We start from the raw sequence: 72089 nt of genomic DNA, 5'->3' as shown, positions 1-72089 counted from the left end.
ATACACACCCCAAACGTCTCATATACTTATATATACACCCCCAACGTCCCATATACTTATATATACACCCCAAACGTCTCATATACTTATATATACACCCCAAACGTCCCATATACTTATATATACACCCCAAACGTCCCATATACTTATATATACCCCCCAAACGGCTCATATACTTGTATATACACCCCAAACGTCTTATATACTTGTATATACACCCCAAACGTCTCATATACTTGTATATACACCCCAAACGTCTCATATACTTATATATATACACCCCAAACGGCTCATATACTTGTATATACACCCCAAACGTCTCATATACTTATATATATACACCCCAAACGGCTCATATACTTATATATACACCCCAAACGTCTCATATACTTATATATATACCCCAAACGGCTCATATACTTATATATACACCCCAAACATCTTATATACTTATATATACACACCCCAAACGTCTCATATACTTATATATACACACCCCAAACGTCTCATATACTTATATATACACCCCCAACGTCCCATATACTTATATATACACCCCAAACGTCTCATATACTTATATATACACCCCAAACGTCTCATATACTTATATATACACCCCAAACGTCTCATATACTTATATATACACCCCAAACGTCCCATATACTTATATATACCCCCCAAACGGCTCATATACTTATATATACCCCCCAAACGTCTCATATACTTGTATATACACCCCAAACGTCTCATATACTTATATATATACACCCCAAACGGCTCATATACTTGTATATACACCCCAAACGTCTCATATACTTATATATACACCCCAAACGGCTCATATACTTATATATATACACCCCAAACGGCTCATACTTGTATATACTCCCCCAAACGTCTTATATATATATATATACACCCCAAACGTCTCATATACTTATATATATATACACCCCAAACATCTTATATACTTATATATACACCCCAAACGTCTTATATATATACACCCCAAACGTCTCATATACTTATATATATACCCCAAACGTCTCATATACTTATATATACACCCCAAACGTCCCATATACTTATATATACACCCCAACCGGCTCATATACTTATATATACCCCAAACGTCTCATATACTTATATATACACCCCAAACGGCTCATATACTTATATATATACCCCAAACGTCTCATATACTTATATATACACCCCAAACATCTTATATACTTATATATACACACCCCAAACGTCTCATATACTTATATATACACCCCAGACGTCTCATATACTTATATATACACCCCAAACATCTTATATACTTATATATACACCCCAAACGTCTTATATATATACACCCCAAACGTCTCATATACTTATATATACACCCCAAACGTCCCATATACTTATATATACACCCCAAACGGCTCATATACTTATATATACCCCCCAAACGGCTCATATACTTATATATACACCCCAGACATCTCATATACTTATATATACACCCCAAACGGCTCATATACTTATATATATACACCCCAAACGTCTCATATACTTATATATACACCCCAAACGTCTCATATACTTATATATACACCCCAAACATCTTATATACTTATATATACACCCCAAACATCTTATATACTTATATATACACCCCAAATGTCTCATATACTTATATATACACCCCAAACGTCTTATATATATACACACCCCAAACGTCTCATATACTTATATATATACCCCAAACGTCTCATATACTTATATATACACCCCAAACGTCCCATATACTTATATATACACCCCAAACGTCCCATATACTTATATATACACCCCAAACGGCTCATATACTTATATATACACCCCAAACGTCTCATATACTTATATATACACCCCAAACGTCCCATATACTTATATATACCCCCCAAACGGCTCATATACTTATATATACCCCCCAAACGGCTCATATACTTATATATACCCCCCAAACGGCTCATATACTTATATATACCCCCCAAACGGCTCATATACTTATATATACCCCCCAAACGGCTCATATACTTATATATACCCCCCAAACGGCTCATATACTTATATATACACCCCAAACGGCTCATATACTTATATATACACCCCAAACGGCTCATATACTTATATATACACCCCAAACGGCTCATATACTTATATATACACCCCAAACGGCTCATATACTTATATATACACCCCAAACGGCTCATATACTTATATATACACCCCAAACGTCTTATATATACCCCCCAAACGTCTCATATACTTATATATACACCCCAAACGTCCCATATACTTATATATACACCTCAAACGTCTCATATACTTATATATACACACCCCCAACGTCTCATATACTTATATATACACCCCAAACGTCCCATATACTTATATATACACCCCAAACGTCTCATATACTTATATATACACCCCAAACGTCTCATATACTTATATATACTCCCCCAAACGTCTCATATACTTATATATACACCCCAAAACGTTATATATATAAAGCTCTGGCTTTGTCCATGTTTTCCCTCTGCACGGTCGGCCGCCTGATTTTGATACATGATGCGAGGAGGGATGTAGTCCACTACATCGCCTCCCCCCCTGTAGGTCCTGTGCTTCACGTAACGTGAGAATAAGCCCCTAAGGGGTGTTTATATGGGACAATTATCGTGTAATATGCCATTAAATATTTCGAAGTTAAGTGATAATTTGGTGTAAATGTGACAACGAACAAAGATTCATTTGTATGTTGTTGATTGCATCTTTTGAGCAAAGTTGAAAAATCCACTTTTCCCCTATCCACAGGATAGCAGAAAAGTAGGAGATGGGGGGGGGGTTAACCTCTGTACCATAATGAGTAGAGCTGTGAGTACGGCACAAGACCCACAGCTCTATCCATTCCTATGGAGCGACAGAAAGAGCCGAGTGCTGTAAGAGCGATGCTTTCGTCTCTTTCCATCGCTCCATGGGAATGAACAGAACCGCAGGTCACGTGCCGTTATTCATTACACAGAAGCCAGGGCCCGATACAGAGATCAGTGGGGTGGTACAGAAGTTGCCCCCACAATCTTCTACCTTTCCACTATCCTCTAGATAGGTGAAAAGTTGACTTTTCCTGGAATACCCCTTTAAGGCCTAATTCACACGTCAGTATTTTTGATCCATTTTCCCAGACCAGGAAATATGGAATCCATTACAACCCATTATTTTCAATGGTGCTATTCATACATCCAGTTTTTTTGCAGATCCGCAATCCGTGACAAAAAAAAAAACGGACATGTAATATGGTCCGTAATTACAGAACGGACACCCCAATAGAAGTCTATGGTGACCGCACAGTTTGCGAAGAGTACATTGCAATCCGCAAAACCATCCGTATCACGGATGTGTGTTTTTGTGACATCACCAAGCTCCTCCTGCCTGATGGAAATGACTGTAAAATGTTCCCCAGACGACCAGGTGACCTTTTTTGAGGGGTTTGGAACAGCAAATGACATCATTTTTGCCATCCCCTCTTTTATCTTCACTACACCTTTTTTTGTGGATCTGCAAAAAACAGATTAAAAAACGGAACACAATACGAATGCAAAACGGATGTACCGACGGGTGGGGTAAGCATCTTACCTCCGTCCTGTCAGTGATTGGCTAAGCAGACTGTTACTGCCGAGAAAGGTCTGTCTAGGAAGTGGCAGTGGTAGCGATTGCTGAGGGACTCCGAAAATAGTGCAGAAGGCCCAGGGGAGCATGGTAGGTGAGAATAGGCTCTTTATTATAAGGGCAGCAATATATAAAAAATTTCAAAGTGCTGGAGTACCCACAGTGCACAAGTCAGGTGATATTCTGTTAGCTGAGGAGACACACAGCACCTTTCAGGTCGGGGGACAAAAAAAAAGTAGGGAAAGAGTGGAAAACAATAATTGAAGTACATTTCAATGTTATATAACTTTTTAATGTGCTTTAATAAGGACATAAAAGTCTAGCGCCGGAGTTTTCCTTTAACCCCTTCACGTCAGAAATCGGTGTATATATATATATGTTCCTACTGCACATACCCCGTGCAGTAGGAATGTATATATACATTCCTGACTTCAGGGGCTTCTGATATGTGCGGAACCGCTGCAGTGAGAGCGGTCCTGCACACATCAGTGTGTCTGGGGCCAGAGGTAATGAGAGGCAGCTGCGTCTCATTAACCCCTTAAACGCCGCGATCTATAGTGATTGCGCCGTTTAAGGTACTCAGTGACGGAACAAGCTTCTGCCATGCTGCGGGGGTCCCGATCACATGTACCGACGGGCGGGGGTAAGCATCTTACCTCCGTTCTGTCGGATCGGCAATTTATGAATAGAGTCTGCTCTCATAGAGAACACACCAGGATTGAATTATATATCAGAAAAAAAATAATAAAAAATGATCAAAATTTTTCTTTCACATCAATATGATATTAATAAAAACTAGAGATCATGGCGCAAAAAATGCACCCCAACCAGCCCTGTAGGTGGAAAAATAAAAGCGCTAAAGCGAGGAGGGACATTGCATTAATCTGACCCGGACTCTGTCTTGAAAGGGTTAATATACGCCACAAAAAAGGCACAAATTTTTGTGCAAACCACTTGGGCTCTTAGGGGACTTATACACAGAACGATAATCAGCTGAAGCGCTCCGTGTAACCCCACGGTTGTCGGCTGATCGTTGATATAGGTTAGGACCTATAATTGTCGGGTGCCGACGGCGCATCACTACGTGTAATAGCGGTGCGTGGCTGGCGACTGACTATATACATTACATATCCACGCTCCGGGGCTGCTCCTGCGGTCCACTTTTCCCCCGGGTTCCACGCGCTGCAGCTTCAGAGCTGTCAGCTGACAGGTCGCTCAGCCAATCACAGGTCGGGACCGCCGCAGCCCGTGATTGGCTGAGCGGCCTGTCCGCTAACAGGCCGCTCTGAAGCTAGAGCGCGGGACCTGGGGAGGAGCGGACCGCAGGAGCAGCCCTGGAACGTGGATAGGTAAAGTATATAGTTAAAGCAAGGGCTGTCCTTGCAGCCCTTGTTAAATGATTATCGGGCTGTGTAATAGGCCCAGTAAACGAGCGCCGATCTAGCAGATCTGTGTCTTCCTGCTAGGCACTCAGACTGTGCATCATGTTTACAGTTGGTTGTCTAGGTTTCTGACCACCTCAGTAGTGACCAGGATGATGGCTCACTGCTCTGCTCTGAAGGGAGGGTGGTCATGATCTTGGAGCAGTCATTGCTTAAGCCCCTATTACACGGGGCGACTGTGAGAAGCAAACAAGAGAGGTCAGCCCTCGTTTGCCTCTCGTTCCCCGTTCACTGCCGCCGATATCACACGCGGCGACAGCGAGTGCAGGGGGGGCTGCCCGGGTGATCGCTAGGTCGTCCGGGCAGCTCATAGAGAATAGCGGCAGTCTGCTGTCTGCTCCTGTTCCATGAAGTGAAGTCAGCAGATCACTGCTATCAAAGTAGTTTGTCTGTCAACATGTTGAAAGACAAACGACAGCAACGATCATTCATGTCGGCTGATCGTTGCCTTCTATTACACTGGACGATTATCGGCCATAACGGAATGCAGAGCAGAGGAGTACAGTGCTGCAGGCCAGGACAGCCAATCACTATGGAGGTGCACACCTTCCTCCTAAAGCAGAAAGTGAAAGCAGAAACATGAAAAGGGCAAAGTTTGGCAGCTGGGAATGCCCTTTTAAATGCTTGTATTGCTGCATTTAAGGGGTTAAAGGCAGACACCAGCATAATCAATGGAGCCCATCATTGTACCAGCTGCTGGCAACTAAGCAGCGCCGCACACATTAAAGTCCGCTTCACGCCACCAACTTATATGTACATTCTAGCTGCAAGGGGCATTAGCAGTTGGAACAGATATAGCCATATGGCTGTTGTGAATGGATTAAAATAGATGTAATTTACAAATCTGTATAACTTTTTGATACCAGTTGATTTAAGGGCAATTGTTTTCCTCCGTAGTACTGGTTCACCATGTTTGTCTATAATTTTCTTTCTAATCTCCTGAGACAACTCTCTCCTTGGCTTTCTTTGGTCGTCCTTGTTCAGTGTGGCACACACCATGATACCAAACAGCACAGTGACTACTTTTCACCCTATAAATGGTCGGACTGACTGATGACAAGTTTGAAGACACTTGTGGTGCTAATTGCAGAATAGCCCTTAGGGTCCTATTAGTGGCCCGATCAATAATGTCAGCGAGCTCCGATCTGCTACATCCGCATTCGTTTACTGAGCCTATTACACAGCTCAATTATTGTTATGGGCTGCACAGACATTGTTAGCAATGTCCTGAAGCCCTTGCACTAACTGTTCATACATTACTTCTCCATGCTCCCAGTCTCCTCCTGCCTTCTGCTCTTTTCCCGGCACCGCGCACTTCAGATTCTCTGAGCGGACAGGCTGCTCAGTCAATCACTGGCCGCTGTGGTCCCAGACAGTGATTGGCTGAGTGGCCTGTCTGCTGAGAGACGCTGCAGCGCACAGTGTCGGGAACAGAGCAGAAGGCAGGAGAAAGCCGGGAGCGTGGACAGGTAATGTATGAACAATTTATTCAAACGTTAGCCGCCGAACACGCGTCCTTATTACATGTAGTGATGCGCTGTCGACAGCCAACGGTTTTAGGTCTGGACCTAAAAAAAAAAAAGATTAGACGATTGTTTCATTGGCTGATCATTGTCTCTATTACACAAAACAATAATCGGCCTGATTTGGCCAATTATAGCTCCATGTAATAGGGCCCTTAGCTTAAAAAGTCCCTATTGTGACATTTTTTCCAATCTTTTCTATGGATACCATCATTTTTGTCCAGGCCAGTCACGTTAGTTTGCTTTTAAAAATGTTTCTGTTGAACCACTATTGGGAAACTGTGTCTGCTTTTCATTATTTTTGATTGATCTTGATTTGAATGTTTAGACACGTACCGATCGGGAGATAGAGCTGGGGGAAATCGTACTGCAGCGTGTCCTCTCCTGGCTTTGTGTCACGTGATCCGTCAGACTTATAATGGAGCATTATGGAGCCAGACTGATCACGTGACACAGAGCTGGGAGAGGACGCATTGCAGCGTGTCTTCTCCTGGCTCTAACTCCCGATCGGTACGGGTCTGAAATATGCTGCGGATCTGGTGTGTGAAGGCACCCTTAATATGTTATGTGTTACGCTATATTCAGTTTTGAACAAGGCGAGTGGCATGCCGAAACGCGTCAACTGCTTTACCTGTTCCTGTTTTTATGCTGGTTTTGCAATAAAGAAGTATTCACATTGTATGTTCTTGGAGTGCTGGACCTTTTCTCTGAATTTCAAAGGATTAAATAAGGTTCAAGAGGGAAGTGTTATTAGAAAAAAATGAACTCAAGAACAAGGGAAGCACAGTCAGAGGTTGGTTGGGGGAAAGATCAGAAGCAACATGAGAAAGCATGACTACTGAAAGAGTAGTAGATGTTTGGAACAAACTTCCAGCAGATGTGGTTGGTACATCTACAATAACTGAATGTAAACCTGCCTGGTATGTACATACATCTATCCTAAGATAATAAAGGAAATACTAAAATAGCAGACTAGATGGACTTTTTTATACACAAGTTCTACTGGACACTTAACATACAATATCCTTTTTGATTAGCCAACAGTGTTACCCTTCCATCACGTTATACCAACAAAAACAGCATATGCACACCAAGGGTAGCACATATGCTGTTTCTGTTGGTATATTGTGTTAAAGGGGTTATCCAGCGCTACAAAAACATGGCCACTTTCCCCCTACTGTTGTCTCCAGTTTGGGTGGGGTTTTGATGTTCAGTTCCATTGAAATAAATGGAGCTTAATTGCAATCCACACCTGAACTGGAGACAACAGTAGGGGGAAAAGTGGCCATGGTTTTTGTAGCTCTGGATAACCCCTTTAATTCTATGCACCTGTACAGCACTCAGGTTATAGTGCATCCTGACCCTTTTCTTGTTTTTGCTTACCCTTCTATCACATGGCCATATTGTAAGTATATATCTAACAACAAGAATTATAGTATACAAAGAAAACCAATAGCTTAGATTACAAAAAAATCAATTTTATTACATAATTAAAACCAGCAATACAATAAATACATGTCAGGAGGTCTAGCATTGAGGCAGCAACAACTGCAGAAATCAGTCTCTATTCACATGGTGATGGTAAGACTTGCTATGTATCGCTTAATAAACCCGGTTGTTTTACTTAGTGGCTATACCATAAGGGTGGGTTCATACTGAGGAATTCTTGTGGATAATGTCCGCGGAATTCCACAGTATGTCCGCACGCACCGCCACGCACCTTTCCACCGGCTCCATAGACACCATAGACGTAGTCCGATATCCGCCGAAAGAAGTGACATGTCACTTCTTTCGGCGGAATACGCCGGCCCATAGAATGGTGTCTATGGAGCCGGCGGAAAGGTGCGACGACATACTGCGGAATTCCGCGGACATTATCCGTGTTAATTCCTCAGTATGAACCCACCCTAAGACAATACACAAGTGTGTCGTCCCAACAAACATCCTGATCAAATAAAAAAAAATCGTGTGCTATGCTTACCCATGGTGACAGTGTGGTGCCCTCACCCCAACCGATAAGTGAATAAGGATAAAAGGAAGAGAAAAAGTTATATCAGTCAAAACCTTTGGTTGTAAGGGTTATGGTTCACAAACTCTGTACTTGAATCATGGCACAGTAAAAGTAATAAGCACACACATTAGGCTTTTTTTGTCCTGATCAGCCCCTGTTCACGATAACTGTATCGAATAGTTTGTTGCAAAGTGAGTAGGATCCCAGCACTGCTGCTACCATAGGGCAAAGTGAGCAATTAGCTAGATTCACTGCAGCCACAAATAGATATACCGGTTAACCAGTTAGGGTGCCTTTACACAAAGAGATTTAACAGACAGATTTTTTTTAACCCATAACTGCACCAGGACGTTACTAAACGTCCTCGTGCCGCTATGGGAGTTCAGAGGGGGGTCGCGCGGTGACCCCCCTCTGAACTGCCGCGATCCCAGGTGCCCCATGTAGCCCGGGATCGCGGCTATTAGTGGGCACGGACCGATCGCCGTGCCCGCTAATTAAGTACTTAGAAGCAGCTGTCAAAGTTGACAGCTGCTTCTAAATACTTGCTCATCTCCATCCCTGGTGGTCTAGTGGGGGGATCGCCCCCCCCCCGCGCGGTGCAATTGCGGGGGGGGGGGGGGGGGGGCGATCCCTGCATCCATCCCGGGCCGGGGTCTGCTCCGTAATGGCGCTGATCCCGGCTCGGCATCCTATTGCTTTTGGCTGCAGCAGCCAAAAGCAATAGAACACCGATCTCATTGATTCATGCAGTATAACTATACTGCATGGATCTCTATGAGAGATCAGAGTCTATATACTAGAAGTCCCCCAGGGGGAATAACCCTAACCCCAGGGGGGAATAACCCTAACCCCAGGGGGGCTTCTAGTATATGTGTAAAGTAAAAGAAAAATGTATTTTTAATAACACAAAATCCCCTCCCCTAATAAAAGTCTGAATCACCCCCCTTTCCCCATTTTATAAATAAAAATAAATAAATAAACAAACATGTTTGCTATCGGTGCGTGCGTAATCGCCCGAACTATTAATCACATTCCTGATCTCGCACGGTAAACGGCGTCAGCGCCAAAAAATCCCAAAGTGCAAAATTGCGCATTTTTGGTCGCATCAAATCCAGAATAATTGTAATAAAAAGCGATCAAAAAGTCGTATATGCGCAATCAAGGTACCGATAGAAAGATCACATCATGGCGCAAAAAATGACACCTCAGACAGACCCATAGACCAAATGATAAAAGCGCTATAAGCCTGGGAATAGAGCGATTTTAAGGAACATATATTTTCTTTAAAGGTTTTAATTTTTTACAAGCCATCAATTCAAATAAAGGTTATACATGTTACATATCGTTGTAATCGTGACAACTTAAGGAACATATATAACAAGTCAGTTTTACCCTAGGGCGAACGGAGTAAAAACAAACACACACACACACACCCCAAATAAAAAAAATATATATATTTTTTCAATTTCACCACACATATAATTTTTTTCTGGTTTCCCGGCACATTTTAGGCAAAAATTACATCTGCCATAGCAAAGTACAATATGTTGCGCAAAAAATAAGGGCTCATTTGGGTCTTTAGGTGGAAAAATGCAGGCGCTATGGCCTTATATACACAAGGAGGGAAAAACGAAAACGCAAAAATGAAAACTGGCTGTGTCCCCTATGGGTTAAGCCAAAGCCGGGAATAGACTATAAACAGAGACCAGGTCATAAAGGAAAGATTGAGATTTTTCCCCTTCTTAAATCCATTCCTGGCTTTGGCTTCAAAAATCTGTCAAATCTCTCTGTGTACAGGCACCAACAGTGGTGCTCTGTTCCAATTCAGTAGGCTTCAGTTCACATACGTGCAGGAAAAAAGAGATGAACGGCACTCACAAATTACTTTTGTGGTTATTTTTTGTGTGCATTACACGACATCGGTAACATGCTGTATTAGACAAAGAGCAACAGGGACGCTCCACTAGGCTACGGCTGTTTCACGCTGACACGCTTCCTCTGGCCAATGGAGATGTCATGACACATGGGGCATGGGTTAAACACCCTGCCCCTGACACATAGTAGCAAACTCACATACAAAAATAGAATTTCTTAAAGTGACAGTACACCATAAAATTATCATATAATACATGCTATATTAGAGCGAACATATAAAAAAAAACAACTATAGCATGTTACCGATTGTCGTGGGATGCACACAAAAAATAACCACAAAAGTCCTTGGTGAGTGCCACTCATCTCTCTTTATTTCTGCACTAATGTGTATCGAATAGTCGCCCCTGTTGCTATACCTGATAATCCACCCTGTCCCCTGTTACTCTATGTGATTGTCTTAATTATTCTTTGTTATTTATAGCTTCTTTATTAGCAAGATTTATCATGTGTGATTTTTTTTTTTTGCGCAGTAAATTGTGCGGCAGTACTCCACTCCTACCCTGGCTTAGATTTTTTAGCAAAGTTTTATTAGCCAAAAAAATTGTGGTAGAAAACAAAAAATGTGTAAGTTTCATCAAGGCTTGTGCACCTAGTGATAAAACTTGAGTGTGTGAGTATTTGCACAGCACAGAAAAAACGCACAAGAACAAAAAATATTGCGCAAAACTTGAAATAGGTAATTTTCGGATGATACATTCCTTTTAAAGGACAACTCCGACGCTGATAAAAAAAAAAACTGAACTGAAGCTCCAGTTGGTGTCTTCATTTTTTCTTCACTTCCTGGTTTGGGCTTTCCCATGATGCACTCCTGTGATGTCTAACTGACTCTGTAAAACTGGCTTTCATCTTGCTTAGCCAATCAGAGCTGAGCATCCGGAGTCATCTGACAAAGAGAGGCTGGCCTAACAGGGCTTAGACCCGCCTCCCTCTTGATGTCATTGTCACAAAATGGCTTCCACAGAACAGCCTGGGTTAACAGTCATTAGATAAGAATGAGTTTACTTCACTTCCTGGTGGGGGGGTTGAGTAGGAAAAATATAGGGAAGGGGGGCAGATAGCTGATTGAAGCATATTACAAAGTTATATAACTTTGTAATGTGTTTCAATTACTGTGAAAAACATTTTAGCCGGGGTACCCCTTTAGGCTTGCTGCTAGTTTTTCTTCAGATGCTTCAGCTGAAGTGGTAAGGGTGGCAGCTATTATGCAATTTAGCACAGGAGTGGAGCACGCTTCATTCATAGCAGGTGGGGGCCGGCTGTAGTGAGCAGCCAGGCCTCACCGTTAAAGGGAACCTGTCACCCCCCGTGCCGGGGTGACAGGCTCCCGACCCCTATACTCACCTCATCCCGCCGGGTCCCGCTTCTGGATTCGGTCGGGTCCCGGAGATCTCAGCCGCTGCAGCCCGACGCGCGTGCTGACAGATGAGTCCAACGCTCATAGAGAATGACGGAGCGCTGGACTCTCCTGTCATTCTCTATGGGTGTTGGACTCATCTCTCAGCGCGCGCGCCGGGCTGCAGCGGCTGAGATCTCTGGGACCCGACCGAATCCAGAAGCGGGACCCGGCGGGATGAGGTAAGTATAGGGGTCTCTAACGGGGGGTCGGGAACCTGTCACCCCGGTACGGGGGGTGACAGGTTCCCTTTAATGACAGGCTGCGATCGCGCTGCAGCCTGTCATTAACCCCTTAAACGCTGCAATCGCTGCGTTAAAGTGTAAGTGACAGTAGCAGTTCCTGTCACTTACTGATCGGGACCCGCGCAGCAATCGTCATTCCGAACTGCATAAATAAAAAGAGTGAAAAAGCGCCAGGATTACTGATTTTTTTTTTGTTACTATATATATATATATATATATATATATATATATATAATATGAAATTAGTAAGAGCAGCACAACTTGTAGGCGGGTGCCCGCAGGTAGTCTTGACCAAGACTTTTGATATATATATATATATATATATATATATATATATATATATATATATATATATATATATAATTTTTTTATTTTTTTTTTTAATAAAAAGTACAGCCCCGTAGGTAAAAAACTAAAACCGTTATAAGAGTCACAAAAGGACCATTTTATTAATAATTAATTGCAAAAAAAAAAAAAAAAAAAAAAAAGGATTTCAATTTAAAAAAAATAAATAAATTAGAGAATCTGTGTAAACCTGCATATGGTTGTGTTCGGGCTGACCTATAGAATAATGGTACCATGTCACTTTTACCGTATATTGCATTATGTAGACACAGTAACCCCCCAAAAGTTAACATATTGCATTGTTTTTTCCAATTTTCATTATTAATATTTTGGGGGTTCCATCATACATGGTATGGTAGAATGAAAGACGCCATTACATAGTACACGTATGCCCGAAAAAAACAAGCCTTTACATGGCCCTGTAGATAAAAATATGAAAGTGCTAGAGCTCTTAGAAGCAGCCGGAAGCAAACGAGTGCCGATCTCATCGATCTATGCTGCATATCTATGCAGCATAGATCTGAATGAGAAATCAGTGCACTTATACTAGAAGTCCCCCATGGGGAATAACCCTAACCCCAGGGAGAATAACCCTAACCCCAGGGGGCTTCTAGTATAGGTGTAAAAGTTAAAAATAAAGTGTCATTATTAATAAAAAGCCCCCTCCCCTAATAAAAGTCAGAATCACCCCCCTTTTTCCATTTTATAAATAAAAAAATAAATAAATAATTATGTTTGCTATCGCCGTGTGCGTAATCGCCCAAAATATAAATTTTTCACATTCTTGATCCCGTACAGTAAATGGCGTAAGCGCAAAAAAATCCCAAAGTGCAAAATTTCGCATTTTTTGGTCGCATCAAATCCAGAAAAATTTTATAAAAAGCGATCAAAAAGTCGCATATGCGCAATCAAGGTACCTATTGGAAATAAACCTCATGGCGCAAAAATTGACACCTCACACAGCCCCATAGGATAAAAGCGCTATTATAAGTATATTTGTTAACAATGGTTTGAATTTTTCACAGGCCATCAGATACGATCTATATATTAAAAATCAAAGTCTGTCTGTCTGTCTGTCTGTCCTCTATAGACTTCCAAACGCCTGAACCGTTTGACCCCAAGTTTGGCACACAGATACATTGGGTGCCCGGGAAGGTTTTAGTGAAGGTCCCGTCCCGCCAGATGTACAGGAGGGGAGGGGGAGGGGGAAGAGCGGCGCCCCATAAAGATGAATGGGAAAATCTCCTCACTGCAAACACAGGTGATATAATTAGCTGCAGCAGACACGGCAGTTGGAGCCTTAGCAACCAATAGGATTACGGCTTTCATTTTCACAGGGAGCAATGGTTGCTAGGGAAGCTGCCTCACAACATCCACAGTAATAACTGGTAGACCCCCTACTCCATCTATACAGTACATGTATACAGGACCCCCTACTCCATCTATACAGTACATGTATACAGGACCCCCTACTCCATCTATACAGGACATGTGTATACAGGACCCCTACTCCATCTATACAGTACATATATATATACAGGGCCCACTACTCCATCTATACAGTACATGTATATACAGGGCCCCCTACTCCATCTATACAGTACATGTATATACAGGACCCCCTACTCCATCTATACAGTACATATATATACAGGAGCCCTTACTCCATCTATACAGTACATGTATATACAGGACCCCCTACTCCATCTATACAGTACATGTATATACAGGGCCCCCTACTCCATCTATACAGTACATGTATATACAGGGCCCCCTACTCCATCTATACAGTACATGTATATACAGGGCCCCCTACTCCATCTACAGTACATGTATATACAGGGCCCCCTACTCCATCCATACAGTACATGTATATACAGGAGCCCCTACTCCATCTATAAAGTACATATATATACAGGACCCCCTACTCCATCTATACAGTACATGTATATACAGGACCCCCTACTCCATCTATACAGTACATGTATATACAGGACCCCCTACTCCATCTATACAGTACATGTATATACAGGACCCCCTACTCCATCTATACAGTACATGTATATACAGGACCCCCTACTCCATCTATACAGTACATGTATATACAGGACCCCCTACTCCATCTATACAGTACATATATATATACAGGGCCCCCTACTCCATCTATACAATACATATATATATACAGGGCCCCCTACTCCATCTATACAGTACATATATATATACAGGGCCCCCTACTTCATCTATACAGTACATGTATATACAGGGCACTACAGGTATACCAAACTGTGACTGGGTAACACTGCCACACCAGACCTGACCAATACCGCCATACTGTGCTGCATAACACTGTCATACCAGACCTGACCAATACCACTAAACTGTGACTGGATGACACTGCCATACCAGACCTGATCAATACTGCCATATACTGTGACTGGATAACACTGCCATACCACACCTGACCTATACCGCTATACTGTGACTGGATAACACCGCCACACCAGACCTGACCAATACCGCTATACTGTGACTGGATAACACTGCTAGACCTGACCAATACCGCTATACTGTGACTGGATAACACTGCCATACCAGACCTGATCAATACCACCATACTGTGACTGGATAACACCGCTATACCAGACCTGACCAATACCACCATACTGTGACGGGATAACACTGTCATAACACACCTGACCAATACCACCATACTATGACTGGAAAAAACTGCTATACCAGACCTTACCAATACCACCATACTGTGACGGGATAACACTGTCATAACACACCTGACCAATACCACCATACTATGACTGGAAAAAACTGCTATACCAGACCTGACCAATAACGCCATACTGTAACTGGATAACACTGTCAAACCACACCTGACCAATACCGCCATACTGTGACTGGATAACACTGCCATACCAGACCTGACCAATACCGCCATACTGTCACTGGATAACACTGCCATACCAGACCTGACCAATACCGCCATACTGTAACTGGATAACACTGTCATACCACACCTGACCAATACCGCCATACTGTGACTGGATAACACTGCCATACCAGACCTGACCAATACCACCACACTGTGACTGGAGAACACCGCTACACCAGACCTGACCAATACCGCCATACTGTGACTGGATAACACTGCCATACCAGACATGACCAATACCAACACACTGTGACTGAATAACACTGCCATACCAGACCTGACCAATACCGCCATACTGTGACTGGATATTACTGCCATACCAGACATGACCAATACCGACACACTGTGACTGAATAACACTGCCATACCAAACCTGACCAATACCGCCATACTGTGACTGGATAACTCCGCTATACAAGACCTGACCAAAGATTTTCTGGCAAGTCTAAACGGGAGGGTACTGCCCCTCTGCAAGGTGCTACCCTACGCACCAGACCATGGGTGCCTAATGGTAAATACAACCCTGCAGGTATACAGGACACTACAGGTATACAGGACCCCAAAACTATACACTACAAGTGCACGGGACCCCCACCAACTATATACTACAGGTATACAGGACCCCAAACTTTACACTACAGGTATACAGGACCCCAAAACTATACACTACAGGTATACAGGACCCCCGAACTATATACTACAGGTATACAAGACCTCCACCAATTATATACTACAGGTATCCAGGACCCTTAAACTATAAACTACAGGTATACAAGACCTCCACCAACTATACATTACAGGTATACAGCACCAACTATATACTACAGGTATACAGGACCCCCGAACTATACAGTACAGGTATACAGGACCTTCACCAACTGTACACTGTAGGTATACAGGACCTCCCTCAACTATACACTACAGGTATACAGCCCCCCCCAACTACACACTACAGGTATACAGGACCCCCCCAACTATACACTATAGGTATACAGCCCCCCCCAACTATGCAATACAGATATGCGAGACCCCTAAAAACTATACATTGTGGGTATAGAGAACCCCTCCAACTATGCACTACAGGTATACACTAATTCCACTGATTAACTTAACAATACCTTTAGCTTCGCCTCCTGGGCACCTTAGAACAAATCTAATTAACACACTGACACTTTATACCCGGGCAGTGCCGGGTACATTTTCTAGTAATAGTTATACATGTTACATTTCGTAATCCTAACAACTTGAGGACAATACATAACATGTCAGTTTTTCCATAAGACACACAGCGTAAAAACTAATCTCCAACAGACCCCCCCCCCCCCCCCCCCAAAAAAAAAGAAAAACAATTGTGGGTTTTTTTTCAAAGTTCAGCGCACATATAATTTTTTTCTGATTTCGCAGCATATTTTATGCAAAAATTCAGCCTGTCATTGCAAAATACAATTAATGACGCAAAAAATAAGGGCTCATGTGGGTCTTTAGGTGTAAAAATGCAAGTGCTATGGCCTTTTAAGCACAAGGAGGGAAAAACGATTAGCCTGGTCCTGAAGGGGGGGGGGATTTTTGCACCGGCCAGTCCCGTAGTGAGGTCCTGGCTCTCTACCAATCCGGAATCGCGGGCACTTTCCTGATATACATCAGGAAAATATCCGTGATTCCGGCGCTCCCATAGACTTCTATGGGGGCGTCCGTGCCGGATTTCCGGACGAAAATAGGACAGGATCTAAAAAATCCGGTCCTATTTTCCGGAACGGACACCCTTCCGGAAAAATCCGGAAGGGTGTCCGTGTTTAATGTTAGCCTATGAGTCCGGAAATCCGTCCGGATTTCCTGACAGGAAAACCGGACAGATTTTCCGGACGTGTGAAGGAGGCCTTAGTATCACATCCCCCGTTGATACAATTATAACCGCAGGGACACGTTAAACATATTTTAACGCATTTTGGTGTTATGTATTTTTTTCCCAAATTTTCAATTCCACTATCTATATTATAAAATAATCCTGAAATCTTGCAGTGTTCATTCTGCATTCACACGTTCAGTGTTTTTCCCGGTCCGTGATTTTGGTCCGGCAGCAACCTCCGTCATCTGTGCAAAACAGTCCGTTTTTCATCCGTTTTGTATCAGTGTCCATTTTTTTCATGAAACTGTGTTAAAGCATTTTAAATTACATTGATTACATCACATCCGCGTACATCCGTGAAAAACATGGATCTCATTGATTTCTATGGGGAATCCTTTCCGCGCATCCGTTCCGAGTAATGACATGTCCTATTTTTTAACGGAACGGATTACGGATCCGTGAAATCACGGAACATCTGAATAGCCCAATAGAAAGCAATGGGCTGTAAAATTGTCTGTGCGCACGGATCCGTGAGCACGGACAACTTCCCGGAACGTGTGAATGCAGCCTAAGCCTTAACATAAGCTGACATTTCTTGCTCTATACCAATCACCTTCCAGCTGTTTCCTCCGTATCTCAGACAGGAGTACAGTGAGAGCCGATAAAAGGATCATCACTGATGCAAAAATCACTTGCAGGCGCATCCGCTCATCATGCTGCAGATTTGTAATTGATTTCACGATTTTCTGTGTATGGAGCGGTGGCTCCTATTTCAGTATCCGTATCATGCTGGAAGTCAGTGAGCTCTTTAGAAAGATGCATTGTTTCACAAATATTTGTAATGGCAGACTGCACTGGTGTGTATATATATATATATATATATATATATATATATATATATATATATATATACAATCTGTAGTAATGAAGCTCAATTTAACACCAAAATTCAGTCATTAAAGTTATGTGCCAATGCAGATAGTGTACATATTTTTTCCCCTTAGTGACCATCTCCCATTTCAGATCTTCACAGCTAGAGACCAACTTCATGTATCTACTCTTTCTGGACCATAGGTGGCAGTATAAACCCAATCATGAGAAGAAATATATAAATGTCTGTTTCTGCAGACAAGCCACAGCTGTAGATGCCGGTAGCTTCTGCTATCCTCACCCTGATGGCTCATATCACTGGTGTCAGCTTAATGGCTGCATTAATGTATTGTTGCTGCAGGGAGCATCCAGAAAACAGGCCCATCACAGGACCCAACATTGTACATTGTACAAGCTTTTGATATAAACTGAGTGTATAATTCAGCCAGATTACACTAGAGCACTGTTTTATTTCGTTTTGTTTTTTTCTTTTTTTAATCTCTGTGGAGCTTTGTAGTCTACACAGTAAAGGGGACCTGTCACCCTGGCTGCCGGGGGGGGTAAGCCCGAGATGAGTCTACCAGAGATGAGTCCAACGCTCATAGAGAATGACTGCTCCAGGAAGGGATATATATAAGGGGCTCCATTGGGGGTCGGGCGGGCTTCACCCGGCAGCCGGGGTTACAGGTCTCCTTTAAAATTACATAGTACAGTTAAAAAAAGGACACATGTCCATCAAGGGCAACCAAGGAGGAGAGAAGCAGTGGGTAGGCAGTGTGGCTATTAGCCTAGGGTGCCACCACCTACCTTGCTCTGGTAGGGTGCAATTGCTGGAGATCGATGGCATCGGGAATACTGGGCAGTACAGGATCTCTGTCCCCACCCTGGCTCAGACATAGCACATTCACTTTACTGGTCCTGTGTGCATCTGCTGTTAGCAACAGGGCAGAAGTAGTGGGCCTTGCCAGGGAAGGAGGGTCCACTGTTTTTTTTACGGAGTCACCAATAGAGGTTAATGGGATCAACTATTTTTTACGGAGAGAGATGAAACAACTGTTTCCCCTTTCACGTATACTGCTCAGGAGGCTGTTCTGATTGGAGTGATGTCAGTGGTGGGCTGGGTTACAGAGGAGGTGTTACAGCTTGCCTGGCAACAGAAGAGAATAGAGTTCATGTGACCTCTGTCTCAGAAGGGAGGGGGAGGAAAGAGGAGCCGATACAGGGTGGACCAGGCAGTGGTGTTTTTCAGCAGCTTCAGGACGTCAGGATGTGCTGCAAACGGCCAAATTTATGTAATAGAAACCTATTACACTCAAGCTTAGATTATGGGTGGGGGTTGAACAGGTTTAAATCGTTAAGTGGAGTACACCTTCAGGGTGCCTTCACACATACCGACTCGCAGTAGAAAACTCGCTGCGAGTTTCTGCTACGAGCTGAGGTCCTGGAAGGCCCCTATCACTACATACAAGCAGTGGTCTGAAAGACCGCTGTGTGTATGTAATGCAGCCGCCCCCTTAACCCCTTCGGGTCTCGCACTGCTGTCTCCATACATTACCTGGCTCTGGCTGCACGGGGTCCCGGGGTCCTGCTCTGCCACCCAGCCAATCAGTGTGTTGCCCAGCCGCAGCCACTGATTGGCTGGGCGGCAGAGCAGGACCCCGTGCAGCCAGAGCCAGGTAATGTATGGAGACAGCAGTGCGGGAACCCGAAGGGGTTAAGGGGGCGGCTGCATTACATACACACAGCGGTCTTTCAGACCACTGCTTGTATGTAGTGATAGGGGCCTTCCAGGACCTCAGCTTGTAGCAGAAACTCGCAGGGAGTTTTCTGCTGCGAGTCGGTATGTGGGAAGGCACCCTTAAGGAATGTGTCCTCCAAACTGATGGACCAGATTTCAACCAGAAGAACATAAAATGTTCTCACTCCCTATCAATAAACTGCTTCATCTATTTTCTCCCCCTTGTATTGAGGCCTCTGGTCTATATCATCTTATTTATACCCCTATTCCTGTGTCCTTTTCTGTATCCATATGACTTTATATTAAGCCTTCATCTGCCCTCTCTCCATTCAGAACCTATTCACGTGTATAAAGTACAGCAGATTGAGAGAGACTTTTTTTTAATTAAGCCAAGAATGACGGAATCAAAGTAAAGGAGATGGAAAAGTGAAATAATAAACATAAACACGTGGGATCTAAATAGCAGGGTGAAGTTTTTCTAGAGATGAGCACAACTTATTCGGCATTTGAATATTGGTGCCTGATGAAGTTTGATGCATGCCTAGATAAAGCAGATACATGGATACAACCATAGGCTATGTTCACTCTACCTAAGTTCCGCAGAAATCACTGCCGTTGTTACAATGGCCATGATTTCTGCGGTACTTCGGTAGTGCTGCAGACTGAGGGAATCCCGGCACCGCGAGAAACTGACATGCCAGAATTCTGCGGCCGCTATTCACGGAAACCCTGTCAGTTCACACAAAAGAGCGTGCGGTCCGGTGGGGAGTTCTGATGTGGGCGCCCACGCTAAAGATCATCCGGCTGGGTCACGGAACGGCCAAATGTGAACATAGCCATAGGATGTATCCATGTTTTCCAGGCCTCCCAAGGGCTGCATCCAACAACTTCTGCCACCGGCATTCAAACTCCAAATGATCGGACTCCAGCATGCTTGAGTTGCACTGGTCTCTAGTCATAACATGATAAAGCAATTGTTTTATTGTTTAGCAGTAAAAGAACAGAGAAGAATAATATATAGATGTAGATGTGTACACCTCAACCATTCTACCTGTACTTGATTGTAGTCTTAAGACTACTGTATTGCTAGTCCTACATTTATTCATATACTTTACCTAGGCAATAGATTCTCTGTATTTTCGCCCTGGGGATAGCTTGTCCTTGTGACTTTGTATAATCTTTCTCCTGGCAATATACTCTATCTTTCAGGCTCCCATACTTGTCGTGTTGAGTATTCTTAATGGAAGTTATAATGCTTCAATAAAGGTAAAATCTTTTTTCACTACATAATGGTTGTCAGCGCTCCTAATGTGTATGAGTATGCATGGTAATCTACATGAAGCTAAACACTTGCCCTTCAATGTTGCAAAACTGCTATCCCCACCATGGCCTTAAAGTGGTTATCAGTTGTGGTTTTAAAACAGCTACAACTTGGAGGCTACTGCTCTTGTCGTTTAGTGAACATACTCCCAAACCATGAACCACAATGATGAGCTAAAGAAATCTGAATGACAATTATGTCAAGGACAAGGAGACACATGGTACCTTTCATATATCCAGCTGTGCTTCCAAAACAGAGAAATTCTTTTATTCTGGGAAAATCAGCTAAAAGGATTTTTACCAAGCTCCTGAATAGCTGCCAGCCAGAATGCTTCCTCTCCCCCCTCCCTGCTGGATTGACAACTGGAAGCTGAATACCAAGCAGTGTCAATTATGGGAGGGGGAGCAAGCAGGTGTTACAGCTTGCTGCACTTCAGGAGCTTGGGAAAGCTTTTTTGACTCTTTATATTAAAGAATAAAAGTATTTTTCTATGTTCTTGAAGCACAGCTGGATATATGAAAGGTACCAGGTGTCTCCTTGTCCTAACAGCTACCCAACAGCTGGATATATGAAAGGTACCATGTGTCTCCTTGTCCTAACAGCTACCTAACAGTGTCAGCATCTTGGAACGTGAATTTCAGCAGATAGATTCCCTTTAACAGGTGAAAATTCGGAGCCCCACCACAGACTCCACTGGGAATTTCACCTACCTTAATGTTGAATAAAGGATGCCTTTGCTCTCTGCACCTCTCTGCTGAAAGAACTGACATGTCAGCAGAGAGCCGTAGAGAAGTACATCTCATTTGAATCCACTTCTGGTTTTGGCTCAAAAACTGCAGTGACATTTTCCAAAAAAACTGCTCTGTGTGATTCCAGCCTAAAGGCCCTATTACACCAAGCAATTATTGGCCGTATTTGGCCGATTATCAGCTGTTATGGCTGATAATCGTTTGGTGTAATAGCTACTGTTAAAAGGCAACAATCAGCCAACATGCACAATGTCGGCTGATCTTATTCTTTTAACATGTTGAAAAAAACTTCAACGATAATGATGGTCTGCTAGCTGTCATTCCGTGTAATAGGAGCGGAGGCAGCAGATCGACGCTATCTCCTAAGTATAGATGAGCGAACCTCGAGCACGCTTGAGTCCATCCGAACCCGAACTTTCGGCATTTGATTAGCGGTGGCTGCTGAAGTTGGATAAAGCCCTAAGGCTATGTGGAAAACATGGATATAGTCATTGGCTGTATCCATGTATTCCAGACAACCTTAGAGCTTTATCCAAGTTCAGCAGCCCCAGCTAATCAAATACCGAACGTTCGGGTTCGGATCGACTCGAACCCGAACCCGGTTCGCTCATCTCTACTCCTAAGGGCTCCCCCCAGCAGCTCCACGCGGCCCCGCTGTTCCTCCCCGCTCACTGTCAGCATGCTGGCAGCCAGCCGGGAACAAGGAGCAAGCGAGCACTGATCTGACGGGTTGGTGCTCGCTTGCTCCTCCTGATCAGGATCAGTATGGGTAGTTTTGAACCTGTATTGCAACTGACAGATTTACTGTAAGTAGCTACACACATACACGGCTCTATAGCCACATAAACATAAAGCATAATCATTCTGTAGAAAGCAAGGATTGTCTAGTGTGAGAGATAATGGAAGCCCTGCCTTTGTACCTGCCTTCCCTCATATCACGTTTCTCCAGCCCCATCCAGACACCACAGTGCTGCACATGCAGTGCTGTGTGAGTGTCAGCTTCTCTGCAGACCTCTCTATGCACATACTATCATGGCATTACTGAACAAAGCACTGCTCGCCTTAGTCGGGGTCCTACTGGCCATTTACTTTTATGCTGGGAAAGAAGAATTTCAACCTGGTAAGTATGTCACTTTTCTGTCTAGCTTGTTTTCAGAGACCTTAAAGAGGTAGTGTCACGAAGAGACATTGGGGGACATTTATTAAGTCCGGCATTTTCTGCTCCGCACTTAAAAATGCCCCCGCAGCTTCGGCGGACTGCCTCTACATAAATCCTGTGCGCACGGCAGAAAACCTTCGCCAGCTGAGAGCTGGAGTAGGTTTTCTGCGTATCTTTTGGCGGAACGAATAATGAATCGCGCGGACTGCCCCCTCCACACCCCCTTCCCGCCCCCCGGCGTACCCGGCAGAGAGTGCTGATTTGCAAATATTTTATTCGCAAATCGGCCATTTGCGAATAAAATCATTTGCAAATCGGCACTTTCCACCTGAAAAAACACTGTACGCCAGTTGATACATGTCCTCCATTGTGTTAAAGAAACATATTTCCAATGTATAAGTATTTCTTATAATGTATCATTTGAAAGATATAGACTCACCCCCCATATGCTGCTGGTGCCCTTGGTTAAGACCCTCCAGACATCCACTATCTCGGGTCACTCATGCTTAGTTCAATTGCTTACATTACATTATTGCTGACATGACACTAAAAGGAGAAAATGCCGAGAAAAAATAAAACCCAAAAAGCTGGAAAAACTGCAGGCACAGTTATTAGGAATTTTCTGTGTTGTGGCATTTTTTCAGTCCAAAAAAACACCATGTAAAAGTCTAAGGGCCCTATTCCACCGGACGATTATCGTTCACATAATCGTTAACGATCTCAAACGACCACTATTGCGAAAGACCTGAAAACGTTCACTCATTTCCATGGAACGATAATCGTCACTTATGATCGTATTTGCGATTGTTTTCTCTTCACTATTTCTTCGCTATTGCGTTCGTATCTATGGCGAACGACCGAACGACGTCTTATTCAATGTGAACGAGCAACGATAAAAATAGGTCCAGGTCTTATAAAGCGATCAACGATTTCTCGTTCGGTCGTTAATCGTTAACTGCATTTCAACCGAACGATTATCGTGTAGATTCGAACAATTTAACGATAATCTGAACGATAATCGTCCGGTGGAATAGGGCCCTAAGGGAAGACTGATTCTGTCACTGTGTTTATGCTAAGCTGTCTCTAGGCAGCAAGTTAAGACAGACACCTGTCTATGTCTGTGAATATTCAGGTTTTTTTTCTTTTTCTTTTTTTACTTTGTTAACCTGAAGTTGGGTATCCATGCATAGGACCATGCCAGGTGGCCGCTGTCCAACCTCTATTCTGATCCAATTGGGCTCATGCACAGTACCAACCTAGCATGGTTGTATCTATGGATACCCAAACTTCCAGCACCAGAATGGATTTCACACCAGTCAGAATCCATCAGAAAAAAAAGCACAAGTCCCCCCCTCATATAGTCCACATTTGGATCCAGTTTTTGCACAAACACTGCAGTGACAGTTTTCCAGCCTTAGGCCATGTTCCCATGTAGTAAGAGACCAGCTGGGTCACAGAACGGCCGATGTCAGGATCTTCGCCGCTGAATTCGTATGCGGGCGCATCTGTGCACGCCCGCATCAGAATTCCCCACTACACACAATGGAGCGTACGGCCGGAGCCCAGCACTGCATTGTCTGAACTGACAGGGTTTTCTGCAGCCACTATTCCAATGAATAGCGGCCGCAATAAACTGACATGCCAGTTTCCTGCAGTGCCGCTAACGATCCCGGCCGGAGCGTATACTACGGCTGATTGTTGCCTTCTATTCCACGGGACGATTATCCCGGGTGAAGGCACCCTTAAAGGGAATGTGTTACCTAGATTTGTTATTACTGATTAGAGGCAAATATGTTTTTGTGACAGTAATTTTCTATTTTCTTTTTTTTACAATATTATGGGGGCCATCTTGCCTCAGCGGTTTTAACAGCATTCAGTGACATGCTTTACAGCAAGACTCATGGAAATAGTGAGCGATAATTCGCCCGATCGCACGATTAACGATTTTGAATGAACAATGTTTTTTTTAAACGATCAGCGTTTAGACAGAACGATACATTGTACGGAAAAATCGTTATGTGATCGTTTTGCGATCGCTTAAGCCTATCTCACACACAGATGAAATCGTTGAAAGAATGTTCACATGGAACGATCTGCGAATTTTTTGCGAACGATCAACGACGATTTGAGAACTTGTTGAAAGATCAAAATGAACGATTTCTCGCTCGTCGCTTGATCGTTCGCTGCGTTTACACGTACGATTAAACTGGTCAACAGCCAAAAAGGTTCCGACATGAAAACAGTTGATCTTAACTAATTTTGGGGCGCTGAGATCGAAAATGATGTTCAAATTTTGAAATTGGCTCTAATTTTCAAGATATACATGTAGATTTACTTTCTATACTTCTCACAGCCTGTGATACAACACTGGGAAAAGTTTGAATCATCAGTATTGCATCATCAACTAGTATATTGCATCATCTTAGAATGACCAATAGTTATGGTATAAGGTATCAGGGTAAATGGAACCCATTAAACGGGAACTCCGGATAAGAAAAACTTGTTTTCTGTTAAAAGTACATTAAAAGTTATATAGATGTGTCTATACAATGTATTACTGTATCTGTACGGTTCTGCCACACTGGTAGCTGATAGAAATCCAGGAAGTGAAAAAAAAAATGGCCTCTGTGCCAATCCACATTGTCTCCTGCTCCTTCTGCTCTCCCACCTTAGGAGACATATCTTCCATGCCTCTGTCTCACATTGTGTGTGTTTGCTGAGCACAGGCTGATGATGCAGACAGGAGGCCTGGCTGGATCCCCCATCTCTGTCCGGCCAGAAGCAGCTGCTGCACTAATTTTACTGATTGTGATTGGTGGGGGACTGTGATGATCAGCTGGGGGAAAGCCTTGCATTCTGGGAACTGATCAACCAGGAAGGACAGAAACACAAAACAGAACAACCCCCCTTCCCCCCAAAAAATGGATTTTTGGTAGTTTCAAAACTGGGATAGACAGGTAAGTAATGCTATATGCTTCTGCAGAAGTTTCATTTTTTTAACCTCTACCTGGAGTTCCCCTTTAAAGCTTGCAGATTACTGTTGGACAGTTATCAGTGACAATCCCATGTATGAATACAAAAGACATGTGTAAATGCACTGAGAAGCCATTGAATAAGGACGGACATTCCAGAGTTCAATAAACATAATTAATTTGCAAAAATTCTTGGATCTGCCTGTAAATTGTAGTTGATTTCGGATAGAACTAAGTTTCCTACAAATATATTTTAAAAGTTTATGAACAGTAAACTTGCTTCCTTATGATTGTAGAAGTAATAAATATGTCGGCTATTATACTGTATTCTATACAATTCTCAAAACTAAACTAAACTAAAACGTAAAATGAGAACTCTTCCATATCATAGAAACTAGAGCCAATTGACATTTTTCCTTGTGATATTTGAATTCAGCGCATAAAAATCATTAAGAAATGGATAATTTTATTTCTGAACCAAACAACTTTTGAAAATTTGTTGGCCAGTGTTAGCGTTCGAATTCGATCATTATTGTGCAAATTCAAATGATAAATCGTTCCGTGTAAAACCACCATTAGGGGCCACAATATGTGGTCTGTGCATGGACTATACTTGAGACGGGACCTCAGCACTCCTGACACAATGATTCATTATGATGCTGGGAGCACAGAAACGGTTTAAATATTTGTGCTACTGTACTGAATAACTGATAATGAATCATGATGTAAGGAGTTCCCAGGTCCAGTCTGCAGTGTACATCCGTTGCACAGGCCGTTTATTGCAGATGTGTGAATGGCCTCTTATACTGATGCTATCTACTAGTGTCACCTGATGCTGCAATTGTTTTGACAGGTTTTCTATTCTAAAACCATCCGCTTCTAGATTGGCAGGATGGTTTTTAGTTTTATCCTGTGAAAAACCTTCCAGATTTTCAAAGGGTGTGCGTTACGCCATGAATTTGAGGCCCAGTATACTTATTTCACTTCACCAGTTAAAACTTTTGCCACCAGCAGACAGCAAATAATTGTTAAAAAAGTATATGCCACCCCTTTTTATGGCTTGTTTATGCCAATATGAATTTATGCACAATTGCCTTTTATATTGGGCATTTAGCAGATTTTAGTCTCTATGCAATTATTTTATACCGTGTCATAACTCTTTATGGTTTAAATATTAGTTTTTTTGGGTAGTCTCCCTTATATATAGTAGTTTCCAAAACCTGATAAAATTATAAAAATATTTTATATTATATCTGATCATACATTTTCTGTATAGTTATGTGAAAGAGAACTTCTTGGTAATCATCAACTAGCTGGCAAATCTTTTGCAATAAGGTAGGTTATCATGTCAAGGTAAACACATGGAGGCCAAAAGTCTTTAGGTCTTAGGGCTTTCTACATCAAGCTCTTATAAAGATGTTTATACACTATGAATTATAAATCCATTTAGTCTGCACTGTTAGGCTGCTTTCACTTTGCGTTCACAATGCCCATTTAGTGTATTCATCAAATTTATCCATCGGCCTCCAATTGCCCAGATATAGATATACAAGGGGTGTTCATTAAAGGGGTTATCCAGTGCTACAAAAACATGGCCACTTTTCGCCGTACTGTTGTCTCCAGTTCAGGTGCGGTTTGCAATTAAGCTCCATTTACTTCAATGGAACTGGGTTTCAAAACCTGCACCCAAACTGGAGACAACAGTAGGGGAAAGTGGCCATGTTTTTGTAGCACTGGATAACCCGTTTAAAGAGTTCCCACTTCTGTTTATCGCAGGATGCGAAACCAGGAGATGTGGCATGGTGACAAAAGGTGTCCGTCTTCTACAAGACAAGGCCCCAGTTCACAACTCACATGTTGCCCAAATGCAAGCACATTATTGCAGCTTTAGGCCATGTGGTGGCGCAGCCTGGAACCAGGGAGCTGCTGATCTGATCTGAAGAGAGAAGAAGAGACGCACGGCCGACGGGGGAGCGTGTTGTAAGGTGAGTTGTTGTTGGGTTTGTTTTTTTTATCAGAGGGGGACAGCACTGGGGGCTATAGAGGGGCTGGACAACATGAGGGGGGCTATGGGGGGGATGGACACCATAAGGGGCCTATGGGGGGGCTGGACAACATGAGGGGGGCTATAGAGGGGCTGGACAACATGAGGGGGAGCTATAGAGGGGCTGGACAACATAAGGGGGGCTATAGAGGGGCTGGACAACATCAGGGGGCTATAGAGGGTCTGGACAACATAAGGGGGGCTATAGAGGGGCTGGACAGCATAAGGGGGGGCTATAGGGGGGGTGGACAACATAAGGGGGGCTGTGGGGGGGATGGAGAACATAAGGGGGGCTATAGGGGGATGGAGAACATAAGGGGCGTTATGGGGGGATGGACAACATAAGGGGCTATAGGGGGATGGACAACATAAGAGGGGGCTATAGAGGGGCTGGACAACATAAGGGGGGCTATAGGGGGGTGGACAAAAGGGGGGCTATAGGGGGATGGACAACATAAGGGGCTATAGGGGGGATGGACAACATAAGGGGGCTATAGGGGAGATGGACAACATAAGGGGCTATAGGGGGGATGGACAACATAAGGGGGGCTATAGGGGAGATGGACAACATAAGGGGCTATAGGGGGGATGGACAACATAAGGGGGGCTATAGGGGAGATGGACAACATAAGGGGGGCTATAGGGGGGCTGGACAACATAAGGGGGCTATATGTGGGATGGAAAGGACTGGGGGCTATATGGGGGATGGAAAAGATTGGGGGCTATATAGGGGATAAACAACATAAGGGTCTATGTTTATGGGGGATGGACAACATAAGGGGGCTACCTATATGGAGATGGAAAACATAAGGGGGGCTATATGGGGGATGAACAGCACTGAGGGCTATCTATATGTGGGATAGATAACATAAGGTGGCTACCTATATGGGGCATGGACAACACTGGGGGCTATATATATGAGGGATGGACAATACGGGGTGCTATTTATAAGGGGGGCAACACAGGGGGCATCTATAAGGGGGGCAATACAGGGGAGGCCATCTATAATGGGGACAACAGAGGGAAGGGCAATCTATAAGGGGCACTACACAGAGGGGGACAACAAAGGGGCCATCTATAAGGCACACTACATGGGGGGGAGCGTATACAATTGGGCATGCACAGAGGGGGGGCATCTACTATAGTGGACTACACAGAGGGGTCATCTATAAGGGGAATACACAGAGGGGGTCATATACTATAGGACAGGGATAAAGAACCTTGGCTCTCCAGATGTTGCAAAACTACAGCTTTAGCTTCGGCTGTCCAGGCATGATGGGAGTTGTAGTTTTGCAACAGCTGGAGAGCTGAGGGTCCCGACCCCTGGGATAGGGGATGCACAGAGGTTGTCATCTACTATAAAGAGATTACACAGAGGGGGCTCTCTACTATAGTAGATGCACATGGGGCCATCTATATGGAGGACTGAACAAGGGACCATCTATAAGGTGTCTACAGAGAGGGGGGCATATACTATAAGGGATATATATGTTAGCCCACCCACTAAATGAGGGTGTAAAGGGGACAGTACAGATGTGCAGTGTGTATAGAGATGAGGATGGTGCCAGAGTGAGGAGCCTAATATGTCTGTCTGGCAGATTCTGTGGATTCGTGGCTCGGAGAAGTTCTCATGACGGCACAGGGCAGATGGAGAAGATGAAAAGGGAAGAACTCCGATCAGAGAAGACGTCTCCTGTGAGTCATCTGATATAACTACAGTGTAATGTATATGGAGTACAGAACCTGTGTGTAGCTGCGTCCACCTCTATATGACTGGATGAGGTGATAGTGATCTGTGTACAGTGGATCTTATTCAGTAACAGCGGTGGTGTTAGTCAGTATGTGGTGGTAATATTTGTTACTTTTTATGTGGTACTGTGTTTTATTGGATTTAGTATACTTTTGGTCAGTAACGATATGTTGGTTGTGGTGAGGTGGTAATATTTCCTTTCTATATACTGGTTATTGGTCATAGTACACAGGATTTGGTCAGTAACAGTATGGTGGTAATATGTGAGGTGATAATATTTCCCTCTTATACTGGTATTATTGGTAATATCAGTCTTGGTATACTGGATTTGGTCAGTAACAGTATGGTGGTAATATGTGTTATTGGTGGCTGTATCACTTTTGTATCTAAGTATACATTGTTAGCATGCAAAGAAAATTGTCTTATAACCCGATTATACAGGGCAATTATTGGTAACAAGCGCTCCTAGGAAGCCCCATGTAAAAGTGCCAGAGATCAGCTGACAAGCAAACGCCCCATAGTCGGCTGATTTGATCTTTTGTGCATCTGTACAAATCATTGCTGGCGTCCGTGATTAGTAATGGTTTTCTGCTCTACACTGCCCCATATCACGCCGTGTAACTGGAGCCTTATTAATGTTACCATAGATAAGTGTGGTGGCTGAAGGGTGGGCCCCAAAAATGATTTCCCCTGGTGGGCCCAAGGCACTCCAGTCCGACACTGCTCCATTGTGTGACCTGGCAGGGGTTTTTTGCGGCCGCTATTTACTGACATGTCAGTTTTTTGCGCCATCGCTAGAGTTCCCGGCTGGAGTGTATACTAGGATTCCCTTAACCTGCAGCACAATGTAGGTAAAGGATTAATCACGGCCGTGTTGCAAATTGGCAACAACGGCCGTGATTAATAATTTACTTACATTGTGTGAACATAGCCTTAAAATTCTACCGCATTCCCCTTATTGACATGACATTAGGACAGTAGGAGCTCTCACAGGTAAGCTGGACCAACTTCCAGAAAACAATTCTCTTCTGTATCTAGGACCAGCTTGTGGAACCTGCCAAACTGGAAACATGACAAACATCAGCCACCTCATTTGAGGTACCTGGGATATGGCAAACCTTAAAGGGGTTATCCAGCGCTACAGAAACATGGCCACTTTTTTCCAGAGACAGCACCGCTCTTGTCTCCAGCTTGGGTGGGTTTTGCTGCACAGTTCCATTGAAATGAATAGAGCTTAATTGCAAACCGCACCTGAACTGGAGACAAGAGTCGTGTTGTCTCTGACAGAAAGTGGCCATGTTTTTGTAGCACTGGATAACCCCTTTAAAGCGTAACTGTCAGAGTCATTCAGAGTCATTTTTTTGAAAACATTAAATATCAACAGTACAAGCGATTTTAAGAAACTTTGTAATAGGTTTTATAAACCAAAAGAGTTTCCTTCTGGACTGAAAATGCAATCTCCCAGCCTCCCCCCTCACATCAGAAGCTGCAGGATTTCTGTCTCCATTATGTGGCTATGGAGAGGGGAGGGGCTGTTAGGAGTGACTGAGCACGGAGCAGTCTTGCAAAGCACAACACCCTGCAATCTTCTCTCAGTAAGTTCATAGATAAGCACTGACCTTTCTGACCCCAGAATCCTGCGGTTTAGGTGCCCAGACAGTATACAAACAGCTGACCTTCATGTCACCTCTTCCTGCTCCCTCATCTCCCTCAGCCCCTCCCCCCTCCATAGGCTTACATTGGAGAGAGCAGAACCCGTCTTCACTGGCTTCTCTGTAATGAAGACGTGTTTGCCTGATAATGCACAGATAAGAAGTCAGGGGGGGAGGCTGGGAGATTGCTTCTTGAGTACAGAAGGAGGCTTTTTTGGCTGATAAAACCTATTACAGATTTTCTTAAAATCGCTTATACTACTGATTTGTGCAATAAAAAAAAAATATGACAGTTACGCTTTAACCTCTTAAGGACATAGGACGTATGCGTACGTCATATGTCCTCACTTGCACTTCAAAGCTTTGAAGTGCCGCGATCCCGGGTGCCGCGAGTAGCCCGGGACCGCTGCTATTAGCGGGCACGGTCTGATCGCCGTGCCCGCTAATTAGCTAATCGGAGGCAGCTGTCAAAGTTGACAGCTGCCTCCGATTACCGGAGGCAACGTTTCCCTGGGGTCTAGTGGGGGAGATCGCTCCTCCGGGACCTTGTCCCGGAGGAGCGATCTCCGTTACTGATGCCGGCCGGGGACGCGTCCAAGATGGCGCCGTCCTCGGCTCGGCACTCGTTCGTTTTCGGCTGCAGCAGCCGAAAGCAAACGAGTGCCGATCTCATGGATCTCTGCAGCATATCTATGCTGCAGAGATCTCAATGAGAGATCCAAGTGTATATACTAGAAGTCCCCCATGGGGGCTTCTAGTATATGTGTAAAAAAAAAAAGTGTTGTTAATAGTAAAAAGCCCCCTCCCCTAATAAAAGTCTGAATCACCCCCCTTTTCCCAGGTTTTAAATAAAAGTAAACAAATAAATAAATAAATTAACATGTTTGCTATCGCCGCGTGCGTAATCGCCCGAACTATTAATTAATCACATTCCTGATCTCGTACGGTAAACGGCGTCAGCGCAAAAAAATCCCAAAGTGCAAAATTGCGCATTTTTGGTCGCATCAAATCCAGAAAAAATGTAATATAAAGCGATCAAAAAGTCGTATATGCGCAATCAAGGTACCGATAGAAAGATCACATCATGGCGCAAAAACTGACACCTCACACAGCCCCATAGACCAAAGGATAAAAGCGCTATAAGCCTGGGAATGGAGCGATTTTAAGGAACGTATATTGGTTAACAACGGTTTGAATTTTTTACAGGCCATCAGATACAATATAAGTTATACATGTTATATATCGTTTTAATCATAACGACTTGAGGAACATGCATAACAAGTCAGTTTTACCCCAGGGCGAATGGCGTAAAAACACATTTCCCCCAAATAAAAGAAATGCGTTTTTTTTTTTCAATTTCACCACACTTTGAATTTTTTTCTGGTTTCGCAGTGTACTTTATGCAAAAATTCAGCCTATAATTGCAAAGTACAATTAGTGACGCAAAAAATAAGGGGTCATGTGGGTTTCTAGGTGGAAAAATGCAAGTGCTATGACCTTTTAAACACAAGGAGGAAAAACCGAAAACGTAAAAACGAAAATGGGCCATGTCCTTAAAGGGTTAAGCCATATATTACATTTCAAACATAACAATACTAGATGGCTAAGGAGCTTCACCACCAGGGGGCAATTGGAAAACAGGCAGATAATGGTACGTAATAACAACCAGAGAGACCAACACACAAAAAAATTTCTTATGCATGCCATTCTCTCTCCAGGAATGATGCCATTGCTCAGCACCATTTAGCCTGAAGAGAAGCACCTAAACCACAAGACCCAGATGCATCCATACACAAATGCAGTTAACTAAAATTAGTTTTTTTTACTCCCCGCATTATTGTTCACGATGGTGACTGTTATAGAATACACAGGTACATTTACCATTGTAGTGTATATTGTACACTTTATAGACAGCATAGGGCAAGGCCAAAAGAGTAAATCCGTTCCATTGCTGTCTGGCAGGTGAGAAATCTTCAGATCACCCATCAGATATCACGCTTTATAATCCAACGTGTAAAGTCCAAGGCTATTATCATTTCTTATGTTATTCGGCAGAGCTGTCATAAGCCGCCACGGCACAAAGTCACATGTTATATGGCTGCTACAATGGAGCATCTTAGGAAGAAAAAAGAAATATCGCCACCAGGTGTTATTTAGACATAAGATCAAATAACAGTAAATAGCTCCAACATATTCCACTGCACTTTATAATTTTAAGGGTACATATAAAGACAAAGACATTACAGTAATACACACTTTCTGATCGTTCGACCACAGAAAAATAACAAAGGGGTTAAAGGGGTTTTAATCAACTGGTTTTAGAAAGTGCCAGAGATCTGTAATTTACTCCTATTAAAAAAATCTCCAGTCTTCCTGTACTTATTAGCTGCTGTATGTCCTGCAGGAAGTGATATATTCTTTCCAGTCTGACACAGTTCTCTCTGCTGCCACCTCTGTCCATGTTAGGAACTGTCCAGAGCAGTAGGAAATCCCCATAGAAAACCTTTTCCGCTCTGGGCAGTTCCTGACATGGACAGAGGTGGCAGGAGAGAGCACTGTGTCAGATTGGATAAAATCCCATCCCAAAATAAAGGTTTAAATCACCCCCCTTTTCACATTTTATAAATAAACATATTTGCTATCGCCGTGTGCGGAATCGCAAAACTATTAAATTGTATTCCTGATCTCACATGGTAATTCGTGTAAGCATAAAAACCTGTCAAAATGCAAAATTGAAGATTTTTGGCCACATCACATCCAGAAAAATAGTAATAAAAGTGATTAAAACATTGCATATGTGCAAGCAAGGTACCACTAGAAAGTACAGATCATGGTGCGAAAAATTAGTTCTTAAATATCCCCATAGACCAAAAAAATAAAAGAGTTAAGAGCATGGCAATAGAACAGTTTAAAACACATGTAGATTTTTTAAAAAGTTTTTTCTTTTTTTTTTTAATTGGCCAAATAAATTAAAAGTTGTATAAATAGTTGTTGCAATTGTCCTGACTCAGTCCTTTGGTAAAACTGACATGTTATCTATGTTCTCTGAGGGCGTAATCACCAAACCCCCAAAATGGAAACAACTTTTTTTTTTTTCAATTTCAATGGGCATATAATTTTTCTCAGTTTCGCAGCATATTTTATGGAAAAATTTAGTCTGTCATTGCAAAGTACAACTAGTGTTGCAAAAAATAAGGGCTTGTGTGGGTCTGTAGGTGATAAAATGCAATGGCCACCTTTTAAACACAAAGAGAAAAAAGCGCAAGTGTAAAAACAGAAAATGGCCCAGTCCTTAAGGGGTTAAATTTGGTGGGACTATTTCTTTAAAGTGACTCTGTACCCACAATTAGACCCCCCAAACCACTTGTACCTTCGGATAGCTGCTTTTAATCCAAGATCTGTACTGGGGTCCGTTCGGCAGGGGATGCAGTTGTTGTCCTAAAAAACAAATTTTAAACTGGCAGCCCTGTGCCCAACGACCGGGGCTTGGATTGTGTATGCATTAGGCTGTCCCTCCTCCCTGCCCTCCTCATCATTAGGAATGCTCTAGGCAGATTGTCTCCTATTCATCACCTGTGTGAATACTGAACATAGGCTGGATCGTTAAGGACCTCTGCAATGTTCAGACAGGAGAAAATGTTCCAGTGGCAGAAGAAATTCATTTTGTAATATGAGGAATTACTGTGGTCATTAAATGTTGATTTTGTTTCTTTAGAAATGCTTAAGGGAAAAAGAGTGATTGTTACTGGAGCAAGTTCTGGCATTGGTGAACAGATGGCATATCACCTGGCAAAGATGGGATCACATGTAGTGATAACAGCCCGTACTGAAGTCAGACTCAAGAAGGTAACACCATTCTGCCGGAATTAAAGGGGTGTCATGTCAGTACATATTTTTATTAATGTAATTTCAAAAGATTTTTTGTAAATGCCTGGTTTGTTAGATGGGTCTTCCTCTCTGCTATGTCATAGTGCTGATGAAAATGCACTAGACTGAACTGTGCTGGGGATTGTTTACTTTGCACTACTATACATGCCATATGGGGTGGTAAAAAAGGTTTCTGAAGCACTGGGTTTTGAGTAGATTAAGATGAGAAAGAAGCCTTTATTTACCTTTCAGGAACAGTGTGAATCACATTCACCAGAAGAACAAAAAATGGCTGCATGCTAGATACCAATAACTTAATTGGGGTCGCTTTGATTCTTGTCTTGGGGTTCAGCATTTTACTGGGAAAAAATACTGCGCTATTTTGTCTGGGATTTTTTCTGGGAAAATTTTTGCTAAATTTTACAGAAGCTCCCAAAGTCACAGATTGAAGGAGATGAGAGCTTGTTATTTCTTTTATCCTCCCCTTCACTTGTGAAAAAAAGTGGTCTGCCTTGACTTCTCATTTAAAGGGGTACTCCGGCGCTGATAAAAAAAATAAAACTATCAATCTACCATAAACATAGTTTTTACACTTACCATTCCTCCTGAGTCTGTCTCTGTTTGTAGGTCCCTGAAGCTCCAGTTGGTGGCTTCATTTTTTCTTCACTTCCTGGTTTGGGGTTTCCCATGATGCACTTTGTCTCCTGTGTTGTCTGTAAAACTGTTAGAAGGCTTATATCTTGCTCAGCCAATCAGAGCTACGCAACCTGAGTCATCTGACAAAGGAAGGCTGGCTTAACAGAGCCTAGACCAGCCTCCCTCTTGATGATGTCATTGTCACAAAATGGCTGCCACAGAAAATTCTAAGGTCAACAGTCATTAAGTAAGAATGAGTTTACTTCTCTTCCTGGTGGGAGGTTGGGGGGGGGAGAGATAGGGAAGGGGGCAGATAGGTCATTAAAGCATATTACAAAGTTATATAACTTTGTAATGTGTTTCAATTACTGGGAAAAAGCTTTTCGCTGGAGTACCCCTTTAATGAACTGCAATAAATTAGCTACACAGTTTCGCTGTTCTGGTGCAATACTTGCCTGTCCGCGTTCCCCCAGTGTTCTCTTCTGTCTTTTGCATTTCCGTTTTTCTCTTTGGGGCACATCCAGCCCGCTCAGCCAATTACTGACTGAGACGGGGCAGTGGCGGCCAGCTATTGGCTGAGTGGACTATCACTTTCGAGACAAGAGTGACAGCCCACTCACCCAAACACCGTCTGCGGCTCTGTCCTATCTCAGTCACGTACTGATTGGCTGAATGGGCTGTCACTCTCATCTCTGGAGTCACAGCCAATCATTGACTGACTGAGAGGGAGTGCAGACAGGTAAACATTTGCTGTGTATTATTTTTACCATCCTTGCAGCTAATCAGTTTAATATATGGCTTTCACTACATTCAGGGCCATGCAAGGCCATAGACTATAATGCTACAGAGTATGGCTATGTTCACACAACGTCAAAAATAGAGAAAAGGCGCCGATTTTCATATTTAAAATAACATCCGTTTTTGCCATGATTTAACTGACTGCAATGGCAATGCATTGGAGTCAATGGGAAGATGGACGTGCAATGCACACTATGCATTGAAAAACGGCCTTTTTTGCTGCGGACGTCAAAATAATGAACATGAACATTATTTTCTGACGTCTTTTGCAAACAGCGGACGTTTTTTATTAGTTGTTCACACACAGTTCTTCTTTTGTAACCGTTCTTTCTCCGTTTTAACTATTAAATTCAATGGACTTTTAAATTAAGACACGCCCAAAGGTCAGTCAGTAATCCCAAACTAAAATAATGTGCAAACATCAGTCATTGCACTAAGGGGAGGCAGGCTGCTAAAAAACGGACATCATTTTAAACGGAGCTGAAAAAAACGTTGTGTGAACATAGCCTATCGCAGCGGATTTCACTGTGAAACTCGTAGCATGGAGTCCGCTGCAAACTCACTATTGTGTGAACGCATCCTAAAAGTAAAAAATAAATACAGCAAATAATACATATATGATACATACAGGGTTTTGTGACATTTAATTTTTTTCTTTTCAGGTGGTAGAAAAATGTAGAAAACTTGGTGCAGCTTCTGCCTATTATATCCCTGGAAGTATGGACAATATAACTTTTGCAAAGTATGTAGTTCAGGAAGCTGAACGTTTATTTGGTAAGTGCTAAGAAACATTTATAATACTTGATTGAAAATAGAATAGTATTCAGTAATTGAGTTATCCCCCTACATTTGGTTACATATTTTAGTAATTTGCATCAGAAAAATTCGGTTCCCACTGGTATTTAGTTTGTTTTTGTGTTTTTTTGTGTGTCATAGTTAGGTGTCATAATGATATCATTAATAATAGAAGTGAATATACACTAGTATATTACACAACCAAATATTACTCCCTTCTATATACAGTATGTCCCAAAAGCATTATACACGTATAAAAAAACAACACAAAATGGAAAAACAAGCGGGACACACAATATAAAAAAAAAAAATGTTCAAGTGTGCTGTGGATTTCATTGCAGATCTTATGTGTCCAATGATTAAAAGAATAAATGCAGTAACCCATGATAGCCAGGGGGTGTTAGCTATGGCAGGTAGTGTATCTCTTTGGTTCTTGTAGAAACAAAGAGCAAAAAGAAAGGCAGAGCGCCTCATAGAGTAGTACCTCTGGATTGAAATAATGATCTAACACATGTAAAAAATCACTGCTCACCTTTTGGGGTTGTGGAAACAGAGCCACAACACCCAACAGCACATGTAATGGTGTGTCCAACACACCTCCCAGGGATTGGGGTAGCAGCAGTCTTCACAACAGGTCTAAACCGGGCTCCTTGTGCAAGGACCCGTGGAGTCAGGTAAAACCAAAAGGTGCCAAAAATGACAAAAAAAACGACCTGGAGATTGCGCTCACCACCAAACAACGTAGTAGAAACCGATGTTCACATAAAACACGATTTATTCAGTCCAACAATAACGCGTTTCAGGGCTATGGCGCCCCTTCGTCAGATTCAGGACAAATCTGAATCTGACGAAGGGGCGCCATAGCCATGAAACGCGTTATTGTTGGACTGAATAAATCGTGTTTTATGTGAACATCGGTTTCTACTACGTTGTTTGGTGGTGAGCGCAATCTCCAGGTCATTTTTTTTGTCATTTTTGGCACCTTTTGGTTTTCTCTTTGGTTCTTGTCACAGGGCCTGAATGGTATGTACCCTAACCGGGTAGTCACATGCCTGTTAAAATTTTTGCTTTTGCAGGTGTAGTGAGTGGAACTACAGAGTCCAGGATAGACTTAAACAGGTGTAACTTTTATTTGTAGACTTCTTAAAGGCACAGTATACAATAAATCACATTTCTTTTGGTAAGGTGCAGAAATATAGTAGTTGAATGTGACTAACTGAGATCCTTTGTAGTGAGCTGGGTGCGTAGAATACTTTTGGATAAATCACTTGATATTACTTGAGAAAGTCTCTTGTTACTGGTTAAAGCATTGACTTAGGTCACAGTGGGCTACTTGCAGGGAGGAGGATATATCAAGACCTCAGCTGTGTAGAAAAAGAGGTGTCTGCATCCGCGGTTATAAAGATCTGTCTACTTCTGTCCGTGGACACAGAGTGACACAGAACCAGGAACACAGGCCCCACCTAGTGTGTAAAGCTAGCCGTCAAGGAGAACCCTTAGGAAACCTAGCACAATACAGAGTTCTCGGCTTTACTTGCTTTTACCTAAATGCTGTCTTTTGGCCTCTGGCTCAGTTATCAGGCTCTGGAAGACAGTCTTCCAACATGGATGAAGTTTTCTTCCCCGTCTCTAGTAGCCTTGCCAGAGGTGTTTGTAGCCTAGAATGGCTGGAACTCTTATGAAAATATATTTTAGAACAACATAGTGGTAGGGGGCCAGGGCCCGAAAAGTCTCTTCAGAAGGGACACTCTTTTGTACTTCCTCTCACTAAGGCTAGGTTCACACTGCGTTTTCAGCATCCGTTTAACGGATCCGTTTTTTTTAACGTCCAGAAAAATAGGGTCAGCAACGTTTTTTGGTCCGTTTTGGTCCGCCAAAAAAAACGGATCCGTTTTTTTTTTATAATGGAAGTCAATGGAAAAACGGATGCACACAAATGAATCCGTTTTTTGCAATCCGTTTTTCATGCGTTTTTTTTGCAAAAAACGGATGCGTTAAACGGATGCTGAAAACGCAGTGTGAACCTAGCCTTACCAGGATAAAGACTGAACTGCTCCAAATCTGCTCTCCCTCACTATTAATATCCTTCAGAGAGCTGTCTGATTGGGAGAAAACACATAAGAAGACACTGAATCCCACCTCTGATAGGCTTGTAATATCACAAAACCTGAGGACGGGAGTGGTGCTGTTTTTGCCAAAAAGTACCTGTGTTTTTTTTTCTTATCCTGGATAACCACTTGAATATATTTGCATAAATTAACTTTTACTTTTTTTTTACTTAATTTTATTTGTCTTGCATGGCTTCTTTTCTAGTATACCCTTCAGTTAAATATACATTACTTACAAATCGGTTTACAGATATAATTGGTGTACTTTTCTTTACATGTAGGTGGACTGGACATGCTAATCTTGAACCATATTGGTTACACTTACTTTAATTTCTTTGATGGCGACGTGGCTCATATACGCAATCTCCTTGAAATAAATTTTCTGAGCTATGTCGCCATGACGGTCGAAGCTCTGCCGATGCTGAAAGCCAGTGGTGGCAACATTGTTGTAGTCTCTTCACTTGCAGGTAATTACAAGAAGGCTTTTATATAAAAATTGTTGAAGTAAAGATAAAGTTGCAGATGTATTACACACAGAGGCTACGACCACGCATTGGCTGAACGACCAAGCGAACGGCAATTGTTTTGAAATAATGGCTCTTAATCCAAAAACACTCTTATTCCAAGTTACTCTTAAACCAAGGTACCACTGTATAAGTATGCAGACCCTTTACTAAGTACTTAGTTGAAACACCTTTGGCGGCAACTACAGCCTCCAGTTGTCTTTGGTTTGATGCCACACAGTTTTTACACCTGGATTTGGAAATTCTTCTCTATAGATCCTCTCAAGCTTTGTCAGGTTGGAGAAAGACTGCTGGTGAGCAGTTTTTTTTTTTTTTTTTTTAAGTGTACCTGTCATTATATAACACTTTTGACGTGTCATAGATGCATGTCAAAAGTTTTGATCATTCCGGGTCTGAGTGCTCACACCTGTACCAGTCGGGGGAGAGCACGGAGAGGAATCGCAGATGGAAAAAAAAAAGTCAAGCTCCATAGGAGCCCATTATAGGTCTGACTCTTTCTTTTTAATTCAGAGCGGGGAGAGGATGCGCTGCAGCGTGTCTTCTCCCCCCTCATTCTCAGACCCGGACCGATCAAAACTCTCTTTGTCTCTATGATATGTCAAAAGTTTTTATAACGACAGTTGCACTTGTTGAGCATGCTGTATTTTCCGATTCTTTGTGCATTTATGTAAAATGTTTCACAGTTGTTATTTTGCAAATGTTTAGGCAAAGTTGGCTTACCCTTGTCCGTGCCATATTCGACCACTAAATTTGCCCTGGATGGCTTCTTCAGTTCTCTCCGAATGGAATTCTACCATCAAAAAATTAATGTTTCTATTACATTGTGTGTTCTCAGCTATATTGATACAGGTAAGGTTGATTCACAATAAAGTAACATGTTACATTACAGTTATACTAACAGGCGAGAATTATTATTTTTATGTAGGTTAAAACAGTCATTAAAGGGGTTGACCACCTTATATAACGGCAGTGATAACAACAAGGCCATATTCACACATCCAGTGATTTTTCAGGTCCACTATTTGTAATCCGTGATCTGTGAAAAAAGTTCTGTAATTGCATCCGTATTCGCAAAAATGTTGAACTGATAAATAAAAAAGTACCTAGTTTATAAGATTTGATCCACACTTGTCACAGATGTGACATCCGCAATCCCATAGACACGGATCCCATAGACTTCTATTGGTAATCCGTACCGCAATCACAATCCGCACTAGGACATATCCTATTTTCTGCAGTATGGTTTGCGGATCCGCAATAGAACAGACTGTGTGAATAGCCCAATAGAAATCAATGGGCAATAAGTGGATCCATAATTGCGGATCCACAATCACGGACAGCTTTGCGGGACCTGTGAATAAGGCCTGAGGCATTTACTCTCAATGGCTCCGCACCTGTACAGTCCTCTTGTTCCACTGGGTGGTTGCTCCTTTCATAAATAGCTATGGCTAATGGTGCTTTTACACGGAACGATTATTGCTTGAATTTTCGCAATAACGATCACATTTGAGCGATAATCGGCTCGTGTAAACACAGCGAACCATCAAGCAACAAGCGAGAAATCATTTATTGTGATTTTTTAACATGTTCTCAAATCGTTGTTGGTTGATGGCTAAAATTTCGCAGATCGCTTAGTGTAAACTGTCTTTCACAGATTCACCCTATGTGTGAGATGGGCTTAAAAACGATCGCAATAACGATTTTTCCAACGATTTATTCGTCTAAACGCTGATTGTTATAAAACCAAATTGTTGCTTCACAATCGTTAATCATTCGATTGGGCGAATTATCGCTCAGTGTAAACGTAACATAATATGATGCACTTAAGCGCATCATATTGCTAAGGAGGTGGCTAAGTGATGTGTATGATCACATGCTCCTTCATAGTCAGCCATTTATGAAAGAAGGAGACAGGGGGACAAGTGAGGAGTGGAGCTACCAAACAGGACGGCAGTGGAGAGTCTGTGCTACACTATTATCCCTGCTGTATTTTTCAGTAAAGATAATGGGGCAGATTTATCAAACATGGTGTAAAGTGAAACTGGCTCAGTTGCCCCTAGCAACCAATCAGATTCCACCTTTCATTTTCCAAAGAGTCTGTGAGGAATGAAAGGTGGAATCTGATTGGTTGCTAGGGGCAACTGAGCCAGTGTCACTTTACACCATGGTTGATAAATCTCCCCCAAAGTGTCCACACAGTATTTTCCAAATGCTGCATGCTGTACTTGTAGGGTTTATTCATCCATTTTTCCTTCACACCTCCACACAGTATCTTGTATTTTTTTTCTTTTTTGCTATTAAGGGTACAAACACACACAACCTGTCCGCAGCGGATTTGCAGTGAAAACCGCTGCGGATACTTGCCCATTCACTTCAATAGGCTGAAATACTCGCAGCGGGATAATAATAAGTCAAACACCATTAAACCACCGCAGCGTGGGAGCATGCATTCAGGGGCCTCCCGAAGCAAGCAGGGACGGGGACTGGGTACAGTATATTCCCGGGCCACGGAGGTTAATGGCACTGAGTATGTCAGCCCATTGAAATGAATGGGCAAGCATCCGCAGCGGATTTCACTGCAAATTTGCAGTGAGAAATCCGCTGCAGATATGTTGTGTGTCTGTACCCTAAAACTATTTTAAAAAAAATGTGTAAATGCACAAATCCCCTGATTAAAGAATTACATGCAAAGAACAAGTACAAGAATTACATGCAACAAAATCCTTTTTAGATTAAAACACACACTGACCTAGATTAAAAAAAAAACAACTGAATTCTCAGACAGGATAAACTTAAAGGGGCAGATTTATCAACTGCACCCCTAGCATATTCTATGGATAAGCGCAACCACCTGCAGCAGATGTAGGTCCTGCCTGATTTATTAAGAGGCATACACAGGTCAGTCACTGGTGGAGTTTCAAACAGTTGCCCCGCTTGTCACATGATCTGTCTCTTCTGTTTCCAGGCAAGCTGTAACACCTCATCTGTAACCCTAGCCACCACTGACATCACACAGTGATCACCAGGCCAAGGGCAGGGAAACAACAGCCTCTCCTGAGTAATATAGGGGAAAGGAGACACTGTTGTTTAATCTATCTCTAATCTAGCTATGTAGAGGAATAAATAGATAGATACTGTGTTAACTGTGTTAAGCAAAAGCAGACAGAGCCAGTGGTGGGCAGATACTAGAAGACAGGAACGGGTACCTGGCACTTGTCTCTGAGGTGCAATGCATGCTGGGAGATGCCGCTTCCTTGCCAGGTGCCATGATGTAACACTGGGATCATTCCTAAAAGTTTGAATCTGAGTCTAAGAAAAGCATAGACAACTGGGAAAGGTGTCAAACAAGTGGGGGGGATTGGTAAGTGCACCGATATGCTTCTTGTGCATTTTTTGTGATTGCTGGAGTTCCCCTTGAGCAGTCTTCTAGAATACCTGCCTCCCTCATGAGAGCTTACAAGCGTCTGTAGCAGTACTGGTATGACATGTGCATGATAGGGAGAATTAACATTTGTTTTTTCTATGGACTTCACGATTAACTGTAAAATGTTATGTTTTTTATTGCAGACACTGCTGTAAATACAGTATCCCATGTGATCCAGCAGCCTGCGGCTCCAAAAGAAGAATGTGCCCTAGAAATCATTAAAGGTGGAGCCCTGAGACAAAGAGAGGTTTATTACCAGTATTATGCTACCAAGTTTGTAATGCTGTTTAGAGACTGGGCCCCAGAATTCTTAGAACACCTTCTCCTTAAGAATTACAACGTCGAGGCACTGGATAAGAAGCAGGAATGAGGTGATTTAAAAACCTGCAAAGTCAACACTAGGATTATTTTCTTTTATAACAAAATAAGATTTTATTTCTCTTCCCTAAATCACAATTTTATACTATGTCTCATTTTACCAGACCCGGCAAAATAAAACAAGTGATTAAATAGAGAACAAATGATTAAAAATCAAAATAAATGAATTTTGCTAAATTTGTACAAGGTTATTTTCATTGGGTTTATAAACTATGGAAATGTATGGCCTAGACTTTTTTTTTTTTTTTTTTACACTTATTAGAGACTGATATGAAAATGTTATTTTTTTCTAATCTGCTTCTATTTTTTGATGCTAGTGCAAAGGTCTCTAACACACACTCTTTTTTTGCTCTTCCTGACACTAAATGACAGTGATAGAATCAGGCGACACTTACACATCCGTCTTCCCAGTAGCTGCAGACCTGCAACTCCGGGCCGGACCTGCCTGTCTGAAAGGGCACCTACCATGGATAGGGGATCCGTGCTGTACAGATGTGTGTATGGGGTCATAGAGAGGAATTGGTCCGCATCTGCGGGTCAGCAAATGCAGACAGATTTAGCAAATGTGTGAAAGGGTCCTTACTTTTACTGTACGGAGATCAGCCTAAAGAGGTATTCCAGAGATCTATTCGTTTTTTTATAGCAACCTAGGCCCAGGCTGATGTAAAATACCGTGTTTCTCCGAAAACAAGTCAGAGACTTAAATTTACTTTTTGTTCCCAAAGAGGCACTATGTCTTATTTTCGGGGGATGTCTTATTTCTCTCTCTCTTTCTGGGGGAGAGAGGGAGGTAAGTGACATGGGACAAGCACAGGGAGTGAGAGAGGTGAGCGGCACAGTACAGGCACAGGGAGGGAGAGAGGTGAGCGGCACAGTACAGGCACGGGGAGGGAGAGAGGTGAGCGGCACAGTACAGGCACGGGGAGGGAGAGAGGTGAGCGGCACAGTACAGGCACGGGGAGGGAGAGAGGTGAGCGGCACAGTACAGGCACGGGGAGGGAGAGAGGTGAGCGGCACAGTACAGGCACGAGGAGGGAGAGAGGTGAGCGGCACAGTACAGGCACGGGGAGGGAGAGAGGTGAGCGGCACAGTACAGGCACGGGGAGGGAGAGAGGTGAGCGGCACAGTACAGGCACGAGGAGGGAGAGAGGTGAGCGGCACAGTACAGGCACAGGGAGGGAGAGAGGTGAGCCGCACAGTACCTGCACGGGGAGGGAGGGAGGTGAGCAGCACAGTACAAGCACAGGGAGGGAGAGAGGTGAGCGGCACAGTACAGGCACGGAGAGAGGTGAGCGGCACAGTACAGGCACGGGGAGGGAGGTGAGCAGCACAGTACAGGCACGGGGAGGGAGGGAGGAAGGTGAGCAGCACAGTACAGGCATAGGGAGGAAGGTGAGCAGCACAGTACAGGCACGGGGAGGGAGGGAGGAAGGTTAGCAGCACAGTACAGGCACGGGGAGGGAGGGAGGAAGGTGAGCAGCACAGTACAGGCACGGGGAGGGAGGAAGGTGAGTAGCACAGTACAAGCACGGGGAGGGAGGGAGGTGAGCGGCACAATACAGGCACGGGGAGGGAGGAATGTGAGCGGCACAGTACAGGCACGGGGAGGGAGGAATGTGAGCGGCACAGTACAGGCACGCAGGCCCGGACTGGTAATCTGGCAAGCCGGGCAAATGCCCGCTGAGCTGGCCAGATTACCAGTCTGTGGGCCGCCCGAGCTGCATAAAAAAAAAAAAATCACCGCCGCGGCCCGTTTCTCTTTCCGGTCCGCTTCTGCCCGCTCCGGTCACTGCAGCCCGCTCTGTCCGCCACCTGTCACCGGATCACAGCCTCTGCCCGCTCCGGTCACTGCAGCCCGCTCAGCCCGCCCCTGACGTGCTCCGCTAATCCAATCAACGTGGAGCAGCGTGTGGCCGCTGCGGCCGGCCGTGGAACGCGCGTTACGTGCACCGCAGCGGCCCCACGCTGCTCCACGTTGATTGGATTAGCGCACGTCAGGGGCGGGCCGAGCGGGCTGCAGTGACCGGAGCGGGCAGAGGCTGTGATCCGGTGACAGGAGGCGGACCGAGCGGGCAGCGGTGACCGGAGCGGGCAGAGGCGGGCTGCGGTGACCGGACAGGAGGCCACAGGTGACAGGAGGCCACAGGAGCGAGCTGCGGTGATAGGAGGTAACAGGAGCGGGCTGCAGTGACCGGGGGCCATCTATAAAGGAGGGGGGGAGAAGAGAGAGGGGGACATCTATAAAGGAGGGGGGAGAAGAGAGGGGGACATTTATAAAGGAGGGGGGAGAAGAGAGAGGGGGGACATCTATAAAGGAGGGGGACATCTATAAAGGAGGGGGGAGAAGAGAGAGGGGGGACATCTATAAAGGAGGGGGGAGAAGAGAGAGGGGGGACATCTATAAAGGAGGGGGGAGAAGAGAGAGGGGGGACATCTATAAAGGAGGGGGGAGAAGAGAGGGGGGACATCTATAAAGGAGGGGGGAGAAGAGAGAGGGGGACATCTATAAAGGAGGGGGGAGAAGAGAGAGGGGGACATCTATAAAGGAGGGGGGAGAAGAGAGAGGGGGACATCTATAAAGGAGGGGGGAGAAGAGAGAGGGGGACATCTATAAAGGAGGGGGGGGGGAAGAGAGAGGGGGGCCATCTATAAAGGAGGGGGGAGAAGTGAGGGGGGCCATCTATAAGGGAGGGGGAGAAGAGAGAGGGGGGACATCTATAAGGGAGGGGGAGAAGAGACTGTATGAGGTGATAGTGATATATGTACAGTGGAAGTTATTTAGTAGCAGCGGTGGTGTTAGTCAGTATGTGATGGTATTAGTCAATGTGCGGTGGTATTAGCCAGTGTGCGGTGGTATTAGTCAGTGTGCGGTGGTATTAGTCAGTGTGTGGTGGTATTAGTCAGTGTGTGGTGGTATTAGTCAGTATGTGTTGGTGGTGTTAAACTGAGCACAGTGACCGAGGGCAGAAGCAGTCTGTCTCTGTACACTGTGTAGTGGTGACAACCTGTAACTGCAGCTCAGCTACATAGTACAGAGACAGAAGCTTCTGACCCCATTTACTGTGTTATTATCTGTAATTCCAGTCATGGCCGTGATGATACAACATGTAGCCGCGCTGCACTCACAACATCGTCTCATAACTTATCACCGCACGGCGAGTGGGCCTGTGTGCTCGGAAATGCCAGGGCTGATTTTTAGTCCCAGTCCGGCCCTGCAGGCACGGGAAGGGAGGGAGGTGAGCGGCACAATACAAGCACAGGGAGTGATAAGTTTAACTTTTGTTTCATCTTACTTTATGAAATCAGACTTTCCCCAGGATAGGATGGTTCCTGATTGAGAGATAGCAGCTGCAGTTCTGCTTACAACTTAAAATTACAGACACAGACAGCGGATGTACGTATCAGTAACATAAGTTGGGGAAGCGACCCCTTCATTGATTTGTATTAACTTTTATAGACAAAATATAGGGGGGAATTGCTCATGCGCAGTGTATTCAAGTATTGCAAACTTAACATATGCATCAGAGCTCCTGGAAATTATCGTTGTGAGCGAGAGTTAACATTGCTTTCAGACCATCTTTCTGTCACGCTCTGATCACGTTCTGATCATCTTCTAATTCAGAGACCTGTATATAGAGGTGTAGTCCTACAGGTACGGTGCAAGCAGGTTAAATCACATCACCTAGCCTTATCAGGAGGGAGGGAGGTGAATGGCACTGGACAAGCACGGGGAAAGAGGTAGGTGAGCGGCACAGGACAAGCAGGGAGAGGGTGAACAGCACCAGACAGAGCATAGAAAGGGAGGGAGAGAGGTGAGCGACACCAGACAGAGCATAGAAAGGGAGGGAGAGAGGTGAGCGACACCAGACAGAGCATAGAAAGGGAGGGAGAGAGGTGAGCGGCACCAGACAGAGCATAGAAAGGGAGGGAGAGAGGTGAGCGGCACCAGACAGAGCATAGAAAGGGAGGGAGAGAGGTGAGCGGCACCAGACAGAGCACAGGAAGGGAGGGAGAGAGGTGAGCGGCACCAGACAGAGCATAGAAAGGGAGGGAGAGAGGTGAGCGGCACCAGACAGAGCATAGAAAGGGAGGGAGAGAGGTGAGCGGCACCAGACAGAGCATAGAAAGGGAGGGAGAGAGGTGAGCGCCACCAGACAGAGCATAGAAAGGGAGGGAGAGAGGTGAGCGCCACCAGACAGAGCATAGAAAGGGAGGGAGAGAGGTGAGCGACACCAGACAGAGCATAGAAAGGGAGGGAGAGAGGTGAGCGGCACCAGACAGAGCATAGAAAGGGAGGGAGAGAGGTGAGCGGCACCAGACAGAGCATAGAAAGGGAGGGAGAGAGGTGAGCGGCACCAGACAGAGCATAGAAAGGGAGGGAGAGAGGTGAGCGGCACCAGACAGAGCATAGAAAGGGAGGGAGAGAGGTGAGCGGCACCAGACAGAGCACAGGAAGGGAGGGAGAGAGGTGAGCGGCACCAGACAGAGCATAGAAAGGGAGGGAGAGAGGTGAGCGGCACCAGACAGAGCATAGAAAGGGAGGGAGGTGAGCCGCGCGGGACAAGCAGGGAGAGGGGTGAACAGCACCAGACAGAGCATAGAAAGGGAGGGAGAGAGGTGAGCGGCACCGAAAAAGTACGGGGAGGGAGGTTAGTGGCATCAGACAGAGCACAGGGAGGGAGGTGGGCGGCATGAGACGGGAGGGAGGGAGGTGAGCGGCATCGGAAAAGCACGTGGAGGGAGAGAGGTTAGCAGCACCAGACAGAGGACTGGGATGGAGGGGGTGAGGTGGGCGGCACGAGACAAGCATGAAGAGGTAGGGAGGTGAGCGGCCTTACTTTAGGGGGTGTCTTACTTTAGGCTAGTTTGTAGACTAGTTGGAGTATCTTATTTTAACATGGTAGAAGGAAACATATTAACATAATTACATAGTTAATATGGTTGAAAAAAGACACGTCCATCAAGTTCAACCAAGGAGTTTTACCTTCCCACAAGTTACAGATCACTAATGTGTAACATCCACCTCATGACACATAGCTGGTGACAGAAGAATATTTCGGAAGTTTTACAAGGGAATTTGTCAGAAGGTTTCCCTCCTTGCTCTCAGTGAAACCCAACGATTGTCACACCCTGCGCTGATGCTTGTTACTTATTTGCATATGTGAAGAAAGAAAAAAGTAACACATTTTTGCATAAGGCCAAAGCCAATTTGTGTCCTGTTCCCCATGTGAGCAGGGAGGGGGCACAGCTTTGTGTAACAGGAGGGGTGTCCTCCCCCTGTACAAGATCTAGCAATTTTTCTTCCACATTCATAAACCCAGCATTGCAGGGGTGGTTTAAAAGTTAGAACAATGTATAAAATTCCGCTCTATATAAAATTCCCCTCTCTGTTTTTAACAGGACTTCCTGCATCATAATTCATGAACGGCTACAGCTGTGCGCTACTGATCTGAAGTGGCTGTGACACGGCTTTGGCTGTCTCCCCCCCCCCCCCCATATCCCCCTCAGTTGGCTCAGTTGCCCCTAGCAACCAATCAGATTCCACTTTACATTCCTCACAGACTCTTTACAAAAATGAAAGGAGGAATCTGATTGGTTGCTAGGGGCAATTAAGACAATTCTACTCTACACTAGTTTTATAAACATCCCCCAAAGTGTTCAGTCCATGACATACACCAGCATGTGGCATATATATCACAGGTCCATTAGTGCCTTCACAATCATCACAAGCAGATTTTACCAGCCGAACAAAAGTAAATGTAATAACTGTATGTAACATAGGTTAAAGGGGTTGTTCACCAAAATGTTTTCTTTCAAATCAACTGGTGTCAGAAAGTGCCAGATATTTGTAATTTACTTCTATTAAAAATCTCCAGTCTTCCAGTACTTATCAGCTACTGTATGTCCTGCAGGAAGTGGTGTATTCTTTTCAGTCAGACACAGTGCTCTCTGCTTCCACCTCTGTCCATGTCAGGAACTGTCCAGAGCAGGAGAGGTTTTCTATGGGGATTTGCTGCTGCTCTGGACAGTTCCTGACATGGACAGAGGTGGCAGCAGAGAGCACTGTGTCAGGCTGGAAATAAAATGCAGAATGGACAAATGCAGGGGCGTAACTAGAAATGACTTCTCCCCTTCTCTGACCGACCACTATGCCATCAACACACCCAACTCTACACAGGCTCTGTACACCATACAAATTACAGTGCAGTTACATCAGGTGACTCACAGGGGACGTCTTCTCTGATCAGAGTTCTTTCCTTTTCATCTTCTTCTCCATCTGCCCTGGGCCATTATGAGAACTTCTCTGAGCCACAAATCCACAGAATCTGCCAGGGAAACATATTAGGCTCCACACTCTGTCACCATCCTCATCTCTCTACTAACTGCACATCTGTATTGGCCCCTTTAAGCCCTCATTTAGTGGGTAACCCTGACTCTTTGTAGTGTATGTGTGTGTGTATATATATATATATATATATATATATATATATCCCTAATATGCCCCACTCTGTGTAGACACCTTATAGATGGTCCCTTGTTCAGTCCTCCATATAGATGGTCTTTTGTGCATCTCCTATAGTGGGGAGCCTCCCTCTCTGTGTCCCTTTATAGTAGATGACAACCTCTGTGCATCCCCTATACCAGGGGTAGGGAACCTTGGCCCTCCAGCTGTTGCAAAACTACAACTCCCATCATGTGTGGACAGTCAAAGCTAAAGCTGTAGTTTTGCAATAGCTGGAGAGCCAAGGTTCACTATCCCTGCCTGATAGTACATGGCTACCTCTGTGTGTGCATCCCCCTATAGGTATCCCCTAGTGTTGTCCATCCTCCTATAGGCAGCCCCCAGTCTTGTGCATCCCCCTATAGGCAGCCCCCAGTCTTGTGCATCCCCCTATAGGCAGCCCCCAGTCTTGTGTATCCCCCTATAGGCAGCCCCCAGTCTTGTGCATCCCCAGACCCCAGTGTTGTTTCTCCACCATAAAGCCCCCAGTGTTGTTCCTCCCCCATAAAGCCCCCCAGTGTTGTTCCTCCCACATATAGCCCCCAGTGTTGTGGTTCCTCCCCCATATAGCCACCAATGTTGTGGTTCCTCCCAAATATAGCCCCCAGTGTTGTGGTTCCTCCCAAATATAGCCCCCAGCATTGTTGTTTCTCCCCCATATAACCCCCAGTGTTGTCCTCCCCCATATAGCCCCCACTGTTGTTGTCCTCCTCATATAGCCCCCACTGTTGTTGTCCTCCCCATATAGCCCCCAGTATTGTTGTCCTCCCCCATATAGCCCCCACTGTTGTTGTCCTCCCCCATATAGCCCCCAGTGTTGTTGTCCTTCCCCCATATAGCCCCCAGTGTTGTTGTCCTTCCCCCATATAGCCCCCACTGTTGTCCTTCCCCCATATAGCCCCCACTGTTGTCCTCCCCCATATAGCTCCCAGTGTTGTTGTCCTCCCCCATATAGCCCCCAGTGTTGTTGTCCTTCCCCCATATAGCCCCCAGTGTTGTTGTCCTTACCAAAATAGCCCCCACTGTTGTTGTCCTCCCCCATATAGCCCCCACTGTTGTTGTCCTCCCCCATATAGTTCCCACTGTTGTTGTCCTCCCCCATATAGTTCCCACTGTTGTTGTTCTCCCCCATATAGCCCCCACTGTTGTTGTCCTCCCCCATATAGCCCCCACTGTTGTTGTCCTCCCCCATATAGCCCCCAGTGTTGTTGTCCTCCCCCCCATATAGCCCCCACTGTTGTTGTCCTCCCCATATAGCCCCCACTGTTGTTGTCCTCCCCATATAGCCCCCACTGTTGTTGTCCTCCCCCATATAGCCCCCACTGTTGTTGTCCTCCCCATATAGCCCCCACTGTTGTTGTCCTTCCCCCATATAGCCCCCACTGTTGTTGTCCTTCCCCCATATAGCCCACTGTTGTTGTCCTCCCCCGATATAGCCCCCACTGTTGTTGTCCTTCCCCATATAGCCCACTGTTGTTGTCCTCCCCCATATAGCCCCCACTGTTGTTGTCCTTCCCCCATATAGCCCCCAGTGTTGTTGTCCTTCCCCCATATAGCCCCCACTGTTGTTGTCCTCCCCATATAGCCCACTGTTGTTGTCCTCCCCCGATATAGCCCCCACTGTTGTTGTCCTTCCCCATATAGCCCACTGTTGTTGTCCTTCCCCCATATGGCCCCCACTGTTGTTGTCCTCCCCCATATAGCCCCCACTGTTGTTGTCCTCCCCCATATAGCCCCCACTGTTGTTGTCCTCCCCCATATAGCCCCCAGTGTTGTTGTCCTTCCCCCATATAGCCCCCAGTGTTGTTGTCCTTACCCAAATAGCCCCCACTGTTGTTGTCCTCCCCCATATAGTTCCCACTGTTGTTGTCCTCCCCCATATAGTTCCCACTGTTGTTGTCCTCCCCCATATAGCCCCCACTGTTGTTGTCCTCCCCCATATAGCCCCCGCTGTTGTTGTCCTCCCCCATATAGTTCCCACTGTTGTTGTCCTCCCCTGATATAGCCCCCACTGTTGTTGTCCTCCCCCATATAGCCCCCAGTGTTGTTGTCCTCCCCCATATAGCCCCCAGTGTTGTTGTCCTTCCCCCATATAGCCCCCAGTGTTGTCGTCCTTACCCAAATAGCCCCCACTGTTGTTGTCCTCCCCCATATAGTTCCCACTGTTGTTGTCCTCCCCCATATAGTTCCCACTGTTGTTGTCCTCCCCCATATAGCCCCCGCTGTTGTTGTCCTCCCCCATATAGCCCCCGCTGTTGTTGTCCTCCCCCATATAGTTCCCACTGTTGTTGTCCTCCCCTGATATAGCCCCCACTGTTGTTGTCCTCCCCCATATAGCCCCCAGTGTTGTTGTCCTCCCCCCATATAGCCCCCACTGTTGTTGTCCTTCCCCCATATAGCCCCCACTGTTGTTGTCCTTCCCCCATATAGCCCCCAGTGTTGTTGTCCTCCCCATATAGCCCCCAGTGTTGTTGTCCTTCCCCCATATAGCCCCCAGTGTTGTTGTCCTTCCCCCATATAGCCCCCACTGTTGTTGTCCTCCCCCATATAGTTCCCACTGTTGTTGTCCTCCCCCATATAGCCCCCACTGTTGTTGTCCTTCCCCCATATAGCCCCCAGTGTTGTTGTCCTACCCCATATAGTTCCCACTGTTGTTGTCCTCCCCCATATAGCCCCCACTGTTGTTGTCCTTCCCCCATATAGCCCCCACTGTTGTTGTCCTTCCCCCATATAGCCCCCACTGTTGTTGTCCTCCCCCATATAGCCCCCACTGTTGCTGTCCTTCCCCCATATAGCCCCCACTGTTGTTGTCCTCCCCCATATAGCCCCCACTGTTGTTGTCCTCCCCTATATAGCCCCCACTGTTGTTGTCCTCCCCCATATAGCCCCCACTGTTGTTGTCCTCCCCTATATAGCCCCCACTGTTGTTGTCCTCCCCCATATAGCCCCCACTGTTGTTGTCCTCCCCTATATAGCCCCCACTGTTGTTGTCCTCCCCCATATAGCCCCCACTGTTGTTGTCCTTCCCCATATAGCCCCCACTGTTGTTGTCCTCCACCATATAGCCCCCACTGTTGTTCTCCTTCCCCCATATAGCCCCCACTGTTGTTGTCCTTCCCCCATATAGTTCCCACTGTTGTTGTCCTCCCCCATATAGTTCCCACTGTTGTTGTCCTCCCCCATATAGCCCCCACTGTTGTTCTCCTTCCCCCATATAGCCCCCACTGTTGTTGTCCTTCCCCCATATAGCCCCCACTGTTGTTGTCCTCCCCCATATAGTTCCCACTGTTGTTGTCCTCCCCCGATATAGCCCCCACTGTTGTTGTCCTTCCCCATATAGCCCCCACTGTTGTTGTCCTCCCCCATATAGCCCCCACTGTTGTTGTCCTCCCCCATATAGCCCCCACTGTTGTTGTCCTCCACCATATAGCCCCCACTGTTGTTCTCCTTCCCCCATATAGCCTCCACTGTTCCCCTCTGATAAAAAGAAAAAAAAAAAAAAACAACTCACCAAACCACACGCTCCACCGTCAGTTGCTGGTCTATTCTCTCTTCCCCGCCGGATGAGCAGCTCCCTGGTCGAGTCCCACGCAGCTCCATCACTGAGCTCAGTGTGCGCCGCGGCGGCTGGGACTTTCGGTAGAGAGTGACAGGCTCTCTGTACCCGGAAGTCCCAGCTGCAGCGGCGCACACTGAGCTTAGTGATGACGCTGCGTGGGACTCGACCAGGGAGCTGCTCATCCGGCGAGGGCCGACACTCTTGTGATCGCAGGCAAAACGCTGCTTGCGGTCACAAGAGTGATTGACAGGGCGGGAAGCCTATGGCTTCTCGCGCTGTCAATTAGAACACTTAACACCCGGGAGGCCCGGTTGCTGCAGGCGGATGCCAGGGGCCCCGTAGCGGCTGCTACGGTGGTAGTTCCGCCAGTGGACAAATGGTATTGATAGTGAAAGAGAATGGTGGAATATAAAGCTGTATGGGCAGCACGGTGGCTCAGTAGTTAGCACTGTAGCCTTGCAGCGCTGGAGTCCTGGGTTCAAATCCTGCCAAGGGCAACATCTGCAAAGAGTTTGTATGTTCTCTCCCTGTTTGCTTGGGTTTCCTCCGGGTACTCTGGTTTCCTCACACACCCAAAACATACAGATAGGTGGATTTAGATTGTGAGTCCTAATGGGGACAGGGAGCAATAATTGGCTAAACTATGTAAAGTGCTGTGGAATCTGCACTATACAAATAATATTATTGTTATATGTTGGGTTATATACTTATGGGGGGGGGAGCAGCGTTTTGAGTACAGAAAGAGACTTTTTCCCAATAATAATGACAGTTACACTTTAAGGGTACATTATGATCTGTATATATTTTATTGAAGAAAAGAAAAACGGCTAAAAAAGAAAAAGCCTGTGACTAAGAAACTGCTGAATGTGAACCCAGCCTCGGCACGGTCAGGGGACAGAGCCCCGGGGCCGCCTGGTGACTCCATTCCCCGCAGTACAGTAAGCAAACAGCAGCCCGCGCTAAGGGATCAGCGTCACGTGACACAGTGACACCTGACACATTCCGATGACGTCATCACAATGGCATAAACCGGCGGGAAAGCCAGCCTGCCGGAGGTGACGTCACGCCCCTTCCTGCGTCTCGTGCCCGCCTCTTCCGGCGCTCTTCTTGCGTCGCCGCGCCTGATTGGTTGCAGATTTTGTTTTCCGGTTCCGGTTTCTCTCCAGGCGTTGTATCCGCGGTGAAGATGGCGTACCGCGGCCAGGGGCAGAAAGTGCAGAAAGTGATGGTTCAGCCCATCGTATCCTTTCCTGTGGTGGCGGAGTGTGCTGCGCTGCGGCCGGGGAGGGGGAGCTGCGCTGTGGCGGCTGTGAGGGGGGTCACGTGGGGGGCTGCGCTTTGTGTGATCTCAGCAGCCGGCACACTGCAGTATATAGGAGATGGGCCCTGTGTCGTCACGTGTCACCGTTATTTGCCTTAACCTGTACATTTCAGAATTTAATTTTTAGGTATTTACAAAACGTGAGTATCCATTGTATGTGCATGTGGGGGCCGCCACCATAGTATTACACCTCAGGCTCTGGTCACACTGGTGACCTTGTACATGCGTTTGTGCCCAATGTACCCATGTAGATAGCTGTTATTGTAGGCTTTTTCTCATTCTCTTCATTGCCATCCATTGGTCATATCATTAGTTTACAGATATCCTATATGAGCGCTATACTTTTTCTTCTCCACCAGGTGGCGCCATCACACCATACAATGTAAAGCTATGTTCCCATCACAGATTGCCACTACACTCACAGTATCCAATGTTAGTACGGGATCTTAGACATGTACAACCATAGAGCAGATATTCTTTGAAGTAACTTCACCTGTCCAAGAGTTGAGCTTGGCCGTTCTTATCAAAACCATCGGGGGACATTTATGAAAGGTCCGCCCGAGACGTGCGCAGATTCGCCCTGGCGTAAGCCTGTCTTATCCTTCACTCGCCTGATGGGAGGGAGAGCTTGGGGGGGGGGGGTGACAAGGCGGGGAGGAGGCGGCAGCGTTGCCTTCTCCCGCTCCGTATTTATCATGATGCTGGCAGGATCCAAATCCTCACCTGCTTAAAGGTGATGTAGATTTGGTATGCTGGACACAGAATCGGGGACCTGGCCGGCCGGATTCACTAAGAGGCGTGTAGTTCTTAGTGAAATTAGATGGGGAAAAGGGTTGGGGCCTAATTTAAGACCGGTCTTTTACCGCCATTCTCATGAATGGTTACAGTCATTATGGGTCCCATGCACATCAGCCACTGTCCTACCAGGAGGGGAGAAGTGTCTCTCAAAAGGAAAACTCCTTTCCCTAATACTTTTCCTTCCTGCTTTTTTAAAGTGACTGTACCACCAGGCCCAGGCTGAAGCACTGGAGGCGGCTGACCCACCCTTAGTGGGAAGAAACCCCAGCCCCTCCATGATGTGACTCCATTAGAATCAATGGAACCCTATCATAGAGGGGCAGGGGTTTCCTCCCACTAAGGGTGGGTCGGCCCGGCTCCAGTGCTTCAGCCTGGGCCTGGTGGTACAGTCACTTTAAAGGGGTTATCCAGGGTTAGGAAAGCACAGCTGCTTTCTTCCAAAAACAGCACCACCCCTGCCCTCAGGTTGTATGTAGAACTGAGCTGGAATACTGCACTCACTAAGGGTAAGAGAGGTGCTGGTTCTGGTTTCTTTCTAATCCTGAATATACCTGTCTTCAGTATTACTCATCTTAGATTCTATCCACAATGTTTAGACCTTGAGCAAAGCCACACATACGCTTGGAGATCCCCCTATCCTGTGCACTGACCTTGTGGATGTGGCCTAATACACGTGAGCCTCAGTCGGCTTTTACTTACATTAATCTCACTCTGCTGGTGTTACTCTCTTACAGAGATCCCGGATCCAGGTGTGGCTCTATGAGCAGGTGAACATGCGTATTGAAGGCTGCATTATTGTAAGTAATATCTTCCTTTCATTGTATTATCAATCACTTAGATGCATTGCCGCTTCCATTTATCTGTATAAATGGTTCCTGGCTGTGTCTAAGTGCTGTCATTGTTGGGGGTACCCTGGACGATTGTCACTGCACAGCATTGATAGCAGCGTCAGGCTGTGTTTGTACCTATGCTCTTCCCCTATAACATATGTCAGTGTTTACTCATCTCCTCTCTTTCTATATTCTCTAACTATACACATTATTAGAACCCGAAAATTTACTTTTAAATGTAATCTTAGTAGTGCTGGTTTTGTCTGGCCAGGCAGTCACACTAGTAATACATAGGCCATGTTGCAGCCGTCCCTGGAGCTTTCCTGCTATCTTTATACAACATACATAAAATTCCTGTTATAAGCCCCATTCACACTGAGGAAGAACGGCGGAATTCCGCGGTGGAGCTCTCTGCCGCATATTCCCGCCGTGCTCAGTGTCCTGCTTTGAGTAAATGAGAGGTCGTGTGCTCCTCCGTTCTCTGTTCAAAGAAGTGACATGTCATCATTCACTAGAAGCAGGACACTGAGCACAGCGGGATTATGCGGTGGAATTCCGCCGTTCTTGCTCAGTGTGAACGGGGCCATAGGCACTAATGTTCACACTCTCTTCAAATACCGAAGCTCCATGCCTCTATGTTGTTCCTTCTCCTCAAGGAAAGCTTAATGTATCACAATAAACTTAAGAAAGAACAGCACTTAGCATAAGGCCTTTTGGGTCACTGCGCCAACTCCACTTGGCCCAACCCATCGGAACCTTTGCATTATGCTTGCTCAGCCTATGCTTTCTTTTGGTAGTGTCTGATATAAGGCAGCTTTAATGGCTTGACCCTCAGTGCCGTTCACTACGTTCCCATATACCAGGGGCTGCTGTAAAACTACAAAACCCATGTCTGGACGGCCAAAGCTTTAGCTGTCCAGGCATGATGGGGATTGTAGTTTTTTAAAAAGCCAGGGGGCTGCAGTATATCACCTGTGCTATATATCTGTATTGTCTGTGACTGAAGTCTCGATGTCTAGGCCAGCTTTATTGTGGTTTATTTGACTCCTATTTTTCATGTCATTTTCAGGGCTTTGATGAGTATATGAATCTAGTTTTGGATGATGCCGAAGAAATCCATCTGAAAACAAAGTCAAGGAAGCAGCTTGGTGAGTTTTTAGCCTGACTGATGATCCCTTGCCTAATAGTTGTCTTCATGTCACATACATATATGAATCATAAAACAGTAGTGAATTTCTTGAAACCGATGTTGCAACATTTAAAGGGGTATTCCAATTATCTTGTCTGTAACCTTCCTACCGCACCTTTGTCAATTTAATATTGTTTAAAATTCCCTATCGCTTTGGAGCTGCAAAAACCATGTGAAGTGACATCCAGAGCAGTCTTCTAGTTCTCCCCTATCAGATTGCATCCATCCATCACATGGTGCCATACGGCTGTGTCAGTATAGTGGCGTAAAGCTTCAACTGAATTATTATGCAGGGAGTCCCATAAGAGTTCATTCTTTGATAGACAGCTTACAGGCTGTATGTCATGGATCGGACATAGATGCATGAATCTGGCCTTAGCAAGCCTGCCTCCTGATGTGCCTGTTCTTACCCCGCCATTGTTGACAGCTTGTTGTCTAGGTTACAGACCACCAATAAGCTGTAAGTGGGTGTAGCTGGTGTGTGTATATATATAGCTATAATATACATTACCCTGCATTTATTTAGGTTATATCTCTGTAAGTCTACATTATAATTATATATGCACCAGCCAGACCACTGCTTTTAGAGCAGAGAGGTGGTCAGTAACCTACACAATGAACTGTCAACAATGAGAGGGAAAGAGCATGTGTCTGCAAAAATATGTAACTTGACGTTTGTTTATCTGTTTTCGTTAAGATGGGAATACCCCTTTAAGGTGTTATCTACTAAATATATATTATACGATATACACTCACCCCAAGTCCAGATCCCAGCACAAGTTACATATCGCTTGTCTTGCTGCCTGCAGCATTAGCAATACTGAGCCTCTCCTGATGTCTGTCCTGTAATGTAATATGTAACTATGTCCAGACCAGGGATTGAGCAGTTCCATACCCAGCCATTGGTGCTAATATACCCCTTTAAGTCATAAAGGTGTTAATAACTTTTTATATGAAACTATTGACATTGCTTTTAAACTATAATCTGGACAGCCCTGCTCTTGTCTCCAGTTTGGGTGGGATTGTGCAATTCTATTTCATTGAAGTGAATGGAACTTAATTGAAAATCTCATTTGAACTGGAGACAAGAGCGGTGCTATCTCTGGAAGAAAGCAGCCATGTTTTTCTAATGCTGGATAACCCCTTTAAGTGTTACTGTCATATAGAATTAAAAAGCTCCTAAAATGACACAGATGTAGATGGGCTTCATAGACTTGCCAAAAACTGGATGTGTTTGAAATAAATAGTTTTAGTTTTGTTTTTTGTTTTTCAACATAAAGCTGAAAAGTATTCATGGAAGTGTTTATTTACCAATATTTGACTAACTGCTTGTTTCTTCTCCATTCACAGGGCGAATTATGCTTAAAGGCGACAACATTACTTTACTACAAAGTGTTGTAAATTAACCACGTCAAGTCTCAACTGTTTTTGTTTTTTTAATAAACTGTATTTGCTCTATTGTTTAATACACCAGGTATTGGAGCCAATGAGTAACCTGATACAAATTGTCGTATGAGCTCTCCCACTGATTCCCCCCTCCCCCTCCCTCCATGGAAAGTAGTAATGGCTGTGTTCACTGTTTTTGATAAATAATTCCTAACTATATTCTGTATCTTTGCGTGTTTTATGAGCTTCAGGGGGGTATGGGTGTGTGTGATGGCATCAATAATTGTGAGGACTTCGGCGTTAGTAAGGGTCATCTCTAGTAGGGTTTATAAGACTCAACGTTGCCTTTATATATTTGAGAATGGCCATAGATATAACACAACACTTAAGAAGAAAGGAAAAACAGCGCCGGTAACAGTCATCATGGTCATCAGCTTGATTGCAGTTGTGAGCATCGTAAGCGGTGGCGTATTACCACATTCATGTTCAGAATTGTTCCGAGTGCAACGAAACCACACCCCCATTTCCTTCCCAATAGCTGCATAGTGTTGCTGGAATTATTGCTTGGCCATTGGTTAAAAAAGGTTGTTTCATTGTTTATATATTTAGAGTTTAATTGATTTAGTCTAAATTGACTGTATGGGCTTTGCCATGCGATTAGCATTACCAGACTTTATTGCAAGTGTTTTTCTTGTCATAAGCGATCAGATTAAGCCTGGTAATACCAATCATGTCAAAGCGCAGACAGGCAAAATTGTGAAGGCCATATAATCAATTAGGCCTTTGAGACCCTGCATGTTTAAAGCCACGCTCCTTGTGCTATCCAATGCCTGTGATTAGTTGCAGATAGTCTTGGCAAAATCTCATGGTTATTGTTGAACACAAGGGGTTGTGGCTTCAGACATGCTGGGACTGCAGTGTGGAGACGTGGGGTAAGGCAGTGTTCAGAGTCAAGGGAACACAGCTGTAGGATAGGTTTAAACAACTTATTTTTTCACGACAAAAACAACTGTTGCCGATTTAAAACAAAGGCCATTCTTATCCTAAGGGTATATTCACACGGGTGGGCTCGCAGCGAGATTCTCGCTGCGAGCCCGGCAGGTCCTGGCAGTTCCCATACACTACATGCTTGCTGCGGTCTAAACGACCGCAGCGAGTATGTAATTCTGCCGCCCTTAACCCCTTCTGCTCCCGGCCGGCTCCCCCGCTGTAAGCATACATTACCTGTCCTTGCTGCACGGGTCCGGCGTCCTGCTCTCCCGCCCGGCCAATCAGTGGCTGTGGCTGGGCAACACACTGATTGGCCGGACGGGAGAGCAGGACGCCGGGACCCCGTGCAGCAAGGACAGGTAAAGTATGCTTACAGCGGGGGAGCAGAAGGGGTTAAGGGCGGTATAATTACATACTCGCTGCTGTCGTTTAGACCGCAGCAAGTATGTAGTGTATGGGAACTGCCAGGACCTGCTGGGCTCGCAACGAGAATCTCGCTGCGAGCCCGTTCTTGTGAATATACCCTAAAAAAAAATGGGTTTAAATCAATTCGAAGAGCAGCAGTTCACACAGTGTATTGAACATACAGTGTGATTGTCATGCTGGCAGATTTCATTGGGCTTTAAATAATGTTCCTCCGGCCAAAAATGCAGTATCAGGTGGAGGAACGTGTGGCCGAGTCAAACAACGGACATTGTATTAAGGCCCTATTACACTAAGTAATTATCGGCCATTATGTCTTTTCAACATGTAATAGAAGACCTGTTGAAAGACAAACGACTAAGTAGGACTAAGATAGGAGCGGCAGCAGCAGACTGTCGCTATCTCCTATGATCTTTAGATCTTCTGGGGAGCCCCCACCACCACACTTACCTGCTCGCTGTCTGACAAGTCGGCGCTCACTTGCTCCTGGACATTGCCCCATGTAGTAGGAGCTTTACATTGTGTGAACAGAGCCTTAGGCTGCATTTCCATGCTTTTTTTTTTTTTCTTTTATACCAAAGACAACAAAAAAGGCTTTTGATATTAAAATATTTCCTTTTATTCTCAGTTTAAAGCGACTCTGTACCCACAATCTGACCCCCCAAACCACTTGTACCAGCAGATAGCTGATTTTAATCCAAGATCTGTCCTGGGGTCCTTTTGGCAGGTGATGCAGTTATTGTCATAAAAAAATAATTTTAAAATTGCAGTCCTGTGTCCTACGGGGGCATTTGTGCCCTAACTTTGCACCACCCCCTCCGTCCCTCCTCCCCACCCTCCTCATCATTAGGAATCCCACTGGAACATTTACTCCTGTTTGAACATAGGTGTCTTAATGATCCAGCCCATGTTCCTGGCTGCCATAGGTGGGGAGTAGGAGGCAATCCAAATGATGAGGAGGGATGGAGGGGTGGTGCAATGTTAGGGCACAGATACGCCGGTAGGGTATGGAGCTGCAATTTTAAAAGTATTTTTATATGACAATAACTGCATCACCTGCTGAACGGACCCAAGGACAGATCGTGGGTTAAAAGCAGCTATCTGACAGTACAAGTGGTTTGGGGGGGGGGGGGGGGGTCAGATTGTGGGTACAGAGTCGCTTTAAAATCACAAACATTTAAAATTGTCATGTGTCAAAAGGTTCCAAAAATGGTGTACTGCACACACTGCCAGAATTATCATCTAACGGCTTAATAGTCCATAATGCAAGTTACAATTCCAGTTTTTGTGTATATGTGGGAAGTATAATAAGGCCTCCTAAATAGGATCAAAACACAATTGTGGCCACCTATTCACCATACGGTAACTTTTAGTACAATAACAGTAACTCACCTATGGCAGTGTGATGACGTTCACCCCTACGCACGTTTCGCGTTGGCTACGCTTCCTCAGGGGGCCAACAGGGGAACCCCCTGATAGAGGTGTTCGCACTGAAGCTAGTAGGATTTGAATTTGTCCCTCCAGAGGATCCATAGCCAGGTACAGTGACTCAGGACCATTTCAGTTCACTAAGGAACTATTGTGCTAGAGCGCAGTGTTACCGGAACCAAACTAGCAGGAAAATCACCAGGAAGACTGCACACTAAGTACAGCGGGCCACAGGCTCTCAACCTGAACTTCAGCATGATCTCTGCCTCAGGACTATATGTATACAACGGATAATAGGTCGGCCTTATCCAATATCTGCTTTGTAGTGGCCATTTTATTGCAGACTTACTACTGTTGTGTATGAGACCAGGCATCGCTGTGTGACAACAAGCTGTAATATATTTGTATGCACAATATTTCCCAATAGGCACATTTATAACGGAAATATCACTCCTAGCGCTGGATGTCGCACATATGTATCTAGGTATATATGCGCTCACTTTATTTTAGTATTTTCACTATCTTGGGAGAAAAAAAGGGTCCTCCTTAACATCTAGCTGCTATCTTGAAGCATCATATAGCGCCAGTGATGATTCTCTTGACACTACATGGGGTCTTATGTTTTATACAGGTTCAGGAATTGCATTATCTCTAACTCATTAATGTTCTTTCTTGGCAAATTCTGTATCTTTTTATTTCCTCTCCTGTTGTATAACAGGACATGCCATACCTGTTTATTTCACTAGGTGGCGGTGCAGCATCTAAAATAGAATGCTCAAGAGAACTGAGCAGTGTTATTTCTAGGCAGTGAAATGACATCCATCAGATTGACTACTAAATGAGACTACATGCAGGCCAAGGAGAACTTTCTCCTATTGGTATAAAATATCATGTTTGATAAATTATTGACAGTCCAACTGAAGAAGCAAGCAGTAACCAGTGTACTACAGATGCCAGCACATTAATCCATGAGGACATTTACGTGTTGTATCCCATGTTCACAGATATTGTGCGGCAGAAGTCCAGTCAGTTACTAGTTTTGGCTTAGAGCTTACTGATTAGAAATGAGCGACTTTACAGTAATAACAATGGGAAGCGCTCAGTTAGCTCGGCGATCTACTTATCAGCCTGCTGCCTCTGAACTCTGCTGCTCCACTCTAATAGCCTAATAGAACAAAGGGAAGTGCTTTGTTAGCTCAGTAATCTATCAGCCTGATGCCTTTGAACATTGTGCCGCTCCTCCCCGGGTGCTGAGAAAAGCTGGATCCAGTCCTGGGACACTTCTCTCAGTTTCCCAGGACTGGATCCAGCTTTTCTCAGCACCCGGGGAAGTGCGGCACAATGTTCAAAGGCATCAGGCTGATAAATCGATTACTGAGCTAACAAAGCACTTCCCTTTGTTCTGTAAATTCGCTCATTTCTTAGATGGACGTGCATGTGACTACGCTCAGCGGAGGACGCAGAGGGAGCAGCATGGTCACGATTCTTCTTGCTCGGCCATTTTATGCACAGATTCAGCATACTGACTAGCATGGCACAGCTTGGGGGTTGGGTGTCTGATCTCTGGGCCACTGCACTCCAGTGCCGGAAATGGTGTTTTATTTTAAGTCTGACACAGTGCTCTCTGCTGCCACCTCTGTCCATGTCAGGAACTGTCCAGAGAAGTAGCAAATCCCCATAAAAAACATCATCTGCTCAGGACAGTTCCTGACATGGACAGAGGTGGCAGCAGAGAGCACTGTGTCAAACAGTATGGGAAGATGAGATTTTTTTAATAGAAATAAATTACAAATCTATATACAGTAACTTTCTGATAGATTTTCTGAAAAATTTTCGGAAAGATTTTCGCTGGACAATCCCTTTAAGGCTATGTTTCACTGGCTTTACAGCCCCTTTTTTGAACGGTTTTTATTTTGGCACCAAAAATACAAGCGTAAAATGCAGCATAATTATAGTTGTCATGTACATTTTATTTGCAGAAATCAATAGTACAAGTAATTTAAACCCCTTTAAGACTGAGCCCACGATTACACATGAATCGTACGGCCATTGTTTCTAATGGAGCCACGTCATGGAGGGGTGTGGGTTTCCTCCCACTGGGGTCGGCCGGCCTGCCTCCAGCGCTTTCAGTGCCATTTGATTCATGTATAATTTTAAAGGAGTGTACCTGATGGTACATCCTCTTTAATGCAATGTTCCTCGCCGCCTTTTAACAGCCATAGCGCTTTTAAAGGGCTGGTTGAGGTGTCATTTTGTCATTTTTTGCACCATAATCTCTAGTTTTTATTAATATCATATTGGTGTAACAGAAAAATTTTGATCGCTTTTTATAAAAATTTATCTGATATATAATTTTTTTTAAATCAGCAATCCTGGTGTTTTTTTTTTCCGTTTTGGCCGTTCACTGTGCGGGAACAATAATGTTATATTTTATTAGATCGGACAATTCCGCACGCTACGATATGTGATATGTTTGTTTTATTTTTTAAATTTTATTTTTATAATGGAAAAGGAGGTATATTAAACTTTTATTGGGAGGGGGTTTATAAGGGGTTTTTAATACTTTTAAAACGTTTTTTACTACACTTTTTTTCACTTCAAAACATGCAATCAATAGATTGCATATACTGATCTATAGCATAGGTCAGTTTTAGCGGCGATCTATGCATAACGCCTGCCTTACCTCCGTCCTGCCAATCTGACGGAGGTAATTGACCAGTGTCGGATATAAATATACCCCTGGGCCCCCGGCTGTCCACCCAACCTGGCCCCCTCCCCCCGGTCCCTCCCTGCTGGCCCCAATAAACAAAATGTTTGGTCCCTTGCTGCACAGAGGATGTCAGGAGAGGAGGGGGCTGATCTTATAGGGGAGGTCACAGCAGCACAGAGGATGTCAGGAGAAGAGGGTGCTAATCCTATAGAAGTTGTTCCCCCACTTCCCCCGTTATAGATGGTCCCCCTCTTCCCTCCTTATAGACGGTCCCCCTCTTCCCCCCCTTATAGATGGTCCCCATCTTCCCTCCTTATAGATGGTCCTTCTCTTCCCCCCCCCTTATAGATGGTACCCCTCTTCCATCCTTATAGACTGTCCCCTTCTTTCCCCCCCCCTTATAGCTGGTCCCCCTCTCCCCCCCTTATAACTGGTCCCCCCTCTCCCCCCCCCTTTATAGCTGGTCCCCCCTCTCCCCCCCCTCCTTATAGCTGGTCCCCCTTCCCCTCCCCTTATAGATGGTCGCCCTTCCCCCCCCCCTTATAGTTGGTCCCCCTCTTCCCCCCCTTATAGCTGGTCCCCCTCTTCCCCCCCTTATAGCTGGTCCCCCTCTTCCCCCCCTATAGCTGGTCTCCCCTCTCCCCCCCCCCCCTTATAGCTGGTCCCCCTCTTCCCCCCCTTATAGCTGATCCCCCTTTCCCCCCCCCCCCATAGCTGGTCCCCCCTCCCCCTTATAGCTGGTCCCACCTCTTCCCCCTTTATAGATGGTCCCCCTTCCCCCCCCCCTATAGATGGCCCCCCTCTTGCCAGCAGATAACACACACACAAAAAAAAAAAAAAAACTCACCTGCCGTCCGTTCCCCCATCGAGCCTCTCTCCTTCTGCAGCCTCTGGCTGATGTGCGGCTGCCGGGGGTGTCCCGTTGTATCCCTGGCAGCGCACGCATCAGAGAGCTCCCCGTGCGCCGGAAGTCACAGGCGCACGGGGAGCTCTCTGATGCACACGCTGCCGGGGATAGGACGGTCAGTGGCGGATTATAATGTGGGCGGCGTGGCGTGGGCCCCCCCGGAGCCTCGGGCCCCGGGCGGCCGCCCAAATTGCCCATATTATAATCTGCCACTGTAAGTGGCTTACACCTGCCTGTCGCTAAAAGCAATCGGGACCTACGGGGGTCCCAATCACTCAGTGACAGGAGCTTGTCCTGTCACTGTTTACCTGAAATGCTGCGATCGCTATAGATCGTAGCGTTTAAAGGATCGCAGCTGCCTGTCATGCTCGGCTCCCGGGACACTGATGTGTGTGGGGCCGCTCTCACTGCAGCAGTCCCGCACACATCAAACCCCTCTTACAGTGAGACATGAAGGAGTTAAGGAACTCTGTAATTGGTTTTATTAGGCAAAAAAATCTGCTTTTTGTACTCATAAAGCTGTTTTCCAGCCTCCCCCCCCCCTTATTACCTGTACATTATCAGGCAAAGCCATCTTCATTACAGAGGAGCAAGATGAAGACGGATTTGCTCAGTCCGCTAATGTGTTATGGGAGCTGTCCTGATCTGCTGGGAGAGTGCAGAGGGACTGCTTGCATTGGGGCTTCATAAAGAGGAAGTTGTATAGATACAGAGGGACTGCTGTCATATAGGCTTAAAGTGACTGTACCACCAGGCCCAGGCTGAAGCACTGGAGGCGGCCGACCCACCCTTAGTGAGAGGAAACCCCAGCCCCTCCATGACGTGACTCTATTAGAATCAATGGAACCCTATCATAGAGGGGCTGGGGTTTCCTCCCACTAAGGGTGGGTCGGCCGCCTCCAGTGCTTCAGCCTGGGGCTGGTGGTACAGTCACTTTAAAGGGGTTATCCAGCGCTTTAAAAACATGGCCACTTTCCCCCTACTCTTGTCTCCAGTTTGGGTGGGGTTTTGAAACTCAGTTCCATTAAAGTAAATGGAGCTTAATTGCAAACTGCACCTGGAGACACCAGTAGGGGGAAAAGTGGCCATGTTTTTGTAGCGCTGGATAACCCCTTTAATACAGGGATCACAGAGATGTGAAGTGGTCATGTGATCGGAGTGCAGACCAATCTGATGCATACACAATCTGATTTCCTCCCCCCCCCTCACTTCAGAAGAGTAGAAGACAAGAATCTGGAGAGGACTCCTGCACTAGAATCAATGGAGCCGCGTCACAGAGGGGATATCGCCACACTGGGGGGCAGCAAGTCTGCCCCAGTGCTTCATGCTAGACCAGTGCTTAGGAATAGGCCAGCGTTGTGCGCGTAAACTGAGCAGCAGATAAAAAAAAAAAAATGACCGCAGCATCGGCATCAAGACTTTGGCGCTGATCCGTTAATGTAAAAAAAACAAAAAACAGCGATGTACCTAATGTTACATCTGCTTTAACCCCTTAACGTTGCTAGGGGCGGGATCGCGGGCCACAGTCATTAGCAGTGGAGGCGCCGCTCCATATGCAGCAGACCCCTGCTACATATGGAGCAGGTCGGGAGGGGTTAAATGCCGCTGTCAGTTGTGACAGCGGCATGTACACTGTAAAATAGCCGGCACAAGCGATCGTTGTGTGCCGGCTATTGGAATTTGGCGCCGCCGGGTGCAGAGGGTGTGCGGGACCAAGGAGATGATAGGTGGGAGCAGGGGGGCGGCACACAGAGAACATAGCCGGCGCTCTGCTAGCCGCTGGCCGTGTTCTGTGCGTTATACTTTATGTTAAGCTGCACCATTATAAAGTGTGAATACCAGGAAATCCTAGTACAGAACCATTTTTTTGCTCGGAATATAGTAGTAGTAGATAGTAGTATCGATATTTTGGTGCATTAGGCGTCACTACCCCAGGGGGACTTCTAGTATGTGTGTTAAAAAAAAATAATTTATTAGTAAAAAATCCCCTCCCCTAATAAAAGCTTAAAGAGGACCTGTCACCCCCCGTGCCGGGATGACAGGCTCCCGACCCCCCTTTACAGCCCCCTATACTCACCTGATCCCGCGCGCGCTCACAGGAGAGTCCGATGCCCATAGAGAATGACGGAGCATCGGACTCCCCATTCATTCTCTATGAGCGCTGGACTCTCCTGTGAGCGCGTGCGTCAGGCTTCAGGCGCTGATATCTCCGTGACCCGACCGGATCAGGAAGCAGGACCCGGCAGGATCAAGTGAGTATAGGGGGCTGTAGTGGGGGGGTCGGGAGCCTGTCACCCCGGCAAGGGGGGTGACAGGTCTTCTTTAAATCACCCCCCTCTTCCCATTTTATAAATAAATAAAAATAAATAAGTAAATATGTTTGGTATCACCCCGTGCGTAATCGCCCGAACTATTAAACTATCACATTCCAGATCTCGCACGGCAAACGGCGTAAGCGCAAAAAAAAATTTACAATACAAAATTGCACATTTTTGGTCGCATCAAATCCGGAAAAATTGTATTAAAAAGTGACCAAAAAGTCGCATGTAAGCAAACAAGGTACCGATAAAAAGTACAGATCATGGCGCAAAAAATGACATCTCACACAGCCCCATAGACCAAAGGATAAAAGCGTTATAAGCCTGGGAATAGAGCGATTTTAAGGAACATTTTTTTTTTTATAAAAGGTTTTAATTTTTTAAAAGCCATCAAATAAAAAAAAAAAGTTACACAAGTTACATATCGTTGTAATCGTACTGACTTGAAGAACATGTATAATAAGTCAGTTTTACCCCAGGGCAAACAGCGTAAAAACGAAAAATAACCCCAAATAAATTATTTTCAATTTCACCACACACACACAATTTTTTTCTGCTTTTGCAGTGTACTTTATGCAAAACGTAAGCCTGTCATTGCAAAGTATAATTAGTGGTGCAAAAAATAAAGGCTCATGTGGGTTAATAGGTGAAAAAATGCAAGTGCTATGGCCTTATATACACAAGGAAGAAAAAACAAAAGCACAAAATTGGAAATTGTCCTGGTCCTTAGGGGACGTTCACACGTACTGGATCCGCAGCAGATTTCATCTAAGTAACTGAGCACAGCATCAAATCTGCACCATCAAATCTGCTGCGGATCCTGTACGTTTTAACGCATCCTTAAGGGGTTAATAAAACCTATTACAGAGTTTTTTTTTTAAATGGCTATTGGTATTTATTGATTTCTGAATAATGACATTTAATTGACAGTTACACTGTGGGGGCGTGAGCCCCCATGCTATTTGGTAGCATATATTCTCTTAATTCACCCAGGTACTTTCCAGTCAGTTCTTCATCTTCTTTGCCGCTTTGCCTGTCTCCCTATTGATATTACTGTATATACGTTCTTTCTTACTGTTCCATTATTCTGCTGCCTCTCACAGTTCATTTCTCATTGCCTCAAGGCTACTAAAGCACAGAGACAACTGCTGGATGCGCTGTACATCTTACCTTCATATACTCTCATCATATTTGCTTGAAAAGACATATATATATACAGTGTCGGACTGGGGTACATTGGCCCACCAGGGAAATTGATTCTTGGGGCCCACCCAATATATAAAGACATAATCAGCGCCAAACCTTTCACGTTAGTACAGCGACTTTGCATAGAGCTGTGTATGTGACCAGCAACACTTGTGCAGTGCCAGTCACTTATACAGTTGTTACTGATTTATGCAGTTGTGGTAAAACTGCACCATTTATGTAGAAACTTTAATGAAATTCCAACAATATTGCTGTAAAAACACATAAAAAATGTCATGTGTGAACACAGCCTCAGAAGAAGAAGGAAAAAATGACCATCTAGTCTGCTCCTCTATTACAATCTCCAGCAGAGGAGACCCATGACGGTTTATTCGAGCCTCACCACAAGCTGTTGGGCTAGAATAAGACTTTAAAGGACCATCATGAAAGGCACATCAGTGGTCAGCGTGTAAACATGGCTTTAAAATGTAATCTGCCATTTTATACATCTACTAGTAGAAGAGAGAGAACACCATGCGGCGCACATAGCTTATTACTGCAGAACAAATGTGTGTAAGTGGCTAAACTTGCTGCTCACCTTGGGCGGTCATGCTACAAGCCCAATACCGCCAGTCACTTTAGCGGTGGTTTATACACCTTGATGCCGCTTGCAGCCCTTTCAACAGAACCAGGAGACTTGGTACAATAATTCAGCAGCGAAGACAGCACCAAAGTAGTCAAAAATCTTGTGACTTTATTCACTCCCTCTTGTGCAATGTTTTGCCTTACTCAGAGCTAAAACGAAACATCGCGCTAGAGAGTGTGAATAAAGTCACAAGAATTTTTACTACTTTAGTGCTGCCTCTGCTGCTGCTCCGGAGGGGGTGCAGTCTGGTGAGGGGGGGCATAATCCTACCTATCACTGATACTGCTGCTGCTCCGGAGGGGGTGCAGTCTGGTGAGGGGGGCATTATCCTACCTGTCACTGATACTGCTGCTCCGGAGGGGTGCAGTCAGATGAGGGGTGCACAATGCTACCTATCACTGATACTACTACTGCTGCTCCAGAGAAGGTGCAGTCTGGTGAGGGGGGCATAATCCTACCTGTCACTGATACTGCTGCTGCTCAGGAGGGGGTGCAGTCTGGTGAGGGGGTATTATCCTACCTATCACTGATACTGCTGCTCCGGAGGGGGTGCAGTCTGGTGAGGGGGTATTATCCTACCTATCACTGATACTGCTGCTCTGGAGGGGGCGCAGTCTGGTGAGGGGGTATTATCCTACCTGTCACTGATACTGCTGCTCCAGAGGGGGTGCAGTCTGGTGAGGGGGGCATTATCCTACCTATCACTGATACTGCTGCTCCGGAGGGGGTGCAGTCAGATGAGGGGGGGCATAATCCTACCTGTCACTGATACTGATGCTGCTCCGGAGGGGGTGCAGTCAGATGAGGGGGGCATAATCCTACCTGTCACTGATACTGCTGCTGCTGCTCCGGAGGGGGTGCAGTCAGATGAGGGGAGGCATAATCCTACCTATCACTGATACTACTGCTCCGGAGGGGGTGCAGTCTGGTGAGGGGGGGCATAATCCTACCTATCACTGATACTACTGCTCCGGAGGGGGTGCAGTCTGGTGAGGGGGGGCATTATACTACCTATCACTGATACTGCTGCTCCGGAGGGGTGCAGTCAGGTGAGGGGGGGCATAATCCTACCTATCACTGATACTGCTGCTCCGGAGGGGGTGCAGTCTGGTGAGGGGGGGCATTATACTACCTATCACTGATACTGCTGCTCCGGAGGGGTGCAGTCTGGTGAGGGGGGGCATAATCCTACCTATCACTGATACTGCTGCTCCGGAGGGGGTGCAGTCTGGTGAGGGGGGGCATTATACTACCTATCACTGATACTGCTGCTCCGGAGGGGGTGCAGTCTGGTGAGGGGGGCATAATCCTACCTATCACTGATACTGCTGCTCCGGAGGGGGTGCAGTCTGGTGAGGGGGGGCATAATCCTACCTATCACTGATACTACTGCTCCGGAGGGGGTGCAGTCTGGTGAGGGGGGGCATTATACTACCTATCACTGATACTGCTGCTCCGGAGGGGGTGCAGTCTGGTGAGGGGGGCATAATCCTACCTATCACTGATACTGCTGCTCCGGAGGGGGTGCAGTCTGGTGAGGGGGCATAATCCTACCTATCACTGATACTACTGCTCCGGAGGGGGTGCAGTCTGGTGAGGGGGCATAATCCTACCTATCACTGATACTGCTGCTCCGGAGGGGGTGCAGTCTGGTGAGGGGGGCATAATCCTACCTATCACTGATACTACTGCTCCGGAGGGGGTGCAGTCTGGTGAGGGGGGGCAT

The 72089-nt window shown here is 45.1% G+C and overlaps 2 protein-coding genes across 2 annotated transcripts; both read left to right on the top strand.

The window, feature by feature from the left end:
- Window positions 1–23035: 23035 nt before the first annotated feature.
- Window positions 23036–44306, top strand: HSD11B1 (hydroxysteroid 11-beta dehydrogenase 1). Its single transcript, XM_069945196.1, has 6 exons — window positions 23036–23184; window positions 35357–35487; window positions 37605–37716; window positions 40127–40312; window positions 41075–41218; window positions 43937–44306. The coding sequence occupies exons 1-6, from the start codon at window positions 23097–23099 to the stop codon at window positions 44161–44163; spliced, it is 888 nt and encodes a 295-aa protein (XP_069801297.1). The 5' UTR covers window positions 23036–23096; the 3' UTR covers window positions 44164–44306.
- Window positions 44307–55334: 11028 nt separating this feature from the next.
- On the top strand, window positions 55335–59975 carry SNRPE (small nuclear ribonucleoprotein polypeptide E). The gene is made up of 5 exons (XM_069944954.1): window positions 55335–55472; window positions 55667–55693; window positions 57086–57148; window positions 58251–58329; window positions 59721–59975. The coding sequence occupies exons 1-5, from the start codon at window positions 55419–55421 to the stop codon at window positions 59774–59776; spliced, it is 279 nt and encodes a 92-aa protein (XP_069801055.1). The 5' UTR covers window positions 55335–55418; the 3' UTR covers window positions 59777–59975.
- The last annotated feature ends 12114 nt before the right edge of the window (window positions 59976–72089 follow it).

This window comes from Dendropsophus ebraccatus, chromosome 11 (assembly GCF_027789765.1).
Source record: "Dendropsophus ebraccatus isolate aDenEbr1 chromosome 11, aDenEbr1.pat, whole genome shotgun sequence".
NCBI lineage: Eukaryota > Metazoa > Chordata > Amphibia > Anura > Hylidae > Dendropsophus > Dendropsophus ebraccatus.
This window is presented reverse-complemented; position numbering and strand designations above follow the sequence as displayed.

Excerpts from the sequence above, each read along its gene's own strand:
- SNRPE (XM_069944954.1), top strand. The coding sequence starts at position 55,419 with ATGGCGTACCGCGGCCAGGGGCAGAAAGTGCAGAAAGTGATGGTTCAG. Across the intron at positions 55,694-57,085 it reads TTTTTAGGTATTTACAAAAC|AGATCCCGGATCCAGGTGTG; the intron begins GTGAGTATCCAT and ends ACTCTCTTACAG. Across the intron at positions 58,330-59,720 it reads AAAGTCAAGGAAGCAGCTTG|GGCGAATTATGCTTAAAGGC; the intron begins GTGAGTTTTTAG and ends CTCCATTCACAG.
- HSD11B1 (XM_069945196.1), top strand. The coding sequence starts at position 23,097 with ATGGCATTACTGAACAAAGCACTGCTCGCCTTAGTCGGGGTCCTACTG. Across the intron at positions 23,185-35,356 it reads GAAAGAAGAATTTCAACCTG|AAATGCTTAAGGGAAAAAGA; the intron begins GTAAGTATGTCA and ends TTGTTTCTTTAG. Across the intron at positions 40,313-41,074 it reads TGTAGTCTCTTCACTTGCAG|GCAAAGTTGGCTTACCCTTG; the intron begins GTAATTACAAGA and ends GCAAATGTTTAG.